This window comes from Rhipicephalus sanguineus, unplaced genomic scaffold (genome assembly GCF_013339695.2).
Source record: "Rhipicephalus sanguineus isolate Rsan-2018 unplaced genomic scaffold, BIME_Rsan_1.4 Seq790, whole genome shotgun sequence".
Lineage (NCBI taxonomy): Eukaryota > Metazoa > Arthropoda > Arachnida > Ixodida > Ixodidae > Rhipicephalus > Rhipicephalus sanguineus.
Window position 1 is genome coordinate 49,517 of NW_023615996.1, and position 70,485 is coordinate 120,001.

At 45.4% G+C, this 70,485-nt stretch overlaps 1 pseudogene; it reads right to left on the reverse strand.

Annotated features, from left to right (window-relative positions):
* Positions 1-19,276: 19,276 nt before the first annotated feature.
* Positions 19,277-58,534, reverse strand: LOC119378346 (mitochondrial dicarboxylate carrier-like; annotated as a pseudogene).
* Positions 58,535-70,485: the final 11,951 nt, after the last annotated feature.

Here is a 70,485-nt window from a genome sequence, read left to right on the forward strand (position 1 = left end):
GGCAATGGCAAGCAGCAAAAAAAAAATAAAATAACGATACATTATTGAGATAATTTGAATTTCAAAATTTCATACGAGAACATTAATGAAACGTTTCACAATTTATGGGCATCAATTAATACCAACGCCCCCCATGTTTACAACATACAAAGCCCCCATGTTTATCTAGGCTCTTGACACAAGTCTTTCCTCACCTGACAAGAATTGATAGCATTTCACACGCCGCGAAAGAACATTAACCGCTACCGGTTATCCAAGTCAATGTTCAGCGTAGTATATTTCTGTTCTGAGCCTTCAAATGATCTCCCAGCCGATTATAAAACTCGCCTCAAAGCTACTCTATGATGTTATGATGCTGATTGTGAAATCACTAGTTCGATTGCGCTCGCTCTGAACAATTCCTATGACACAAATTCAAAACCGATCGTGTGGTTCGATTTAGGTGCAAGTTTAAAAAAAAAACACCAAGTTCTGCCAGAATTCATCCGGCCTACCGCGGCGCGCCGTGTATCATAATCAGACCGTGATCTTAGCACGTAAAAGCCCAGAAATACATTACTTTTTTACACGCACCTATTAACGCGATAGCGTTAAAGAGCTCGTTTTGCTGAATTTCCGTTGTCGGTGTCGTTGGTAGTGAGCGAAAAATCGGCGTTGTCCGTGAGCGCAAAATTTGAGATAGATGCAAAAATAAATAAATAAAAATGTTTGCTCCTGGTGAGAATCCAAGACAGGCCTTCTGCGTGGCAAGCAGGCGTTCTACTACGAAGGGACGCCACTGCTTGAAATCGCTTCGTAAAAAACGCTATAAGAATGTCATGTAGTAGGTGGAATCTCTTCAAAGCATGGCAGAATCGTAGAATCGCACCAGGCTTCAAAACGAATGAACTGAGAAAAGAGTGGGTGATTTAAAGCTGCTCACGCATTACAAAGTGTGCAGCTGCGCGTGGCACCTTACGGATGCGTAATGGGTACTTCGCCAATTTGCAAAAGGAGGAATTCTGGTATAGTGGACACTTAGCAACTGTACATCCGGTAGACATTCAAGGATACTTTGAAACGACCAATGTCACGCGCACAAACGTTCCTGTCCTCGTGGCACGGTTGAGGCAATGTGCACGGGACCCGATTACGCTATCGCGTTCTAAACTTCAAGGCGCACCTCAATAAGCGTCGCCCAAGTTTTGTAGCGTTAGCTACACTTGCCTAGCCGGAGCCGATTTCGCGTGGAGCGTCATGAGCCGTGCTGCGCATGCGCGAGGATCAGTGATGTCACACAGCTGCGTCACCGGAGCTGGCATCTCACGCGCTCTTCGACACCGCCGCGCGCGACTCGCCGCTGTGGTCTGCGCCCATTCGAGAGGAGTGACGTCGTAGCCATACACACAGTGGCGCCGGCGCGCGCGCAGCTGTTCGCCTTCGCTGTGCAGTCGCCGTCTGACACTGCGCTGGGGCTGCTTGATAGCGCATCTGACTGGCGTTTGCGGGTGGGTAACGCCACGGAGAAGGAGAGCGCAAATGCTGCTCGACGGCGCAGAAGAGCCGAGAAGCTTATCTCATCGGATCCCGAAGTAGTTGCCTGGCAATTAGCGGTTCAGCGTACGAAGAATGAACAGAGGAAGGCTAAACGTGCAGTGGAGACACTGGAGGAAAGGGGAGAACGTCTAGCAAAGCGGCATCGCCAGGATGCTGAGCGACAGACAATTCCAAATACTGTGTTGGGGCCAGACGGCAGCGTGTTACTCCACTGACCACCGAGCCGTCTTTGTGGCAATAAAGAAGCAACCTGACGTTGAGCAAAAATAAATATGCACGTGCCACATAATACGTATACCGTGTGTGTCATTGGAGCAGCAGTAAGCATGACAATCAAGCTAATCCTAGACTATCTGGAAAGCTCAGAATAATCAGCTGAACCTTTGCTAACGTTACGTATATCCTGGCATAGCCGAGCTAAGCCACTGCAATTTTTTGGTGCCGTTATTTGGCCTTCCAGAGGCTTTGCTTTCAATTTTTTTAAAGCGAAGCCTCTGGAATTTTTATTTTCAAATGCCAAGCGTGGACGCGCTGTGGAACACATGGATGAGAGTCAGCTGGAGACGCAAAACGAGCTAGAAAAAAAAACATGTTTCAGTTCGCTCAAAAGAAGACTGTGCCGCTTCATAGGAGGTCTTAAGCTATGACCCTGGTGAATTTCAGACATATCGAATGTTTCTTTATTACATGGACATTCGATTCATATCTTTAAAGCCATTTTTCTTAGAACATGATTTTTTGCATCCTACAGTTACGCGAACAGTGATAATTTTCCTTCTACTAAATATTTTCACATAACATTTTGCGTGTTATGTCTTTATAAGTAGAACTGTGTATTCAAGCAGAGTGATTGAAAACTAGCGGTAACTTTTTGCACTATGGCCAATTGCGTGCAATGCCAATCTGCCAAATATCAACTTTGTCAGTCTTTTTACGATAACGCACCTTAGCTTAGAGATGTGACGATCGTGGAGGTGAATGCACAGAACACTGTCCTCACTACGTACCTGCCAAGTCGTGTTAGAATTGCACCAACCATTTCGTAGCTACGACGTTGGCGCATCAGCATATTTTGGCACATATGTTTTTTATAAATTTTATTTTTTATATTTTTAGCAATTTCATCACTTTAAATTTTAAATTTGCCTAAGACAAGCCAAAACCATAATTATTACTTTTGGACGACAACTGTAAATTTTTTTCTCGACGGTGGTGACCTACTTAGCCGGGTAGCCGCCAAATATGGCCAAAATTAACGAAAGCTTCGTGTTATTGAACAATACATAGGCTTGCCGGGATCAGATAACGCGTCCGAATTATCCGATTTTTCGAACCAACGGGTGTCGAATTAACGAGCTTTTACTGTATATGACTGCGTAAAAGACCATCTCCATCGGACGGTCATGCACGTCCGTGAAACTAGCAGCTCACCGCCTGTGCAATTTTACTGAAACAACCCTGCTTTAAGCGGGATATTTATATTCGATTTCAAGTACCGGGATGGTATACATATTGTTACGTGAGTGACAGTCGCTTTTACAAGTCGCTATTCACAAGATATATTTTCAAGAACGGCTGCAGCGCTGAGCAATCCGGCTCCGAGCTCGAGCAGCTAACGACCTTCGTCCTCTTCGTCGGGCGCACACGCGCGTCGACAATATGGATTCCGGCAGCCTACATGTAGCATAACCCCCGGCGCAAAGGCGCCGTCTCGGCGCATCTAGGCGTCAACGTCATTGGGCGAGTGGTACTGCTTCAGGCGTGCGACGTGTACGATGTCGCTGGCATGCGGGGTGGATGAAGACGACGAGTCAGCAGGAGCGATTTCATAGGTGACGGGAGTCACCGCACGAAGCACTCGGTATGGCCCTGTGTACCGAGAGAGCAGTTTGTCGGACAGGCCAACGTGCCGGGTCGGAGACCACAGCAGAACCAAAGAACCGGGCGAAAAGTGTACGTCGCGGTGTCGTTGATCATACCGACGGCGTTGGCTCTTTTGGGAGGTCAGAAGGCGAGTACGAGCGGCTTCGCGTGCATGAGCGGCCCGGCTGATAGCGTCCAGGGCGTATTCAGTGGTCGGAGCTGCTGGCAACGGAATGACTGTATCAAGGGGCAATGTGGGTTCGCGGCCGAACAGCAGGAAAAATGGGGAGTAACCAGCCGTGTCATGGCGCGAGGAATTGTAGGCAAATGTCACGTACGGTAGAGCAAGGTCCCAGTCGGAGTGGTCTGAGGAAACATACTTTGAAAGCATGTCGGTTAGGGTTCGGTTCAGACGCTCCGTGAGGCCATTCGTTTGCGGATGGTACGACGTAGTGAGCTTATGCCGCGTTTCACATGAACGCAGGATGTCCGCTATGACTCTCGATAGAAATGTGCGGCCACGGTCCGTGAGCAGCTGGCGTGGAGCACCGTGTTGCAAGATCACGTCGCGCAGAAGAAAATCGGCGACATCTGTGGCGCAGCTTGTTGGAAGAGAGTGTGATGGCGTAGCGTGTGGCGTAGTCTGTGGCCACAGCTATCCACCTGTTGCCAGCAGAAGACAGGGGAAAAGGGCCGAGTAGGTCCAAGCCGACGCGAAAGAAGGGTTCGGACGAAATGTCGAGGGGTTGAAGGCACCCAGCCGGAAGCGTCGATGGTGTTTTGCGGCGTTGACATTTCTCACACGCCGCGACGTATCGTCTGACGGAGCGTGCGAGACCTGGCCAATAGAAGCGACGGCGGATTCGGTCGTATGTGCGGGACACACCATTTCTTCAGCTAATTTCGAAGACCATCGGAAGGCCGTCAATTCTTGGTATAAAAAAATTCGGCAGATCTCACGTACCGGGGAGTCGATGTTATGCGAAGCAGGCGGCGGGAAGGTGACTGTGGCGTAGCTTTTTTTACTGAGCGACACGTTACAAAACGACGCTAAAATTTGTATAAAATTTATGCGCACACATACATGTTTAAGAGCCGCATATGTGTTATATAACCAGTTGCTTACGGTTAGGTAAAGCTGCCAATCGCAACGCGGTTATTACCAACACCAGAAGCCGTAAGCTAATATGTAGTGCTAATACGTGTCCCGAGAACGCACGCACGTTTCACGAACCCGTGTGCATGTGTGGAAGAAGTTCTTGACAGTTCTTGAACAAGGGCATCATCACCGTGATCAGTGAGCACCAGCAGCTGTTCATGACTTGTTATAGGATCTGGTCGTGATCATGGTGACGAGGGGCCTATGTGTAGTGAAGTATGTGGTTTAATAGAGCTGTTCGGATTCGTGGATGCCTTGGTCATTTCGTCGACAAATTGTCTGTCGACAGAGCCGGCGACATGTCGAAACCTGAAGCCACCCTTCGCGTTGGTGAGCTATAGGCCGTCGAGGCTGGTAGGCCTGTATAGTGCTACGTAGACCAACATCAGTGGATGGTGTTTGTCGTATTCGTACACTACCTGGGCGTATGTGGCCTACGTAGCCTGGTCTACAAAGCGGCTGTAAATCAATCTGGCATCATCCTCGGTCAGCATATGGGGCCATCGCCCAGCCTCGTAAGAAATGAATAGGACACTGCGTCGTTCTGGTGGACGAAGTGCACTTTACGGTGCGGTGATGTGGATATCATAATTAACTTTCGTTAATGTTTTAATATAGCTTGCTGAATCATAGAAATACAAACGTAATGTTTATTAGACTGCTATAAAAGCGGAGCCAACATTAGAACTACAGACGCTAATCTGATATTACGCCTGTATCGTAGGAGTACACATCGTAAGAATATCATGTAGTGTTTATTGCTTTCTTGTAAAATTAGATAGCCAGCACCACAACCACAATTGACGTTGCACCGATATTACGCCTGCGTACGCTGTTTTTCCAAACCAGTTTATGCACCTGGCGTGGCTCAGTGGTAGAATAACCGATTGCCACGCAGAATGCTTGGGTTCGATTCCTGCTGGGATCCCGTTTTTCATTCTTTCCATTCGTTCAGTCAACGCTACCGATGTTGGTTTTCCCTAATGCTCAAGAATTTAAGTTACCAATGTCTGTTCTCGCCGTTCCTGGGTAGATAAACTGTCAATCACCTGTGGCGCATACCCGTACACCGCGGCCCGTGGTAAACGGGCATGTGCCACACGTGTCCAGTGGAAAGGGTTTGACGACGTACACGAGAGGATTTTAACGTTATTCATGTCATGACCCGGCACTCATATTCGTCAAATCCTCTTACCCTCCCATGCAAATTTTGGTCTACACCAAGTTAAGGAGGCGATCATGAGAGCACCCAGACGTAGGCGGCTAGATAGATAGATAGATAGATAGATAGATAGATAGATAGATAGAAACGCTCAAAGTGCCTGAAGTTCGCTAAGAAATGCTTCGCATTTAAAGGCGGCTAGATAGACAGATAGATAGATAGATACGTAGATAGAAACGCTCAAAGTGCCTGAGGTTCGCTAAGAAATGCTTCGCATTTAATAAATAAAAGAAATATCTCGTTTATATGCCTTAAGTGCAAAGCATATCTTAGGTTGCCTGATGCAAAAAAAATTGTTTTCCTGAGCTATTCGGCCTGTGTACTTGATTTCTCTCACCAGCTTCTGTCAGTGTCAAGGCTAATCACGTGGGAACTCTAGATGGCACCGATTTCTCCTACGCTTTTCTGCTTCGAACCGCAGCAACCGTAAGGATTTCCGATGCGGTATGTAACTCATGATCGAGTTAACAAGCAGCAAGAACTACGCGCACAAAGGGAACAGAGAAATCTTCTGAGGCACTTCCGAACTGTATCAGAACAAGACAACAGTACGTCGGAGGCAATGGTGCTAAAGCAGTAGAAATATCGACGATGTCATTAAACAACAATAACCGATAATATGTGCACAACAGATCACACGAGAAAACATTGAAAATCAGGCATTTACTTTCAAGTGCCTCTGCAGCAGTCCCTGCCAAAACGGTGAGATATAGTTGCACGTTACAAACATCAGATAACTGCTCAGTTGCGTGGAGGCGTTAAACTTCTTATTTATTTTTTGGCTTGAAATCCTTTATACAGTACAAAGCTATGCTGCAGTTAACGCTTATGGCTCTATTATGAAATCTGGTCGTGAAGCTTCACAAACTTCGCAATCCCTTGGCACGTATTAGGACAAAATGTCTCCTGTTACTCGTGTTTATTCCGATCTTCACAATGACAGCGGAAAAGAGATCGATGAGAGCAGCACAGGTAGTCGACCTGGCGCCTTTTAGCAAGCCCGTATCTTGCGACATTTACGGATATTCTCCGCCTCAAGAGCAGGTGTTAAATTCTGGCACGATATTTCCGACTTTGTTTTCACTTTAACTGATAGTTCAGGAGCCGAAGGCCATATGAAAATACTGACGATCCGAACTGTTGTGCTAATTAAGGTAATGCAATAAACATTCCAGAGCCAGTATTGTATTCGTCTTCCGGAGATTATACTGCAGCTTGACTTCATGAAAAAGAAGGTGAACCTATGGAAAAATCGCGAAGACTACGGAATAAGGTCGTTGACTTTATCCTTCTTCTTGCGAGGGAAGAGAAGGTGGGCAATGAAACACTACCCTGTTGAGAAAAGCTTGCACTAACCGTCTTAGATCGTGTACATGGTATATCTCGGTGTCGGTTAGCTATGCGACGGACGTCCTACGATCTGGTGAACAACGGCCGTGACATCGGAAATAGTGGCGGTGTTTTTGCCATCCTTTTGGAGTAGGACACCGAGGTTGCGGACCTTGCCAACCGCGAGGACGGGAGTGCCATCAATGGTTACTCTCAGTGTGAGTAGAGGCCCGATATCCATCCATCCTTTGGTAGAGGGAGACGGGAGAGGAGCACGAGAACTTCAGATCTAGCGAGGGAGTAGGCTAAACTGACATGGGCTGCACAGCCTGCCACTATGTCAGCACCTGCCTGCAGTGCTCTTCCATATAACACGAAATTTTCCAGCGCGAGAAGAAAGATGGTGCAGAGAAGAAAAAGAGGCCAATAAGAATGCCGGCGTCCTGTCATTTCCTCTCTGCCCCATCTCTAAGTTTTTCTTCTCACGCTGGAAGATGTCGTGTTCTAGCTTGTATTGCGGTAGCAATTATATGGACACTCTCGACGGGTTTTTGCCGCCGCCGTTGCCGTCATGTTCCGTAAAAAGTACAAATTGATAACATCCCCCTGCGCATCGCATGTTCTACTGCGGGTAAAAGGGCGCGAGCGGGGGCGACGAACGCGGCTGAAGCAGAGATCAAATGAGCCGGCTCAACTCCGTCGCTCGGACGGCGCATGCGATAACATGACCCGCTCGGGAGGCCTGCCATCGAAGCAGAGGAAGCGCCCCGCACGTCTTGAATGAGCATGAGAAGACGCGATGGGGGGGGGGGGTGTGGAGGGTCGCTCGAGCAGCACCTTTGAACTTTGATGGGCGCGGTCGTGATCGCAGGCGCGCGCGCAATCTCGGCAACCATTGGCGGGCGGCTCGTAGGCCATTCTACGAGCTGCACTCCAAGCGCGAAGAATGCGTAAAGAGAATCTCTGCCTGGAGCGGCCGTATTCTCTTACACCAGCGTTTTGAAGAGTTACGCGAAATCGGATCCAAAAGAGTTAGCGCCAACCTCACTTCGTATAACATTACAATTTTTTGCTATCGCAATCATTGCTTCGCCCTTGCGGTGCAACTGTGACTTTAGTCCAACTCTGCGCTATAAATACTCTTCCATAGCACCTGCACTGCCTATGTTGATCCACATAGTGACGTCGTCCACATAGGATGAGTGCCAGAGAGCGGGAAAGGAGGTCAGGCCACGTGCCACGAGGCTTAGGGGGACGTTGAAAAGGAGTGTAGAAAGGACTGACCCTTGTGGGTACCTCGGCTGCCTAGGGGAAATGTGGACGAGGAAAGAGTTACGAAGAAGATTTGGGCTGTACAGCTGCGAAGGAAGGCCGCAAGCAACGTGCCGATGGGTGCGTTTACCAACCTGGAGTTAGGAGAGCGCTTCCAGGATGGCCGCATGGTGTACATTGCCAAGCGCTTTGGCTAGGTCAAGAGCTGGGGTGACGCGAGTGCCTTTAGTGTGTCGGGGGCCTAGGACAATTTCCGAAAGTTATAGCATTTCGTACGTCTTGGGTGGAGAGCGAGAGAGAAGAAACAACTTTATTCGCAAGGTAGCTTAAGAGAGGCATCCTTAGTCTGGGATGCTTTGAGCTCAGCCAGCGTCCCCGGCCATCGCAACCAACCTCAGTTGGACGACGTTGCAGCTGGCCAAGGCTCTCTCCCAAAGCTCGTTGGTGTGGCAAGGGTTGAGGATATTAGTGGCGATTTTCTGCTGCCTCCTACCATATCTTAAAGGGACCCGGGTTCTCCGCAGAAGCGAGGAACCCGGGTTGGGTGCGAGAACGTATTGACCTGTAGAGCGCGAAGACACCTGTCCTCATAGGCGTGCGCACAGGGGGGGGGGGGGCGCAAAATCTGCCCCATACATTGACTTAGTATAGGGTGGGGGGGGGCGCTGCGATGAACCTTTGCCCCCCCTAATGGGGAAAACCCTGCGCACGCCTATGCCTGTCCTGCGCTCTAGGTAGTGACTTGTGTGCTGGAGGATATACTTTACCATCCAGCGGCCGTGATATAACTTGGCTCATTTAACAAAACATTCTTTTAATTCCAAGCAGCAAAAATTGCACTTGCACTTTCTCCTTTCTAATTATCCGCAAGTCAAAACGAAAAATAATGTACACCACAGTAACGCACAGGACTTTCGCCAAACATTTGTCAATTAAAAGTAAATGTGTCAAAGTGGCGGTGACATCCCACAGTGACTTTCTGACATGCTAAATTATTTTAATGTTTGCAGGCGTCCAGACAAAGATAGTGCAAAAAAGCTATTTTAAAATGGTTAAGTGCGTGTCCACGAACATGGACATTACTTGGAACATCGTAAAAACCAAATAAACATTTTTCTTCCCTACAAGCACAAAAAAAACACTGCATTTTATGTAGCGAACTCTCGACTTCTCTTTGCAATGTTTGTTCCGCGCCTCAAGTATCTTCAATTTTACAAAATTCTGGTTACTTCTGAGAAGAATCTTTCTTGTGTTGTCGTAGGCAGGGTTGGGCTGGTCAGCGCCTCCTCTGCTAGCCTGCTTTCGCATATTTCTGCCCCCGCTGGTACCATGCTCATGTTAAACGTCTTTAGTGAAATATTGCGCAAAATATTCGTGAGGAGACTAAAAGTCTTTCGGATAGGAAACTTCGACATTTTAAAATTTCTGTTTCGTTTCGTTTTCGCAACCTGCGTTAGACCTGACATATTAAATTGCACTACATACGCATAAAATAGCGTTTGAATTAACATCTTCCTTCTAGGAACTTTGTTATTTCCGAGTAGCTGGCGTAACCATGTCGCTTTCTTCATTTTGGAAGACTAGGTCAGATTTTCGCTCAACAGATCGTGTAATTAGTGGTCATTACCCGCATATTCCTGTTCATCACATTTGATAAAACGCTTTCTTTAACATTGCGGAGACCTGTTATTAACGAAATACTGTGCTGCAAACTACATAAATGTGTAAACATGTACGCGCGAACGTGGCGCGTAGACATGTTGGAAGGGTCCAGACTCCAGCGATATGGTGAAACCACTGCGGGGGATCGGCCATGAATCGTGTGGCAGCAGAATTCGCGAAAGCAAAAAAAAAATGCATAGAAAGATATAATTTGTAGACAAACGAAACTATTAGAGTGGAGATTTTGGTATCTTTATGGAATGTGGACAGGCCGGGCCAAGGCCGGTCAGTTGTTATGGTTAGATGGTTCAGAAAGGTGAATAGCCTAAATTATGGCCACGCTATTCTGCATAAAGTTTTGATAGAAGAATTTATGAAAAACTTAGGCCTTGGTAAGCGTGACCTTCTCGCCGCCATTCTTTTGTTTGCTCCAGCAGCTGAAGTTATCTGCTGTTTGATTTTGGTGTATGCGCGTAAAGTGCATACATATTCCGCGACGCAGGCGCGAGTTTTCGATGGCAATGAACAGTTTGCTGTTGTGTAATTTGCTTAAGAAGTCGTGTCCTTGAACGTGGACATAGTAATGAAAAGGTTAATTCCGTACTAACTAGCGTATGACACTTTAATAAGTAAGCTCGAGTGCAACTGTGAATGCATCCCCTACACAACCATTAATTACATGGATACAAGAATTTTCGCCATGTCCACCACTGTGAAATTAAGAGCACACGATGTTTAGTCAGGCACCTGCAACTTCGCCCACGAACGCTACGTCGACGCGGAAATATTTTGACACAGTTAAAGTTTCACTGAAATGGCTAATTAACGAAATCTTTTTAATTATCGACGAGAAGGCTGTTTATATGAAAAAGTTGAAGGCACTCATCAATTTATGCTATACACTTTTTTTTTATAATCACAAAAATCGCACGTAATTTGAGATATTCATCATCGAATTTCGATGGTGAAATGGAACCCAGGGTGCTAATCTGGACTGTCCAATTCCGCTATCTTGTCAGATTTCATAATGGCGGCATTTTAAGCATCGGAGAGGCCGTTGGCAACCCTCCGGGCAAATCAGACTTGACCAATGGCGGAATTCGAAACATGGCGGAATTTGACAGTATCCAATAGCACCACAACGCGCGCCGGTTGCGCAGGAAAGGCGCAACCTTTTTTTTTTCTTTCCTTCATTTTTCTTTGTTGCTTTGTTTCAGTGAAACCAGGGCTGTTTATCTGATACTTCCTCTGCTATCCCTATGTAGAACAATCTGTATGTGCTGGAATCGCTTCTCTACTTCCTCACCCAAACAGGAAAGTTTCCTGCCGAGATTATTTCCCATGTGAAACTGGGAAATTTTCGAGCTGGAAATATGACTTCCCAAGTGGAATTGACTTTCTAGTTGGGATTCGTTTCCATATCCATGCTGGAAATACGATTTCCAGATGGGAATGGTTTGTATTCCCAGCTGGAATAAATGTTTCCAGCTGGGAATGGAAAATTCCCCACGAGGAGCGCGTTTTGAGCTGAAAACCAGGCTGGAAAGCCGATTTCCAGCTGCGAATTCACGTCCCATTTTCATATGGGATGTGAAAACTGGTCAGCACCAATGAGGTTCCTTGTAAAATACAAGTGCACGTGAAAGGGAGCGTGTGTACGGGGGTGAGCTGAGGAGCAAGATGACCATGCGCGCAGTCTTACTTCGCGTGGGAGAGACTCAGGTGTGCGCGCTCCAAGCAGAGTCGAAAACTCGGAAACGTGTTGGCCGCACGTGATTGTGGGAGATGTGAGCGTGCGTTATTGTGTTTGCACACTGAGAGTGCTAAATTAAAATTTTCTTATTACACAATCTTCGGGTGCACATTATCCAAACAGTGTTGCAGCAAAGTGTATGCAGCAATGACGAAAACTGTCGGGTGTTATATGAAACAAAGGTATCTTAACTTGCTGCATTAGAACTATCATATTAGCTGGCTCAAATGCTCCACTGATGAGAGGCGTAGTTACGAAACTGTGACGTGAAATAGGCAAGAGCACTCAACACCACGACAACATTTATTATTGCGTAACAGGGCGACACTGTACAAAAATACATTTACGCAAGCGCTATTTTTGTGCCTTAACACGTCCCACCCTAGTACACAATAGGGCAACCCAAACAAAAGAAAAAATATAGAATGATCTTCGGGCCAACTTTTAACAAGAGAAAGATCGTGTTCCAAAAATATACTTATGTTTTCCGTTTCACAATAATCAACAGACAATGCGTACAGGTGAAAACCATGGAGTCATCTGCGGTATGTCCATACTTATGTTTTATCTCTGTCCCTCTAAAAACTGAACAAAGCCAAAGAAACAGATTTGATGGCATACCATCACACACGTCCTTCATGTGACGCTGGAGTTCTTCAAAGAAGTGGTGAAATGCTCACATTTCCACAGACAAATACCAAGCCATCAAAGGCATAGTAGTGGCCATGGCGGAAAACAGGAGCACTCGTGATAGCCCATAAAACCGTGGTATATAACGCTGTACCAGAATACCTTACACAACACCTCACAGAACCACAAGCAAAGGCTCAGCAACAACTGCATGGAGCACATTCTATCATATTTTCATTCAGAACACATCAAGAAACGGCATGTCTATTTCATGCTGCCCGGTTGCAATGCAGTTGCCATTGGCAAAATGAATACCAAATGTATCCATTGAATTAGTACGTTACAGGAACATTCTTTACCAGGAGTGCAACGCAATGATTGTTAAACATAAATTAGATGCACCAAAACCGGGTGAAATACTCCAGAAAAGTGCACCACTGATTTAGCACTTAACGCTACTGACTAGATGGTTAGCACCACCTCCATGTATACAGCTCACAAACTATAGCCAACAACATCCATTTCGCTTAAGGCGATGCTCATGCACATCTAGATATGGCAACAGAAAACAGCCACCGTTTATAGTCACAAATGCTCATCAAACTAAATAGTTTTACTTAGTGCTATACATTCTGAAACAGCTTACTCATTATCTAATTTTCTTATGCAAACAACACAGCCTTATCTCTTACATAACCTCAAGGAATCACACTATGTTCAGAACTTGTTGCTTGCTCACCTGCTTTCAGCGAGATCTGATGCTTCATGATAAATAACAGATTACCACATGAAGCACATAGTCGAGAGACCGTATGCCAATGAAAGCAGTGCTTTTATGCACAGGTACGCTTAAATATACCCCGCTATTATGAAATGAAGCACAGTAGTTTTGAAACAACAGCACGTCAACACAGCATCTACATTTCACTGTAAGCTCTTGCTCAACTCGCACCTTATGAGTACTCAACACTGATTCAGGAAATTTAGGATTGGAGACCTTCTTGTCTAGCGAGAATAGCAGTTAAGATAATCTGTAATATCATTTGAGAATACCCGTACACAACACATATGGTGTTGTGCACTTGTCTATTTGCAATGGCATACCAAATTTCAAAAAGCACAAAAATCTTTAAAATAATGATTCTGGCCTTCCCAGAAGAAAGACAGTATGGTGCAAGCACACATCAACTGACAATTTCTACAACCAAGGCAAGCCATGGACAATTTCATATGTTCCTCTGTTTGGAGCTTTTCTGTTTTTAAATCCATACACTTCTATATTTACCTTGCATTCTGGCACCTTGATACAAATACAGTCTAGTAGCTATAATGCTATTCCCACAGGGGCGTAGCCAGAAATTTTTTCGGGGGGGTTCAACCGCACTTTATGTATGTTTGTGCGTGTTTTGTATGTGTGCGTGCATATATACGCAAGCAAAACTGAAAAATTTCGGGGCGGGGGGTTGAACCCCCAACCCCCGTGGCTACGCCCCGTATTCCCAGTATATAGTCTATTCCTGGGGCAACAACTATGCAATGCTATAACTCACTACAACAGTCATAGTACCACCACCAAGAGTTCCTTTCTACAGCTTCATTTCTAGGCATATATTTCTAGATCTTTGAAAGACAGCTTCCATGACACTACAAGCACTACAAGTGCAGAGCAACATGAGCTAGACAGTAACACTGTTGTACACACTTTGCAATGAGCACAGATGTTCGGCTCGCAACGTACACCAAGTTGCAACTTCCAACAATTCCCTTGCTGAGTGATTACATGTAGCTTTAACACAAGCAAAAAGCATCGGTGAGCTACACATCGTGTGAGACTTCAATACTGCTATACACAGGCAACAATATCCAGTGTGCAAATGAGCAGAACACAAAGCAACACCTCCATTTGATAGGCCATAGTGATGCCTACAATGGCAAGCCACTTATTTAAGGTCTAGTGTGGATGCTGTTCATTTTACATGGCAACATCAATTTCATATGTTATGACAACTGGGTCTTATAGATCAAGAAAGGGCTATTGAGATAGGTTGAGCACTTCTGCTAGTTGTGAGTTAAGCTTAGTTGACTAAAATATGAATAGCAAAGTTTACTTTAGTCAGAAAGAAATATTTCCCTAAGTGTGAGTACTTAACTTCCAATCTGTCTTTTCGTCTATATCTAATAAACTTCTTTCAGACATTTTAGGAAAAAGTGAAAACTGAAGGTCTGCAAGAACTGATGGAAAACAATTTTATGAAGAGGAAGGTGGCCATGGCCATTCGTGTCGAGTTTATTTGGACATTGGCTCTGCTCTGGAAAATATGCAAACTGAGAAGTGCACCACTTCACCCCACAGTATGTCCTACACCTCTACACATCTACAGCATGCAAACTCTAGAAAGTTAGGAAACTATTTTTCAGAGCACGGTAATAGCTGAGCTAATCAACACATTCATGCAAATGAACACAAACTGACAACTCAAGCCAAAAAATTATCAGTAAAGAACAATTTGCAAATGTTTTACATACACTGCATGAAACACGCTGAAACAACTGTTACGCTTCTTGATGTAACTTACTAAACAAATGTACTTGTTTGAAAACAGCTCCAAGAATGCAAGATAAGCATGTGCAAATTAGTTATCATCACAACTCACGTCTATTGAGAAACACGTTTAGACTTTCCTTAGAGATTATTATAAAAGTGTTTCTTTGTGCCCTTCCTTCAATGTGCGTTTTTCTACTGCATAAATTATAGTCAGGTTGCATTTGCTTCGGAAATACCACCTTACAGCCAAACGCGCTCAGAAATAGTGCTTTCAGTTAGTGTGAAGCTTTGATGACATCTGTACCTTTCCCAAGTCCTTTGCCCTGAAAGCTAAAATTATATCCTTCAAAGTAATCCTGAGATAAGGCAACTTAAGTAGGTGACACTCAGCATCAAATTGAAATCCCATGATAAAGGTGAACGCGATTTCACTAGTCAACACTGCTATGCATTAGCACACAACTGCTGTCAGTGAGGGCTGCCCACAAGGCAGTACGCATGATCCAATAAATGACAATCGTTCGCAAGATTTTTCTAAACTAAAAGCTCTGACATAACATGCAGGAGATGCTTAAATGAAATGTAACATTTGAAGTAAGGTACCTTGTGTGGCTAACAAAGAAGCTTTATGACCTTTAAGTGACTCTTAATGAGAGGTTATTAAAGAACAAAGAAATAAAAACTTAACAAATCCGTGAGAGGATGCATGCCCCATCACCAACTCAGGTACTAAGTTAAGCATCTGCAGAACATTAATCAACACACCAACATTCCTTTGCACTCCATTTTCCCTTTCGAAAAAAAAAAAAAAACACAGGTAAAGATGCAGATTATGTGAACACAACCATAACACTACAATGGAAACAGAAGCAACTGTGCTTACAAAGAGAATGATGGCCGTAGTTGTCATGCCTTAATTATTTCTACCATGGTACTAGAATAATGAACCAAAAACAGAACGCTAAACCTTAAATGTTATACTAGTTTAGTCAAATAACTCACAGTTTTTTACAGTGCCCAATATCTGAAAAAAGTAACTAGAGCATCCTTTGAAGCATCGTTGCTAGGAAACCGTCAGAAATGAAATCACGTAGGAAGATCACCTTCTAGATCACACTCATGAAAGATGACTCCATTAAAGACTTTGCAATGACACTAAGACAGGTCATGCCGGGTCTGCTAATCTAACACATGAATGGAATGTGCAAACTGGTCACACTTCTTAGGCAGTTGGGACATTTAGAGCGACAAGCTTGCGTTCCTGCGTAGCTGCTAACCTCTAGACATCACCTCGCCTTTAAAGCTACTTTTATACACCCCTTATGTCAGCTATGAAACTGTGCCCTGGAGCGCTGCAAGAACACAACCTGGTTTCGCACAAATTTATCTGTGCTTTCAAACCATGATGTGCGTTGATTCACAAACTCCATCACATTTGTGACTGCATCATATGCTATGAACAGCTTTCACAAGTGCCATCTCCAAAACCTGCACACCATCTTTCAAACTATCCATACGTGGCATTACAAGTTAGACAGGCATGAAGGAAATGCAGGTTTATCAAATTTCTATTACGACACGGCAACATTTGAAACAATGCCAATACACAGAGCCCTCACTACACAATTGTCTAATGGGTAAGAATGCAGCTAACATTGAACGTGGCCTCAAGATTGGATGCCTACCGATAATCCCGGAGGCCTTGCCATTTGCGAGCACCACATATTGTCATACATTCATATATTGTCATATTCATATAGTATCGTCACATATTGTCATATAGTCAGATGGTGTGCGTGACAGATCTCACTGAAAGGCCGACAGACAGTTCCATTGTACAACATGACACGACAGTTAAGCAACTAGCACCTGCATGCAAGCATGGTTTACAGGACTCGCCAAACGCAAGCCACAGCGTCTGATGAACATTGTTCATTTGTTGCACATTCAAGCATGAAATATTTTTTTCTAATGGAAACAAGGAAATTCAGAATGTGCCATGAAGGCAGCCCTAGAACTTAGAAAATGTCTACACATTTACGCTGAGACATTTTAACTGCTTGTTAACACGTGAACATGTTTTACCAGAACTAGTGCTGATAACTACGTGCTACTAACACTCAAACTTCATTATAACAGTCACAGCAGCCACGAAAATAACTTCGTTATATCCGACAATTCGTTATAAACGCTTATTTGCAACACTGCATCTACGGCAAGACTATTTTCATTTACTTCAATACAACCGATAATTCGTTATATACGTGTTAGTTATATGGAGGTTTGAGTATTTGCATACCTAGAGAAGGAAGAACATTAAGACATGCACATCTATGTAACACCACTGTAGAGGTAGCTATTATCAAATGCCAACACTCAGAACAGAAACTACCTTTTCGTTTCAAACAGTGACAGTACTTAATGCTCTAACTAAATGCTTACAGGTTTACAAATTTAATTTAAGAGAGGCTTTTTTTTCTCTTGTGCAAGAAATAGCTAGGACCTAAAACCCCTTTGCAATGTTAAATTTGCCCACAGATTTGACTAGATAGATCACCGTTGTGCCTTAACTTAGAAAGGGAGCATGGCAAACTTAAAGCATTAGTCAGAAAGACATGGCATGGATTGCCACCTTCAACAATGCTAATAGGTAAAAATTATTCACCAGTGCATGCATTCTGATGTAAAACAAAAAAGCTAAGCCTTCCCGACTTTTTAAGTAATTTTTTTCACACATGTGAGAAAAGGCTTACATTCATGCTAACCTCGTATTTACCGTGGTACAAGAACTATTGTCTCAGTTCAGTTCCTTGGCATTCATCATGACCTTAAAGGGACACTAAAGAGCAAAACGATTTTCTCGCATTAGTAAATAGCCTTCCATGATACCAAGAACACCACGCTTGCTGCGAGAAGACGCTTAATAAGAGAGAAACGCGCAAAAAGAAAATACAGGTGGCGACACCACCTCGGAATTCCCGCACCATTTGCCGTGACGTCACTATTTTGACTATCTATTTAGTGAAATATAAAGAAACAGCAATTTGATGTTATTCTTTTGCATTAAGTGCTCTAAGCACCACAGAAAAGTTCTGGCACACATTAAATTAACCAAAATAATTCAATAGCTATCGTGCCATGGCTTATTATGTGCGTTAGCAGTTAGTCTACAAAAAAAACTGAAACAAATATTGATTGATTCCTGTTAAAAATATCAGAGGAAGTACTCAGCTCCTTGAAGAACCTCTCCATTTCCTGCATAGTTCTAATTTTGTCATTTACAACACATTTCGTTTTCCTTTACAGAATTACGGAGCTTGACATTTACAATAAATGATCAAGATTTTCTATCACCAAAGTTCAAGTTGTTGCCTAACTGCTTTTTGTGACGAATGCTTTCAATAGAGCACACCTACAAATATGGAAAAATATTTTAAATTAGATGTTATGCTGCACAAAATAAATATAAATGTCTGACCAAACACGTCACCCCTTGGTACAGACGTTTCGCACTACAGATTCATTAAAGGATGTTTTATGCATGATATTCACCTTATGGATTTTCTACTCTGTGCAAGGCATAAACAAAAATCAATACAGTTCTCAGGAAAGGAATAACATCTTCAAAACACTTGAAGCTGCCACTCTTACTTTCAACATCAAGATTTGGGTGGTTGAAGTATTTCACTCCAGATATTGTGCAATTCAAAAAAACAATAATAATTTGTCAGTATTCGAACTGCTTCCGTTCGTGTCCAAAATATTTAATTTGCAGCAGTAATCACAGGTTTGTAATCTTACATCAACTTAATGTCCGTGCATAGTATATTCGAAGGCACACAGTGCTCCCGTTTTTATCGGAGAAGCAGTGTGCAAAATGCTTAAGCGCACAAACACCGGTTGTCAAGGCAACACAGCAGATGTGTCCCTTGTGTCGCTCTCGTACTTAAGCACAGAATATCATCCTGTGGCTTGCGATAACATTACATAATTTGTCTTCAAAAGCACCAATCTACGAAAACCAGAGTCAACAGTGCCAGCGTAAAAAATAATGCGAATTAGTAAAAGCATACAAGAAGCGCGAAGGCAGCGATAAACTCTCCTGAGCGTGAACAGCGAATGCAGCAATATACGATTGACGGAATTAGAGAAATAACAGCTAGTCCCCTCTCCCTTGCCCAGAAGCCCACGCCAGTCACTCGTAAACAGCGTTGACAGGCGAGTCATTTTGCTGGTGGACTCTCGGTTGATGCGACAGTCGGCGTCGTGCGCCCTTGGCGCGAATGCTGAAGCATGGCAGGCAGAGTGTGCGTGTGAGGCGGATCACTGCGTGTACCGGACTATGCCGAAATTGAGGCGCATTTGTTCGAGGAAGATCCAAGTCAGGATGGTGTGTGGGCCTAGTCGCACGAACGCTGGGATGTAGCCCTGAAAGAAGAAAAAAAATCAGGTTCTTTACGCCAATCCAAAAAGAGATGAGAAAAGAAACAGACATGTACAATAGGACCTCGCTGATACGTTTCATTTCCTTATAATTTTGCTGTCTTGTTTTCTTTAGTGTTTTGATGTTAGAGGTCCATTTGAGCAAAAGTCATGGTACTATATGTTGAGCTTACGTGAGCTCAATCCCAGCTTGACATCGACTCACTTGCAAATGCTCAACGTTTCAATTGTTCTTGTTCAATTGTTCAAAAGGGTTTAAAATGTCCTTTCTTGTTTTACTGCATACAGTATTCATTCCAGGTTATCGTGATTTGCCGAATTGCCTTATAACCTTCACAGTTTAGAAATAAATTGTGCTCCTAAGAGCAAAAAAAGCTATTTAGTATATTAAGAACTACATACTGTATTAGAACAATAATTGCATGTTTTAAATAAGCACATAAAACTACATAAGCAGTGAAAGTTGCATAAAACTCTGCTCAAAAACAACAACAAAAAAAAAACGTGTTTGTGAAGCAGGGTGTCCCCTTAATTTTACAGAAAAGTCGACCTTTTAGTGTAACACCAAGACCTATGCATTAATCGAAGCAAGCACAGATGATCGAGCACTTCAGCCCAGTACTATGTATGATCCCTTATTACATGTAACATGCACAGTAAATGTTTTTCTTAAAGCTATGGTCATATGATGCACTGTTTACGTCACAGTTAGAACTTGCCTCGTTTTCCCCAGTTGTACAAACAAAAATCCCCTCCCCGCGCCAACATATTTGGAGTTTCATTGTACTACTTGTGTGGCTACGAAATTTAACCCACAACAAATGCACAAACTGGTTATCATGACACCCATCAGAAATGCCTTTCCGAAAGGAAAAACACGCTGAAACCAGATTATAACAAAGTCACTTTTTACGCGAAAATAACTTTGCTATATCCAAAAATTCGTTATAAGCGTACATTCGAACCACTGTAGCTATTACCAAGGCTATCATTCATTTATGTCGTTACAACCGATAATTCGTTATATCCACGTTCGTTATATCAAGGTTTGAGTGTAAAGGCTGGTTGCGGCACTGCATAAGGTAAACTGAAAATGTTGAGATGCACTATTCCAGTAGCGGTTCCAACATTTCTGTTATCATTCCAACTCACCTTGAAGAACGCCATGACTCCCAATTTCTTTGTTTCTAGGGCGCAGTGCAATATACTCTGCCAAGAGAAGGTGAGGAACAATGGGAAACAAAGTACACGTCGTGAGCTCCGGGCTGCCATAGGTAGAAATTTGCTCTCATAAGCCCTTGTAATGCAAAACATCTTGACTGAGACCGAAGGCACATGGCCAATATTGTGAGCAAACCCATATTCTGAGAAGTGAAAAAAAAAAAAAGAAAGAAAACACTAAGTGAACACAAGAAATTGGTACAAGACATTTCTCGCTTCACATGCAATAGAGTAACCTGCTTAACCAATGTTTGTTGTCTACTGCCTGTAACCTATGACGAAAATTTCCCCCATCTAGAAGGTAAGTGCACAAGACTTGCGTTTATGAAAACTAAAGCAACTAAGCCCACAGGTATTGCTATGCCTTTTTTTGTTGTTATTTCGGACTTTATGAAGCTTATAAGCCTGCGGTTAGAAAGTTCAATACAGTCAAACCCGCTTATGATGATACCGTACTGGTTTTAACAATATGTCAATTATAACAATGAAAAGCTGCTGCACCACCAAGTTGTGTGTTTTCTATGGTAAAGTAACCCGCTAACTACAATGCCCCCATGTCGCGTTATGGTTATAACAATGAAGTCTGGCTGCTAGGTGTCCGTGCTGAAAGGTAATGGAACACAATACCCTTGAAAGAAAAAAAAAGCAAAAATTTGAGCCGCTACACCCCGCCAATGGCCGGCCACTCATGCAAAAAAGTGTGCGACTTAGTGAAGGAGTATTGACTATCGCAACCGACAGCGTCGACAATCATTGAATCGAAGTGAGCACTGTTATGGTGCGGAACTGCTTCAGGAAAGCGTGCTATTTCCGAGACAGCAGTGACTCATACGAAGCTTGTGAAGCTCCCGCCGATGAAGTGATACCTCAACTTTGGTGCGCAGTTGATGAGGATGCTTCAGGACTTGAAGAGTCTCTGCATGTAGCAGACGCACTAGAAACATCGGAACATTTAACCAATGAGGCGATCGTCACGAATGTGCTTGCATCGGAGAGCGACCGCGACAGCGACGATGCAGTAGGGCAGGCCGCATCAACGTTGTCGTCGTAGGAGGCCCAGCAAATGATACAGTTTTCACGATATGTTTTCACGATATGATGCTTTGATGAGGGACGTCCCTCTGCATTATGTGGAGCACCTGGACGCCTTGGAGAACGATGTCGGCAAGCTTTGCATAAAACAAGCAAGGCTGACGAACATGGTGTTTTCTCCCGCCAGCAAGCGAGAAGCACGTGGCGTGACACTTGTGGCGATCTCACCCCAGCGTTTCAAGATTTTTCAAGCTGATAGGCTGCTGCAGCAACCTTCTTGCATTTTGTCTATTCTGTGTAGTCCTTATTACCAATGTGCGTTGGCATATCCCCTCTGATATCATATTTTTCTCACAGCAGTCTGCCAACCATCTATTTTGCCTGTTTTCATGCAACCCGTTCATGACAATTATCAGTTATAACAGTGGCATTTTCGTGGCACTTACATTCATGCTAACCAACAGTCGTTACACGCGGCTTAGACCATACGGGAGGAGGTTCCATAGTCAAAGATCAAATAGGGACTGCCTATGTGAGTAATGCATACAATGTCACTTGAAATAGTGTAAGTTTGGGTATGTTGGTGTTCCACTTCAGCATCTAGCACACAACACAAGGACAGGGTAAAAAACAATGATGACAGGCACGAACTACTTCAACAGATCTGTTTTCAGAAGCGTCACACTCACATATATGAAATGTGTTACAGCCTGCACAACCACATTTGCATATTTGACATCGCATACAAGTAAAGTACATCATCCAGACAGAACAATGTGCTTTTCTGGGGGAAGCATGCCAAAAACTGGGCGAAACGGCCATGCAGGCCATCTTAGCCTCCCCTGCAGAAACAGTAGCTGCAAGCCTCAGTACTCGCTGTGCTACCGATAGCAAGGAGTACTGTGCAAATGACAGATGATAGGATAGTCGTGGCGAATATAGCTAAATTGAGGGATACATGCTTGAGCACACAATCGGTTTTAACAAAAAAAAAAAAAAAGAGAAATTGTCTTAACCCTTCCTGTACTGATATTCCTGTGCTGCAATTTGATAGTACAAGTGCAGTTCTCTCAGCAGTGGGCTGCAAAAGTGGCTATGGCTCGATGCCGTGCCATGGCATTATCATCCACAGCTATGTATAAGGCTTCAAGCACGCACGTCCGATCAACTAAGAAACTTTTCGTAAGAGTAACCAGAACACAAATGCTGTCACATGCTCACTCTGTATTCGCCTGGCTTAGCATTCATCATTCTCGTCTTCATGACGTCCAAGGGCTGCGTTAGTGTCTCGCTATGCCAGCCTGCAACAAAGGGGATAGCCCCATCAACCAGAAGGAAATGTCGAGAGAACCGTTAGCATGCAAAAGGTGACAACAGGTAAAGTTATGGCGAGACCTATGAATACAACTTATATACCTTACGTCTATAACTACGCGTATTTTCATGCTGGGTAAACCCAATGTAACAATGATAACTGCTTCTGCAAAAAAATGCTGAGGTAATAAAGTCAAACTTCTGTGGGTTCCAGTGGTTCAATGGTTGAGCTGAATACGGCTTTTGCGAGTATACTTTCCAAGTGGTGCACCGCACAACTGAGAATGGCTGCTGAAGCAGCGCAGCGTCTTTACTGCAGCCACTACTTCTGACATGCCCCACCAGACCTCAAAACCCACAGGCTAGCGAGGGTAGTGTCGATAAGAGGCACTGGGGTGCATGTGTATTGGCACACCGTAGCGTAATGGCCGCCCTCGAGCCGGGGCATCGACATGGTCGCAGCCATAAAGGTGTGAAGGCTCAGGATGCATGCATTAGCACTGGCATTCGCCGAAGCTTCTGGCACTGGCTGATACGATCACAATAACCTAGTTTTCGTTTAATACCGCCATGGTTTCTCTTCACTCAGCTTTATCTGAAGCTGCACTGCGTGGTGACCCAATGTTTCCTCAATGTTGTCCTGGGGCCATGTTAGCTGAACAGGCACCACAGCATGCCGATGGCCAAGGTACCACCGACCCCACAGAAGTTTCCAATGTCAGCATTCAATTGCTCGGTCACTTTTGTAACCACAGCCTCAGAACTCAGTCGCTCCACTCAGAGTCCCACTTTTGCTGGCACTGGCTCAGCTGTGAGCAAGTGCCACTGGGTCGACTCCGCAATGTCCTCAGCTATCAGAGCCAAGGTAAACACATCTCGTACGCGCCACTTGGCTTCACCCGTGCAGTAAAAACCGCACTGCTACAATGCACGACACTCATATCATGCAGTGGCCTTCAAATGTTGTCGACAGTAGAGGTCGGAGACCGTCAGCGTTCGCAGCCAGTAAATCTTTCCTTCCAGTTATATATGTATCGTATCATATCATTTGTTTAGCTTGCCCTTTTCTTCTGCGTATAAGTACACGTAACAACAGCCCCACCACATCCAATGCAATGCCTGGGAGCTTTAGTAACTGTAACCAAAGTAGTGAAATTGCAGTAAAAAATATTCCGCGCGCCAGTCAAGTGTCACCAAAGAAAAAAAAAAACTATTACACAGGAATTGCAGATTTTGGGTGTAGCGCCGCGTACAAAAATGGTAAGAAAGAAGATGACGCGTACGCGGCGCTACACCCAAAACCTGCAATGAGATACCAACTAGCCTGCATTGACACCCTTGTTCAGTTTATTACATGGCAATTCTATTAAGACACAGCTGACTGAATCAAGCTATGTCTACTGAAAGTTGAATCTTACCGCCATTAGGCTGGAGGTAAAGTGCGTCGTTAGGTTGTCGCCGAAAAACCCAGTCGACAGCAGAGCTTGCTTGATCTGCTCGTAGAATGAGATCTGTGAGAAAAAAGCAGTGAGAAAATAAGAAGGGATGCTGCTCTTTGGGACAAAAAATTGCCCAAAAAGATAGATTTTCAGAAACGTTATTTTTGGATTTGCCATTACTGGTCCACACCCTAACCAATTATCATGCATCCTAGACCATTATTTTAGATCCAGCGGCCCCTTTTTTATTAGACGAAACCATATCAGACGACATATTAATAAAGCCAAGGAAAATATCGGGCATTATTAGTAGCTTTATTATTGAAGCACGGATGGCATACCTTGAAAATGAATTAAATTATGCAAAAAAACAACTCGCCGTAGGTAGTGGCCTAAATCTCAACCTTCGAATTATGCATCTAGTTCTCCCAGAGCTCCGCATAATAAAAAACCAGGAAGGTGGACGGAGAACAACCACCACCAAAGTTCAGTTGACAGAGCATCACATTTGTTCAAAGTTCACGGTAAATTCCACTACAGTGAACTCTGACTGTACCTAGTTGAGTTGTAACTAGCTAGGCCGTCACACTACAGTCAAACCTCGTTAATATGTACCTGCTTTAAATGTACTAACGGTTAAAACGTAGTTGCGACGAATCCCCGACCGAGTCTCATAGACCCTAATGCATTCGCTGACTAGTTAAGCCATAGTGGTTCATCTTATGCCTACCGGTTAGTGCGTACCAGCTGTGTACCACGATAACTTTGTGCCATAAAAGTTTACTGTGCCACTGAAATTGCCGACACCACAGTGTGCAGGAAACGGTTTTCCATCATTTCGAAAAGTGTGGATATTGACCGATCAATTATTTCGACTTCCGCGCTATTGCGGCGAAGCCTTTGCACGTTTGCACAGAGGCGGGGTTGCGACCAACGACAAACACACCTGTGTGACTTATCGCTGACAGAAAGCCTTATCACAGTAAGTATCCTCAGCTATCTGCTCAGACACGCGTGTGGTGTAGCACCACTTTAAGCCTACCGCACGCTTTTTATAGGTGACTACCTGAACGCGCTGGGCCGTTAATCGCTGCCGCCTCGTTCTGTGGGCCTGTTTTGAAGCGCACACCGCTTTGCAGAAACGAAAGCCGGCCACTGTTGCGGAGTTGAGCGTTGCCAGTCGCAGGCACCGAGAAATCTTGCTGTTTTGATGTAATCTTACTAAATTCAAGCGTACGGTACAGCAAGCGTAGTGCTGTTGTAACCATACAGCATGCTTTGATTAGGCGACAGCCCAAACGCGCCTCCGTCTGCTGCCAGGACGGCTAGAGCATTGCGGAGTGCGTACTGCTTACAGAAATCTGGTCATCGCAACGTTAACTCAACAGGCTACTCGCCGTATCTGTGCACGGTCTGAAGCGTAGTGGGCGTATTCTACAGCAAGTGGCTCGGCGGTCACGGCGTGTGCCGAGTAGGCGAAGCGCTGCACACAACTAGCCAGTAGACGATTGGCTCGCTGCGACCATACCGCGTTTCACAAAAACTGTGTAGTTTTTCGCTTGGTAGAAGATCGCGGTGCACATGTATCATGGACAGCCGATTATGTCCGTTTTATCGCTATGTCAGTCACTACATATCCTGGACCCCGCAGTAGTTCCGAAATGCTCTCTGGCATCGCCAGGATCTTTTCTGCGCTTTGGCAAAAAAAGAAATGGCTTTGTGGTGGGCACTTTAGGCATATTTGCTGTGGCACTCTACTTATTCCTTTGTTGGTGGCGTTGGCGCATGTCAGGCGATGCAAATTTGTACTTGATGGTTAAAGCGTATTATGCTTAGTGAGAGTTATGCCGTGTTCCCGGCAGGTACGTATTAAAGAGGTTTCACTGTTCTCTTCTAGTAACCCACAGTTCGTGTCCCATGCAACTATTTCACATTCATGTGCGCGCCACGCATTTCCTTCTGTCCCTGCACACCTCCTCGCTATACGTTGCTACAAGCTCCAGTAGGACGACCATCCAATGACACAGGAACCATAGCGCCAGACCGTCAACTTATGTGTGGTAAAAGAAAGCTATAAACGCAATGCGGCCACCTACCTGCCCGATAGTCATGAGCACAGCTCTAGCCGTAGCCGCACCACCTCCGGAGAAAAGCTTGAGCGCTCCCTCTTGCCGGTAGACGCGCCACAGGCCATCTACTGCATTCTTGTAGCTGAACAAAGGTAGACAGGCGCATAAAAGGCATTCATACCGTCACTTAGTGGAGACTGTGTAGAGCAGTGGTTCTCAAATGGGGTTCCGCGGAGATCCATTCAAACAAAAGCCACGTACTTCATGATGCATGCTGTGCTGTGACCCCCCATTCCCACCTTTCTTTCTCTCAATGCAAGGGGTCCCTCATCTATTCCACCCAAAAATTCATGGCTGAGAAACACTGCTGTAGAGGAATGATATTTGATGAAGCAGCAAACAATCAAAGAATACAATCACGCGCACATAAAATGTTGAAAACACAAGCACTTGTGTTTGTGTGATTGTGTCCTTTGATTGTGCGCTGCTTCATTAAATATCACGGCTCAACAACTAGCCGATCAGTACATATTAAGTGTAGAGCAAGCAAGTTCACAAGTGATGCTGAACACAGCTAGCAGCAAGCATTCCACTGGGTGATGGCATGCACAGCTAAACAGCAGTAAAAGCCATTAACCAGATGCACAAGTGTGAAAACTGAGAAGTGAAATAAAGCTCCTAGAAGTATTCAATAGATAGTGGAGCCAGTTCGGAAGAGCATCAACCTCGTGTTCCTGAACATGAGTGAGCGGAGAATCCATGGGCACGCGACTCAAGTTCGAATTATTGGTTGGTAAATGTCATGCCACCCAGTAGCAACTTGCAGAAATGGAACCACAACATTCGTATGCGCGTGACAATTTGCAAAAGACGTTTTTCGAGACATCCTGTCTTATCAGTTTCTTTACAGCAGTTGACTACCCTATTTACTAGAATGTAATGCGTACTTTTTTTCGATAAAACAAGTCCGTAAGTTGCATGTTAGAATTGACTATGAAGTCAAAACCACGTATGTTCACAGCGCTGGCAAGAGCTTCCCATGAGGGGTGTACGGGAGTCAGAGGTGTCAGGTGCAGTGCCATCGTAATCGCAAAATGATGACAGTGCACATTTTATTGAGAGTCCATGTAGGTTCATTTCGTGCGCAAGTGCAACATATGTGCGTCACAGCAGCTCATTTTGAAGTGCAACTGGTGATGCACAACTTTCGTTATGAAAACTCATCTCAAAGGTTCTTCATTTTGCATGCTGAAGATACTTGTGTTGTCTTTTTTTGCGTGCCTGAGGCCTGTGACTGTGAGTAGCACGAAGGGAGATCTTGAGCAGCTTGTCAACCAGGAAAAGTTTCCATGGGTTGAAAATGGGAAAATATGCTGCCCTCGAATGCCAGATTTCAGAACTTGTGAAGCGACTCCGTCTACGCCTAGCTTGTCAGGGTAAAAGTCCTTCTATTGGCACACGATTAAGGTGTACCCAGAAGTGATCTCAAAGGGGTACTGCCACGAAAATTTTCGGCTGTTCTTTTTTGTGTCAAATGAAAGGCCAAGGGTTCAAGAGCCGAGAAAATGCACTGGTAAGCATGAGTGAACCCTGAAAAAGTAATTACAGTATGTTTTAAAAAGCTAGTTTTAGTTCCTACAGTACCTTGACATCCCAGCAGGATATGAGCTTCTCATCACACACTCGCACAAGATACTGTGACGTTTCCACGGCCGCTCCATTCCTAGCACCGTCGGTCACGTTACAAGCAGCCATTTTGAATGTTTTGGTGCCTGAAGTCATCACAACTAGCCATACTGGTGCGTGAGGTCACCGGAATCGACACTGCAGCCTGAAGTCACACTAGTGTCGATGTCACTAGGTGCACCATGAGAAAATGAACTTCGATGTCAAAATAAATTATCTTCTGAGCATTTACTGAGCTTCATACTTGCTCAGAGCCATCTCTGCATACAGGAGATTTGTATGGCAGAGTAAACTCACCTCTGAAAATTCGTGTCAGTACCCCTTTAAGGCCAGCACAACTGAATCTCAGAAGGAAAGGAACTGCCGGTGGAGAATAATATTCCTATTCTATGAAGGCAAATTGCTCTTGTCTCTCCCTTTCTTCCAATCTTCGACAGAGCGGCAGGTTGTTTTTGTTTCTTTAATCTAGTAATGATGCATTCATGCATTTTCTGAACACTCGAAATTCGGATGCACATTAGGTTTAAGTAAATGTGGTAACAACTCACCGAAACATAGCACGGCCTATGAAGTTTCAAATTTAATTCATGTTTAGGAATTCATTACACTAGAACTTGCATTATACAGCTTCGACTAACTAATGACAAAATGCGGCAACACACCCATTTTCAAGAGGGCGACTACGTTTACGGCCCAACTTGCTCTAGCTAGGACAAGAGGCAAATGCTGTAAAGGTATACTCACTTTCTTCGGTTTTCAACGGGAAGTTTGATGTCGTTTTGCATCCTTAAGCAAAGAAATACAAAAGGCAAATCAATGAAATGTGAGAGCATGGCACAACAAAGCAGAAAAAGCATTTCCACATTGCAGATAAATTTACAGACTATAGGTGGTTCATCTCTTGTAACCAATTAGTACGAGTTGGTCACAGTAATCCAATAACTGAAACGCCACAGAAGTGGAGTCATCAGCTCATTTCTAAAACATACTTCCAGTCACAAATATGTATTTAAGCACGGCAGGTACTGCCAAAACAGTAGTTTTTTTTTTTGCCTATGTTGCCACATGGCGTAATGTTGGAATAGAGTAATATTAATATCTGGGGTGTTACGTCCCAAAACCATATCATTACGAGACACGCTAGTGGAGCAGTCCGGAAATTTCGACCATCTGGTGTTCTTTAACGTGCATTGACATCGCACGGTACATGGGCCTCTAGCATTTCGCCTCCATCAAAATGCAACCGTCACGGCCGGGATCAAACCCGCGACCTTCGGGTCAGCAGCCGAGCGCCAATAAAGCATGTTACTCGGAATAAAGTGACATGGGAGCTTATTTTAGCACTATTGTGTATCGACTCATGTAAGGGTCACACTTTCAACTCGGCAGCTCACAATTTCGCGAAAAAATGAACTCCATCACCGAACAAAAACTGAAGAAAAATATGTCACCGTACATATGCAATGTAATGATGTACCATTCCAGATGCTGAATTCTAAGCAATTGTCAAGAGCTGAAGGCCCATATTACCAAACCAACCTTATCATTATCTCTAGGAATGGGCGAATATTCGGGCGTTTCGAATATTAGAACAAATTATTACAGCATTCGAATTCGCTTCGATATGAATTTAGATTATTCGAAATTTCAAAGTATTCAAAATGAACGAATATATGTATATATTTGACAGCGCATAACCTCCTGTAAAGGTGGTTTCACTGCAGCATCTGGTTGCTCTGCCATGGAACAACCCAACCAGGGGAAACCTGCACTGCCGCGAAGCCACACTTCAAGGTTAAATGTACGTATTTTTTAAAGTTTAAAAGCGTGTTATACAGGCTTATATGCGCTAAGTATAGTCATTTTTAAATGGTAACGTCCACTTATAACCCTACTGCTATTCAAATCTTGATAGTATAAAAGGCTGCTTCCCCTTCATTTCAAACCAAAAAAGTGACATTCACTCATATTTAGTTCCAATCCTTAAAAATATGTGCAAAGATATGACAAAAGGCTCATTTTTCTAATAATAATGCGGTACATACTATTCGAACTATTCGATTCGAAATTATTCGACCAAACCAATTCGCTTCGGGTTCACTTCGAACCTCAAATTTACTATTCGCCCATCCCTAATTATCTCGCATTTTCTTTATCGTTTGTGCCTTTAGTGCATTTGATAAACAAAGGCCAGTATTCACTAATAGCACTGACAATTGGGTGAGTTGGTACAGATGCATTCCATTAACCGGGCTTACTTTGACTCGAACTCACAGTTCTATTACAGTCTGAGTGAGTCAACTCACGAGTGACTGTGTGAGTCACGCATATGAGCATGGAGGCTCATTCTTATATAGCAAAGGGACTCATAAAATGTATGTTGCCGCCAGCACAGACAGCAATAATCTTGAGAGAGCGAAAGTATCGCCGTGTGTGGTCACTTGAGAATACTATGCCCTAGATGCTGAAACAAATGTTTGCATCGAGCTAAAAGAATAGATTTATTTAGCATATATGTACAATCAATCAGTCATTGCAAGAGCCACACGGCATTGAAGTTGCCCAATTAGCACAAAAAAAAAGTCAACCTCAAATCAACCATTCACACAAGCTAGCCCAACTCTCATCGCTAACACAGCAGTTGCTTGCTTTGGGCTTATCAGCCGTGAAAAATTGCAGCATCTGATACTGCAAGATTTTCTTTCCTGCAAAAGCACTGAAATAATATTGCATGCATTTCACTACCACTCACACTTGTCGATTTTTGCCCATTTCTCAGTGCTTGCGTTTTCCGGCTCTAACATCTTTTTATACGGTCCCCTGAAAAATGTATTAGCGGGATTCTACGACATAATAATATGAAATTTCGGCCGCTGGGCATCTGCCATTCTTTTGACGCTCGCTTTTGAAGTCCACGACATTCACGCGTCAATCAATCACATCATGCTTCTGCTGGGGCATTAATAGTAATGGATGTCGCTTTCTTACCTGACGTTCACCATGTCAGCTGGGGTGCCGACAAAGCCGCCAGTGGCACCCGCAATGCCCGCGACAAAGATCTTCTGGTAGAACTTCATGTTCTCCCCTGGCTTGACCAGGTACTGCCGAACGACCTCGTACATGCCGAAGCGTGTCGTCGAGTAGGTCAACTGCAGCATGACAATAATTGTGCCTGGAATCCCGCGACACGTTGAAGGGCCCCTCATCAGGTCTGGTGATTGCAAACGGACAATTTCTGTGCGTAGGTCGCACACTGACAATCGTGCCGCCCAAGTATCAGACCATTCCACAGTGCAAAAACAGCTTAAGTTCCATATGAAAGAATGCTGCGTGCCCTTCTTGTCAGAAGAGCCCCATTTCATGCCAGAAAATATATGTCGCAAGAATGAATGCTTCTCTGTAAGACATGCACAATGTTGTCAATTCTAAACAGTGGTAGTAATTCCGTTACGAATAACAAACTATCTGTACCAGGAGGGAGGAATAAACTTTATTAAGGGAAACCAGCAGGTTTAAGTGGCCGGGCCTAGGCCTCCCATAAGGGGACGTCAAATCTGTACCAAATTCCAAAAATTTTTCACTCAAAATGTACAAAACTAGCAGTGAAATCAGCAGGGGAACTAGTAATTGATGAGAAAAAAAAAAATAAAAAGGATGCATCGTTTGTGATGAGTACAGGATGAAGTTAAATTCTTTTTAGCTCCTCCGACAATAAAACAATATGAAAATTTCTCCACATAAATTGCTCCCTAATGGCACTTTGTAAGTTCAAATGTGTAACAAAATTTTCGAAGGAGTCTAGTGGGGGGCAATACCTATTAAATTTTATTGAGACACTACTTACAGTACATACTGAGGATCTGCTTTCACTGACTGTGAAACGAAGAAAATATATCCAGTAATTTTATTCCACCGATCTATCAAACTGACATGGGATTGGGTTCACAATCATTTGTGAGTGAGGTTAAAAAAACACAATACATAAAAATGCTCCTCACAATGAAAGCATTGGAAAACCTCTTGTGTATGATAACTTTGAGCAGGATATGTAGCCTTGCAATAAGAAGTCGTCAAAACCAGAAATGTTGCTGCATCCTTGTTATCCTGAACTTCTAGTATTGTGCTGAGGATAACGTCAACAACGTGGGAAAATTCTTATGCATTCTTCAGAATAAATTTTGTCTGTTGACTCCCAATGCAATTAGCAACAAGGAAGGAATGGGTAACGGATGAAAAATTGTTAGTGTAGAGCAATAATTGCACATGTTATGCAAGCATTTGCGAGCACTGAACACAAAACCGCATTTAGAACAGAGACAAAATACACAGGTCCAGCTACTATCACATAGCTGCTCAGTATATGTGAAATTTTCGTATGTTCTACAGTGCCGTTAAAGAGTTTAATTGAGGGGGTTGTTACAAGCACCAACCTGTCGCAGTATGGATGCGCTGAGGCCGTTGTACATGGCCAGCACGCCCTGGTGACGGATGATGGTCACCGTGCTGCCCACCAGGCTGACACGTCCCACCGACTGCGTCTGCAAGTGCACCTACACAGCAGATAAGCATAATCAAACGATGTAATTACCACTAATTCTCGCAGCGCCGCATTTCCTGTAGACGATAGGGTACAACGATAGGGTACATTCCCGCTTCTCTTTCTTTCTTTTTCTGCTGTACTAGCTTTGTAGTGAATTAATACCAGCCCATCCAATATGACAATGGTAAAGTTCCGTTTAGTGCCAATGAAAAAATCCGTAAACAGGGAGTGGATTTTTTTCATCGCGAGCTCCCATCTTCCACTTCCTGCCGTTTTTTTGTTTAGTGCCAAGTCATTCAATGCTTCTATACTACCACTCACGGACTTGGTACTAACATATTTTCTCCTCTCTCTTCTCGTATTCACAATTGCTCTGTCTACCTGTCTCGTACCTTTTCTATTGCCTCTACTTAATGACATGCTTGACAATTGGCCGTTGGATGAATGACTCTCCGAACTGGATTTCGGAGTCTAATTGGCTCTCCTCAGCCCAGCGAGCCATAATAACCAGTGGGGCCCTGAAAGGCGGGCCTCACTTAAAGTAACCAAGCGCAGTCTTTAGGTCAATAAGATTGTCTCTCTCTCCTGTTGTGTCCCCTCTCAATGTCAGACTCATTTGCCAGGCCGCTGTCTCCGATGGCCCAAGGACTGAGAAAAAAATGGTGGCTTCATAATGTCTTTCTCAATGGCCAACTGACGACACTGCACGATCACATGTGGCCAAGAAATAAGCGTGCATTTCTTCCTCTAGCTCCAATGTAGTTGTGCACGGCAGTCTGTATGGGTTAGTGCGTACGCAGCGCCTGACACAGATCCCAGAGGTAGTATGCAGCGGGCACAGACAGTGCTAAAGACAAGCCAAGATTTTGCGGGTTCACGCACGCTTTGTTCCCGTGTGCCTAGTGCAGTAGACTTACTTTAAATGGAACATCAAGGAACCAAGAGAAGGACTTCTGTCCATCAAAAGCATTTACTGAGAGACAATGTTGATGGATTGGCATTCATCTTTTTTTTGGAGGCCACAACCTAACTGCATGGGAGAAATAAAGTGTATAGCATAGAAACAAAGCTTATCAGAAATGAATTTTAAAGAACAACAGGAAGTCAGTCAGTGAATGACTGCTATTACAACCAGTACAACCCCCCCCCCCATATACAGTTATCAAAATTGCCAGTGTGATAGAAAGTGACCAGCACTACGCACAACACAGTAATATTTATTTACCTACTTCGTGCGATGCCACGGTGGCATTAGTGCGGGGGGGGGGGGGGTGACCATACAAAATCAATATACTTTAATGACATATTTGTGATTGGACACAGAAACAGAATGCATAATATAACAATAACAACATATAACAATAAGAGCATACCAACAAAAGTGTAGTACAATATGGAAATAGCAAACGGATATGAAAGGTAATAACACGTCGCAAGTCAGTGTGATGAGAAAAAAAGCACTGTTGTCAGTTAAGCTTAACATACCTTCAGGGAGTTGATTCCATTCTCTAAATTGTTTTTAAAGAGAAGGAGCTGGCAAAACTAGAGGTTCTAAAAGCGTATTTTTGTATTTTATGCGTGTGTTGACATCTTTTAGAACGATATGTTGGTGCAAGTAGGTACTCCGCTTCATCAATTCTTGTTTGATTTAATATATGCTAAGTAAAAGTCTTAATCGAAGTTTCCGTCTTCTAGATTGTAGGGTTTCCCAGCCTAATGTAGCCTTTATTTCTGAGATACTAGCAAAGGGATTGCAGTTAGTGCTTGCGAATCGGGCTGCCTGGTTTTGAACTTTTTCTATTGGTTTTTTTTTAATGAGAGCAGCATTTTGGGCTAGTTGGTGATCCATGTTATCAAAGAAATTGCGCGACGAAAACAGGGACATAAGAACACAGGTACAGGTTTTGTTTCTAAAGAACCTTTTCTTTCCATAGCAAAATACTGAAAATTGGGTTTCGACAAAAAAAAACTGCGTTATGAGCAAAACACCGACAAGAGTGGACAGGCACGGCATCGTATCTGCTCCTCTCGCCTTCATTTCATTCCTAGTGCTGTTTTTCTCATGTTGTACCAACCAGCCCAATTCAACATGCCAATGAAATTGCGTACCCGCAACCTTGAAGGTACATGCCAGAACCATTCAAGGAACATCTCGTTGACGTGCATTCCCGACCGAGAACCACACTGACATACCTTGAGCAGGTCAAGGGGTGGTGAGTGAAGCAGGCAGCCATGGATCCGGCGAGGCCCCCAAAGTACCACGGGCGAGGCGCACTTCCTTGCGAGTAGGGGCTGCCCCGGACGCATGCTTCTGCTTGGACATTATCTTTCTGGATCCCTTCGTCAGACAGAAGAACGCATCACATAAGAAACAGGGCACAGAAGTAAAGGGATACTGAACAAAAATAGAAAAATGATGAAAACATTCAAAATTCTACTCGGACGACACGACTGTTTCGATAGACAGAGTTTATTTCGCATGGTTTTGAACAGGTGGCTGTATTTCAGAAGATTGTGAGAGCGCTATGAGCTTCGCATAGATTTATTTATTTATACATACTGCAGTCTCAAAAAGAGACTATAGCAGGTGTGAACCAAAGAAACATTGTGTTCTAAAAAGGCACAACATTGTACACTGTGATGATGTTCATTGTGTGGCCGTGACGGGGCGAAGAGGGAACGGCAGTTCTGCTCTGCGGTACGCCTTGGAGGAGAAGACGACGAAAAGGAAGCGCGAGCGGGGCCTGCGGCTCGAGCAGTTGGAGCGCGACACGGTTAAAACGGCGGCTGCTGGTCGGCGGTTCGGGTCGCGACATCGCTTAACCAGGCGTCCGGCAGCCATGTGGACCTGGTGAGCCTGATTCCCGCTCTGTGCCCGGTGCTGACACGGAGACCAGCAGCCTAGTCTGTTCCTGGCCCGATGTCCTGGGGCCCGAGTGGTGTCACGAGGTGGCCGCGGCTCATGTTGGCGACGGGCAGTTAAGCTGCACTGCAGGGGCATGGTGATCTACCGGCCTGCAGTGCCACCATCACCACCACCGCCACCTCGCCACGGTCAAGGCAGCGTGACTGTTGACTGCACAAGGAACACTGGTGACGACCGACCTCGCCGCAGCGGCAACAGTTCATAACGGCGAGTAGGACAGTTTGTGTGCCGAGGCGCGTAGGACGTTTAGAATGTAAATAAGGAATGCTATAGTGTATTGTGTGTGAATCGTCAGAGTTATTGGTTGTGTTAAAGTCTGTGTTGTGTGTACAGAATCACCTGACTGCCGGTTGAATTATTTTGGATCCTGGGCCCACATTCTTTGCATATCACATACACACAGAAAACACATGACGCGGACAATATAATGCATACAGGTAAAACGATACAACTAGGGATGCGAACTAAAAAATACAAATGAATTAAAAACGAATATTAGTTGTCAAATGCAAAATGTGGGAACAAGCCGAAGAAAAAAAAAAGGAAAATACACATTTGAAGGAGGAAATTCAGACAAATCATAATAATATTTTATAAGATCACACTACAAAAAGGAACGAATGAAACAAATGTAATCAACAGTGCTAAAGAACTACTGTAAGTATTTTTCAAATGAAGAAAGTGAGTTTTGCGTTACGATATTATCAGTTAGGTTATTCCAACCAACAATTGTTCTAGGGAAGCAAAGAGTATTTAAAGCAGTTATTTCGTGGGTAAAAAGGAGTCATCATGAAAGAATGCCTTTGCCTGGTAACATAACGCTCACTAGATGGCTGTGACATTGACTGAGGGTTATGACATCGATGGCTGTAACATCAAGTGTCCCCACAGCAGAAGCAGGGTGTGCATGTTCCTGTCCAGCTACTTCCCTTTCTCCACTTCTTTTTTACATCCCACTCTCCCCCTTCCACAAAGGCACATCAGGTGGGGTAAAGCCCCATCCTTTGGGGGCTTTACCCCACATGGGAGCATTGTTCTCTGTCAATACCGCACTGGTTCTAGGAACTGTAGTGGGAGCAGGGTGTGTTGAAAGACATGGGCGACAGCTGGCATGGTTGGCACGCCCGTTTACGGAGAGGTGAAACGTCACCTCCTCTAGTTCACGGCACCGGCCACTAGACATGGGAGTTTATGAAAAACGCATCAAATTCCTTATTTTCAGCTAGTTTCTGCCTGAAATGAAGGTTGAGTCTACCAGTTTCAGCACCCAGTTTTTCAAGTGGGCTGAAAATCTTGGTGGCAAAAATTTTGTACAATGTCCCTTTAAAGACGGGTATGTGTTGTTTTATAGTGTAAGGACCTGTGATGGTCGATGAGGAGCTTCATCAAGTGGTCACATATGTGAGATATGGTGTGTTAAATGACAACATAAAAGCATAATTTGGCTGTATACAGAGTTCGAAAATTGTCTATGTAGTGTGCATAAAGTATGTTTGTATGAAAATTATGAAAATGGTTGGGTACAATGTACAGTTATCAAGACTAACATCAGAGCACAAGCGATAAGAAAATGTATGAACAGAACAGGTGTGCTTGCTCCATAAAAGAAACGGATGCTCGAAGTTACAAGGGCAGGTAAAACATACTAACAAAAATCTTACATCTGATATCAGCTTTTTCACAAAGCAAACATCAAGATTCGAAAATGGGAGAATCCACACCTTATTCTCAAATGTGAAAAATGCAACAGTTTTGACCACTGGATTCCATTCTACCTACGAATATTTGAATATCTTGGATTGTATTGGGAAGATCTAATTCGGCAGATTTCATTACTTCCAAGTTTTGTGGTTTAATTGTAGTTTGTGGTTTTATTGCTAAAATTATCAATACGGTAGGATGTTGACATAATTTCACATTATTTAAAGAAAACAGGCTGTTTCTATATTAAAAAATATTCAATGGTCAATTTCCTTTTGGTTTGTATTAAGTTCGTATTTATTTCACTCACAGCAATCCTCATTTGTGTGCACCTACTGCAGAGGGTTTTTTTAAAAGCTAGTGCTTTACTTCCAATGTTTTAAAATGGCGCTTGTACAAGTGAACACGGGCGACAGTGGAATTCGTAAAGACACGCTACTAGTGCATGTGAATGTTATTGCCACAGTACGGACTGAACTATACAGCTGCTGCAAGTGGTCACATTCTTACTTCCTACAGATGTTGCAGTCACTCAGAACAATAAAAAAAAAAGGCAGATGCGCGTGCTCATCTACGCTTGGCATCTGCTGGCTTTATCAGCACGCCAGCACATGTCTAACGTCGTTGTAGCTAGAGTGTACTGACGCACATTTACATCCGTGAACCTTTACATTTGTGTGAAAGCTGCAGTGAAACTGAGGTAAATGCACATTTAGGTGTGCAAATGTGCAGGCACTTCACTCGATATGCTGATACTATTTTAGGTCGAGCTTCTGCTGCCTTTCTGTGGTGAAATTATAAAGACATAAATACACATCTCAGCTTCTTGCATCCAAGAGCTCAAACCTCATGCTAAACTATAAAATCGTTTACTCTCATTCAACTACGTCCCATTAATATTTCTGCGTCCGTCTTTTAATATTTCTGTGTCCGTCTTTTTTGTGAAGCTTCTCTCTCTCAATCTGCTTTATATATACCAAAATGACATGATAAACGAAGTTACTGAAAAACTTATTAACAGTAATTTACACACCAATGGCTAAAGCAGCAATTAGGAAACACTGCACTGCGTTTCTTATATTTACAAATATATTCCTGTTGTGATGTTGTTGTGAACATAGTGGTGCATTCAGCTTCCACATGACTTTTACTTCCTAATTAGAAACGTTGTACAGATTCCTTGCAGTTATAATCTTGTCTTTTTTTTTCTTCCCAAATAAATACATCACTTTTAATTCTTTTCTTTCGCACTTTACTGTCCAAAAAGACAACACCCGTAGCTACAAGACACTGGTAAGCTCCACATTATTTTGTTTGACTGAGTTTGTTTTTTATATCCTTTTAAGTATAAATACACAGGTGCTCTCTGAATTCTGCCCATATATAAACACAAACACAGCCGCAGGAAATCACTACATGACTAAGGTCAATCTGATGAATCATCAGTATTCAGTTTCAGGGTGATTATTGCTGAAGTGATGTAAAGATATCACAATGATCATTTGCATTTATGAGCTGGTTCTCAATGAACTTTGCTGTCATGAGTTGGCATCGGCTCAACCGTTCACTGTCTGTCCAGAAAGCTCGCATAATCTTTCATGTTTCTTGCATGGGCTTTTCAATAATCACTGGCCAACTAACAGAGACTTGTTTTAAGGTAGTAATATACGTGTTCTGATGTTCAAAGATTCTCCACACTTGCAGTCTTTGATCTGGGCCTTTCATTCTGATTCATGATTACGTTACACACTTTCTAGTTCTACCCCACCTCTCTTTTTTAATTGTACACTTGTTTGAGAATTCTTTTACTTTATATCAAAGTTTGCCTTCAGATAAGCCTCAAGTTTCTGATAGGCACCTTCAGTTATTCTTAGAAGAGTCACATGATGTGTTGATTGGCAAACAATGCCATGCCCTATCCACAATACTACGGTTATTACAGTACAGCACACCTGCGGCATAGAACTGGCTATTAACTTGCCAAGTAGCATTATGTCCCCACTCACCGTCTACAGATTGATTTCCGCGTTGCTTACATCAAAACGAGCGTAGAACGACAACTTAGCAATATGAAGTACACAGAAAATTTCCAAATGTGTGTCAGACTTGTCATTGCACGAAGAAGGCCTTGAGTACACTAAAAAGATATGTAACGGAAGTGGTAAGGACACACGCGAAAGGAACTCTGTTATCAGCATGCTACCTTTTCAGCTATCAGCCAGAGGCCGACAACCTTGACCCAGTAAACCACACCACAGAATGATTTAACTTGAACTGTTTCATTCCTGCTATAGCCTATCTGTTCCAGTTGTTGAAAAGTTAGGTTTCTAAACAAAAACAACCTTCTGGCTAAGCATTTAGCCACCCCATCTCTATTCTCTTTTTTACATCCAGGTTTCTTAGGCAGCATACTGCCTTTGATTTTCTAGACAAGGGGGAATCATGACAGGAAATTTCTCTGCCTGCTCTTACGAGCACGCAAGCTTTTGCAGATCGAAGCTACTTTGTATACCGCAAGATCCGAGCAAGCCCCCCTCACACCCTACAATGAGGGAAAATCCGACAGATTTCGAGGGGGGCCCTCGCTCGGTCATGAATCAAAATTCAAGGTGGCAATGGAAGCCACTAAGAATAAAGAATGCACACCCGTGCTTGTAATGAAATGCTTTAGTAAATACGCAGCATTCCCCGTTTTCATTCACCCTCTTTGGACGAATAAAAACAGTGAACGAAACAGTGAAAATGGTGGGAGGGGGAGGGGGGCATATTTGAAATTTGCTGAAGAAGGGAGGGCGGCACTTGCTCAGGTAGGGGCTTGCTCGGGATTTTACAGTAATGTTTGAAACAAAGAGATGGTGATGGTGAAACTACAATAGAGCTAGATAAGATTACGGTGACAGCATGACAGAGTGACATGGCATTCTTGAGTCAGCAAGTGCAGAGTCCTCACAAAAGCAAACGCAAGCAACCAGATGACTAATGTTAGTGTGAAAAAAGAAACAAAAAGAAACATTAGAAGACTTCAACGGTTTTCAGAGTACCGAGGTGGGGCACCGCATGGATATTGATATCTGACAGTGGTAGCCATGCACAGGCGTCCCAATGAGAGCATTGCTGCTGTCGTCAGGAACGCAACCAGAGACAGTGAATTTGCAAGCAGAAGAGTGAACCACTGGGCTACTGCAGTGAATGAGCAGCAATAGAAGCCAAAAATTTACATACAGGGCAATTTGCGGTTTATTCTGTATAGGCACCAATTAATTCTGTCCATTCGATATTTCACCGACACTTTTCCATCTTCAGAATTGTGGAACGCACACTGCTACAAAACGTACAAGGAATTTTAATTTTTTTCAGGAAATGTTATCCAGATCAGGTGTCATTTTGCAACAATATCAGACTTAGTATTGCAATGATCTACAAGATGTGTACTTATATCTCGTTAGCTGTAGTAGCATTCCCCCTATATAATAATTAAAGTACTAATTTATGCAAAATGACATTTGTTCCTTCCTAAACCTCCCTGTTGATTGAAATAAGAATTCTGAGGAAAAGAAAAGCCCACTAAGTAAATGAACTGCCAATCAAAGGACTGCAGAAAGTTTCTAGAATCCAGAAAGCCTCTCTATGAATGGAAGAGGACACGAAAAAGATTTGCTAATACCTTAATAAAAGCCAAATGTTTTTGTTGGCAGTATTACAAGATGTGGTGGGTACAGTTAAGCAATGCACATAAAACAGGTGTTATGGAACACTGGAGCCCACAAGCACCGCAACAGGTAATGGGCAAGTTGGTAGAGTGCCATATACCATAGCGAGCACAGACAAAAAATGAAAATTGAATTCTGTTTCGTCTATGTGTCTTACTGCAATACTGCACAGTATGTTACTAAAGCAAAGGCTTTGACAGCTAACGTGTTTTAACTAGGGTGACGGCATGAATGAGTAACCAGAGAAATACAAGAGTAATAACATTACTTTAAGTGCACTGTGTATGCCTACACATTTCCTTCATATATTGTCTCGGAGTTGACTGCAGCGTGCCATGACTTTTGTTACGACTTTTTTCTTGTTTCAAAGTTTTGATAAGAAATAGCTAGGGTATATGCTTCCAATTTTGCAATATGCTTTCTTACTTTTAATCTAACGACCCTCTCTATTTTGGTCATCAGACGCAAATAAATTGGTGTGCTCAGTTTAATGAAATGGCAGTGCCTGATTCGGAAGCACCTAATTATGAGAGTAGCATGTGTGCAAGCGTTCCCAGCTGCAGGTGGAAGGGAGACTGCCCATTGCGCTCACATTTCAAAATAGCAGGGCATCTGTTGCAACGGTTCTACGTCAGCTGCCAAGACTTTACCCCTGAGTGAGCAATCAAGTGTCCCAAAGCTACAACTCTACCACTAGGCAATGCTATTTCGAAGAAGGCTTTCCAATGTTCATGCAAAAGCCACGCGACACTCGCATATACTTAAATATGGAAAGCTGTTATAACGTAGAGAGATCTTATAGAAACGTATCTGGCCAATCATAGCGCTCACTCCACGCAACTGTGAAAACACACAGCATCCCCTGCAGCAACTTAGTGTTGCTGGCGTTGTCACGGTGGCGCGGGTTCGACTCCCTGGGACGGCGCCCGCATATTGATGGGGACGAAATGCAAAGGTGCCCGTGAACTTAGACTGACGTGCACGTTAATGAACCTCGTGTGATATGAATTGATCCGGGTTTAGCGCCCACAAAGGCATGCAATTACAGTCAGACCGCGGTTTTGGCCCTTAGGATCCCAGAATTGGGACACGAGTCGCATCTCCGTAGGAACTGAGAGTGCTAGCTTGTGCACACGCCATCGTTACAGGCTGCAACAGCACGATGACGCAAGGACGCGAAGAGAAAAAATGAAACGTTGCACACTCACAACTTGCCTGTTCGCCTGGTCACAATTAAGCGAGCACTCGGAGGTGCTGTTATCCACACCGGCCAGGAGGCTTCCCCGTGTCGTCTTAATTCACACAGTGACTCGCGAGAAATGCTGTAAAAACAGCTTATCGCTTCTTATCCGTCGTATCGGAGCGGAGCGGCGACGTTATCCACGCGTCGTGAGACCATGAGGAAGGATATAGACGAGCGCGCGCTCCTCCAACGTTTTGAAAGAGGAGACGACAAGAATTGTCAATCTGGCACGCTGCCGTCGCCAGCACCACACTTCAACAACCACGAAAGCAACAAGCACATCACAAATGACGCGCAGTCTCACAGAACGTAGCAGTCGCGTACCGTGAAGCGCCGGTCAGGAGTTTATATCGCCAAATCAGGCATCCGATACAGCTCCTTCGGCTCTTTGCGTTTCGAGTCGATAGTACTCCCGAGAAGGTGAATATTCTTCTACGCCTATGCGTACGGCCTTAAAGGTCGCGCGGTAAGGATAAATACTAGTGTCACCGCTCTCCCGTGACGTTTACAGAGCGCAATTGACGGGTTGGTGGTTCGCCCGACAGCTGTTTTCCTCGTGAAGGCGAGGATCGGTTAATCAAGGAGAGGAGGAGGAAGGGTGGCCCGACAACCGGCAGGACATGTCCTGTACTTCGGGGGTTCCTCTGCACCTTCGGGCAATGCGAGACGTCACAGGAGGAAGAAATGTTGTGTGCTTGACGCCCGGAACGTCGACGCAGTAACGAATGAGCGCGGCAGATTTTTTCTCTCCAATAGCAGCGGCAGGAAAGCCCGCGCCTACATTTCGAAAGCTACAGGATGCAGAGGAGCCGCAGCCCGCAGCCTTGCCGCAGCCGCGCAAGCTGCAGCACGTTAGCGGCTGCGACTTTAACGGCCGCAACGGCTACTTAGAAGTCACAGTTTATGTGGTTTCGGTTCTTTTCTTTAGAGTGTTGGTGGTGTCTACCGGAGAAATCCAGCCAAGTGGCGCACGGACGTACTATGGAAGTGGAGAACAGGATCACAAGGTCAGTTACAAGCAACACAAATTCCATAAATGTTGCAAGCAACGTGGGGTACATGTCATGGTAAGAGACAGTCACATTTCATTAAAGGCGTCTTTCAGGCGCTGGCGCACCTCGCACAAATAATGAAATTTCTGTTGAGATGCAGAAGTGGGGTTCGTTGTGCTAGTTGGTCACACATTTGTAAATGGGAAAAACAATGCAACAGGGGACGAAGCACAAGTGAAGGAACACACAGGGTGAGGGCTCTTAACAACTGAAGCATTTATTGCTTCAACTATAATAACGTAGCGGAAAAGACGCGAATTTTCAAGCCTTATATACTCATCGGTACATGGACAAGCTTCCCGGATTACAATGGTTACAGAGGCTATCGAAAGATTACATATGTGTAATTCGAATTACGCGGCATTATTAGGCCATGCTAATGTAGCTCATCCTTATTAATTGCTTACAGTCCTAGGGACGGTTCGCTTACGCAATGCGTCACACCCTATTGATTGATAGCAAGGCCTCGGCTATCAGACGACTGGTACAGGTTGGTGTACCTTCCTACGTCCTAGGCGTGCGCAGGTTCCCATATTATGGGGGGGGGGGGGGCAAAGTTGTATTGCAGCTCCCCCCCCCCCCCCCCCCCCCCCCCGTATGGTGGAGTCTACAATACATATAAGCTTCACAATGGATGAAATAATGAAATGAGGAGGAGGTAAAACTTTATTCACCAAGAGAATGAGGACGTGCTTCGCAATGGCAGAGGGAAATTCCGCAGTGCAGCGGCCGGAATGAAAGAGTTCTGGTGGCGGGCAGTTCTCGCGTATATCGATCCATGGTTTCAGGTTGAGCCGTCTTTTGTTACAGAGGACAACATTGCTGATTAGGTGTCTTCAAGGGAGGGCCTCACACTCGCCATAGTGCGCGTGTAGACCTTCTCTGTCGGCGAAAGCTAATCATCTAAGACGGGCGCAAGTCTGCCCCAAAAGGTTTTCTGAGGTTAACCCTTGTAAAGCTGGTATTATCAATAGCGAAAAGTATGTCATGGCTTGTTTTTGCAAAGACTAGCACATAGGCGGCGGCTGCAGTAGTTTCTTTCTTGGCACGCTTCCGCGCTTGGTAAGCTTCCCTATAACGGGCTGAACAATTTATGCCGGTGTTTTAGCAGGCAACTTTGTCTTTGCTTGAGATTCGGCAGCCTGTCGTCTAGCTATATCTCATATGACGACACTGACGAGCAAGACACCGGCGAAGGAGCTGTTAAACATTCGCCGTGGTATCGAAGTGGCGAGGTCTCCAAGCGAGCACGCCTTTCCGCATCGGATCACTTGGGCGTATCTTGGAGCGAGGAAGACGCAGGGGACGAAGAGCAGCTTCGGAGCTGGCCCAGAGCGAAGAGTGTTCTCCCCATATCTCTGGCTCGTGCTTCGAGCGATGTGGCTCTCTATCGGCAAAAGCCGGCTGGTCGCACCTTGCGTTGCGCTTTGCGCTCCGGCGGTTCAAGGTCATTGCGGCGCGATGAATGACCTTCCGACATGAGAGTCGTAGAGCTCTCGTTCTGAATTTTCGGTCGAACACGCGGGACTTGCGCCGAGCGACAACGTGCTAACGGCGATATACTTTCGGGGAAAAACGAGGCAAGGGGCGACAAGTCACGAATGCACCTTGCTCCTTGTATAAAGTGTCTGGCCTAATTGTGGAACTGGTTCTGTGTTCCGAAAAGCATGAAGGAAAATATCTGTATCATGGATGGCTATCGAAGTGTCCACCTCCGTATACCAGGACTTTCCTCGCTCCTACTCCGGACAATTAGAATGTAATGCTATGTAATGCCTTGCCTTGTATTATAATTTATACGTATACGTACCTTCACGAACGCACTTGTTCATTAGCGTTTCAGGTACTTGGTCGATGTCTTCGAATTTTCTAAACAGACAGCAGACAAGCATTTCACTGTCGATCGCAACTGCTTTAATAGTCGTTTCCTTCAGTGCAGACCATTACGTTGTCCGTTACCGTAGGCATTCGCACAGACATTCGCAAAGTAGGGGGGTAGGGGCCGGCTTCAGGCAGCGAAGAAGAGGCCATCTGATGTAGCGGATTATCCAATGTAACGTGCGTGTCCAGTGGAAGGTCGGCTCCGACGCAGCGCTGTGTCAAGGTCACGGGAAAAAAGAAAGAGACCACAAAATTAGTGACCAGGCCTCGGCATCTCTTTGTGCCGTCAGTTTACTGTAAACCTGATCAACTGAACGGCTTAGCGATGTTTCAGGTTATACATTCCGCCTTAGCACTACGCCCTAGCGCTGAGAGCGTTGCGGTGAGTTTTTCCATAAAAATATGCTTCCACATTGCTAGCGAACACGCACAAAGGGACGACATAGAAAGATACAGGAACAGCTCTTTCTAGGTCGTCATTCGTGCGTGTTCGCTAGCGATATAGAAGCATACAATCAATACCAACTAGGCCAGCTCAAAAGAGTACTGACAACGATTTTAAGACATCGCAAAAAGGGACATTTTTCGTTTCCCTTGTATGCAGTGTCCAACGCTGGTCCACACACCGGAGTCGGAGAACACGTATAAAATATTTTAATTTTGACTTTGAAGTTTTCGTCGCTGAGCATCTGCAAGCCAGCCCCACTGCATTAACATTATCCCGACGAGTTCAACACAGTTCCTTCCGAGTTTGCGAGTTCTGCGTCCTGCATGCAGCCTAAATCGTAGGAAATCACTGTCCGTGACTGGACGACAATTCCACTCATAGTTGTTTATTGCACCACGAACAGATGGACTGATTTGCCGCTGGTACGTCGCGAGTTTCTGTATCCCCTGACGTCACACTGCTATGAAACGTCATTGAGAAGCCGCCGCCCTCGATATCGAAACAGAAAGTGCCTTTTTAAGGTAGCGGTAATTAAAATATATTGTACGATGCTTCCAGGCATCAGAATACTCGTTTTAGGTTTCTCGACACCACTATTTTTTATTTAGAGCAACATGCCGAAAATTTTTAACATTCGGGTCAGTACTCCTTTAACGCATTAACAAGTTTCCATGGAAGTCACGGCGAAAGAATGTTGCAGTGGCTTAGCTCGGCTATGCCAGGATAACGCAGCGTTGCAAAGGTTCAGCTAGTTATTCCTAGCTTTCCTGATTGTCTATAGGATTAGCTTGATTATCACGCTTACTGCTGCTGCAATGACACACACACGGTATACGTATTATGTGGCACATGCATGTATATTTATTTTGCCAGGCAACTACTCCGTTAAGCAGCATTTGCGCTCGCCTTCTCCATGGCTATACCACACTGGCAAACGCCAGTCAGAGGCGCTATCAAGCGGCTCCAGGGCCCGTATTCTCAAACGATCGCAAAAGTCGATAGTATCGCGTTTGGTGACGTAGAATCTGATGCGTTCAATAACTGAAGAAACCTTGCCTGTGACGTCACTGCTGCACTGACCGTTGGCGTTACGAATGTCTCACAACACAGGAGTGAGTGTACCGTACGAGCGCAGAGCGACCCGAGTGCGGCGTTTTCGAGCGTATGCTGGCTTCTACGCAGTGGCCAGGCTTGGCTGTGGCTACTTGAATATAGGACGAGTTGAAAGTGCTTTCAAATTTTGTGTGCAATCGTTTAATGCACAATATAATATTTAAATGCAACTTTGTGTGAAATGCATTTTCGTTGAGAGTTTAAACACGACGTACTCGGAGAGTCCAGCTGTAGTGTGCCGCCGCAGCGACATCGTCTCAACATCTCAACATGCTGCCGGCGTGCAATAAACCGCGCGAGCAACGCACGGTTCATGTTTCTGGAACGTTCAAACCACGAAAAAACACGGGCTGGAAAAGAACAAGTACTGAAACACCCCAAGGTAATGCTCGCTGAAAGCTTCAGCGTAAACAATGCTGCGCACATCCACCGAGGATTGAATATTAGAATCTACCGTCTATTTCACTGAAATGCTAGACTCCACCACCAACCGACGAAAAGGTGTGTTTGTTTATTCTAGGCAGCGCCGTAGAGCACCGTCACGTCGGCGGAAATAGATGGCGCTCTCGCTTTTCCAGTTTTGCTCAATAGCCAATCAACGCGCACCAAAGGCGATACTTTTGCGATCGTTTGAGAATACGGCTCCAGCGCAGTGTCAGACGGCGACTGCACAGTGAAGGCGAACAGCTGCGCGCGCGCCGGCGCCGATACGTCTGCCAAGACTACGACGTCACTCCTCTGGAAAGCGCAGACCGGCGGGGGCGAGTCGCGCACGGCGGCGGCGGAGTGCGCGGGAGTTGCCGGCTCCGGTGCGTGACATCACTGATCCTCGAGCATGCGCAGCACGGCTCTTACGGATCCGCGCGAAACTGGCTCGGCTAGGCCAGTGTAGCTAACGCTACGAAAATTAAGAACGTGAATTCAGGGGCGTAGCCAAGGGGAGGTTCAACCCCCCCCCCGAAAACTTTCAATTTTGCTTGCGCATATATATACATGTACACATACAAATAAATGCACACACGAACATATTGAACCTCCCCGAAAAAAATTTCTGGCTACGCCTCTGGCATATTCGTCTTGACATGCACACGCTCCGTTACACGCGTCCTTAGAGGAGTTGATAAGGCAGCAGTTCAAGTATGAGACCGGAAAATCCAGTGTGTGTTTCGACACAGATGAAATCGAGGCGTGCACGTACAGCAAGGACAGTCAAGTGAACAGGTTCACCTTTGGTTCATTAAAGTAAAAAAAAAAAAACAAAGGTGGCGAGCAAGGCAAATATGTCATCACCACCGGCCATCTAAAAACAATGAGAAAAGCAAACATTGGCAGTTCGTAAATACTTATCAGTGTGCGATATAGTACTCAATAAGAATCAGTACACAAAACCAAACGCAGCACGTGCCTGAGTCTATTAAATGGTTACAAGTTATTACGAGAAACACGTTATCCGAAAGACGCGGGTTCCATGCCGCCCGCGACGTTACCATTTTGATGGAGGCGAAATGCTTGAGGCCCGTGGTAAAGTTGAGGCCGTCACATTAAGTTTAGACTAATTCGGGGAGAGGCAGGGCAGTGTGGGAGGCTGGTTGATGTCATCGCCGAAGGGGATTCTTCTCCGAGGGTGCGGGGGCGGATAGATGGTCGAAATTTCCGGAGTCTTCCACTACTGATGATGAAATGAACTTTATTTGGTCCTGGAGAACCCCGATCAGACAACTCCCGAAGGGGGTCCGCCGCAGTTGCTGGCCGCGCCCACGCCGGTACTGGAAGACCGTGACCCTCCACCCGTTCGCAGGCCTCCTGGACTACCGCAGCTGGACTGAGAGCTCGCGGCTTTTTAAGAGCCCTCTCCCAGTCCTCTTCTGTGCTGAACTTTGCGCTAAGTAACGCCGGGCACTGCCAGAGCATATGAGCGAGTGTGCAATTATCCGCCCCACAGCTAGGGCATCCTGGATTTGCTAAACGTGCTGCGAGACGGGAAGGAACCTGCCTGCAGCATCCGGAGGACCGACGACTGCGGCCTAGTAAGCTTGGAATGCGGGAGGGGGTATCGCCGCCTTGACAGAAATTATATTGAGGCTTCAAGAAAAACATAAAATAAATGCCTCATTTGATAGTGCGAAGTAACTTCGTTGAAGGTGCCAAGTGGATCCCTGAAGCTCTCCGTGAAGCCGCCTCCGGACCCGCCCGGACCGCCGCGGCACGCGATTTCTCGCGCACGGTTATGGGCAAGTTCGTTGACGTTGGGAACTGTTGGATGAACCCCTGAGTCCATGTGGGCCGGGAACCAGGTAATTGTGTGAAAGCCTCCTACACCCCTCGAACTGAGAATAGCGGCAGCCTCTCTTGAGACCACACCCGAAGCGAAGGCCCTGAGGGCAGCCCTAGAGTCGGTGAATATCTCAGGACGCGAAGGGTCCTTCATACCTAGAGCTATCGCTACATGCTCTGCTACGGAGGCAGACACCTTCCTAACGGAAGCCGAGTTGAGTACGCGACCGCGATGATCAACAACCACGGCCGCAAAGCTGCCCGAGCGGCCATACTGCGCCGCATCGACGAAAGCCACCTTTCCCGGGGATTTAGCCACGAAGTGAAGTAGAGACTTGGCCCGTGCCGTTCGCCGGCCAACATTGTACTGCGGATGGACATTACTCGGGAAGGGTTCCACCTCGTATGTACCCTTCATTGTTTGCGATAAAAATATCTTCTGTTCAGCACTGCCCGTGTGATGACATCCAAGGGACTGTAGGAGACGCTGCCCAGCCTTGGTAGAGGAGAGCCGCGCGACCTGAGCTAGTTGCTGTGCCTCAATCACCTCCGAGATGGTGTTGTGCATGCCCAGGCTCATGAGCCTGTCCGTGCCGGTACTCATGGGGAGTCCTAGCACCCTTTTATTATTTTTCCGCATTAAATGTCGAGTTTATCCTCCTCACGTTTAGACCAACTTAGAGATGATGCGACGTAATTAATATGGCTCATGAGGAACGCGTGGTAGAGCCGAAGCAGATTACTTCCTTCAACCCTCCCCTGCGGTTTGAACCCGTAAAATAAGCCGAATCATGTTCTCCGTCTTGGAGGTGATGCGGGCCAAAACCTGTGTGTTTCTGTTTGACATTTTGACCGCACAAAAAGACGAGGACAGAGGGAGGTACGACGACACGGGCGGAATTCGGTAATGTCAAACAGTAAGCACCAACTAGGCCAAACGCAAGTTCTGTGTGTTTCTGCCGTTGCATTCAAGAAGGAAGCTGATACCCGAATGCAGTTCACTGGGAATCGCTTGCCATCCCTTGTGGTTAGTAATCTGTACCTGATCAAACGGTGAGTGGGGCCTCCTCCCACGCCGAACAGGTCTGTAGAGAAGCAATTCCGATTTGGAGGGAAAGCCGAAGCCCCGTACCTCCAGAAAACAGTGCCGACTGGAGCGCTTCCTCCACCTCAGCATCCGAGCCTCCCATGCGCCAGACAGTAATGTCGTCGGCATATAGGGCGTGGTTTGTATGGGCTACAGTGGAAAGACGCTCCGAGAGGCCTTTCATGGCTATGTTGCACAACAGAGGTGAAATGACCGCTCCCTGCGGCGTGTCCCTCGCACCCAGGGTGAAGGTTCCCGATTTGACTGCCCAATCTTTATGGTTGCTTTGCGGTCCCTGAGGAAGGCGCGAACATAGGCGTGGAACCTTGGTCCCATCCCCATGCTCTCGACCGCGTCCAGGATGAACTTATGTGAAATAGTATCAAACGCTTTGGCGAGAATCTAGGGCCAATATTCCCCGAACATCCAGGGTTTGTCGGTCGATAATTTGCCTCTTAATCAGGAGCATCACATCCTGGGTGGACAGACCCGGCCGAAGCCTACCATGTTGTGTGGAAAGAGCTCTTTATCGTCGACATATCGAGAGAGACCCTGTTGTGTACCGCATGCTCCATCACTTTCCCTACGCAAGATGTAGATGGGGACGTAGGTTCTCCTGGCGAGTGCCTTGCCCGGCTTGGGAATGAGTACCACCGAGGCGGTCTTCCAGGCCACCGGCACTCGGCCTTCTGCCCAGAGGAGATTGACCTCCTCGGTTAACTTATCGATGGACTTATCGAGATTACGCAGCAGCCTGTTCGTAATTCCGTCAGGACCCGGGGCTGAGCGACCATTAAGCGCATGAAGCACCTCTTCGATCTCAAGTTTCGTAAAGGGCGAGTCGATTTCTTCCAGCGGCCCTCCCGGTAGTCCGGTAATCCGAGTTCCCGGAGGGGCCAATAGGAAGGTATCGTTCTGCCAATTCCTTCAGTACAGTCGTGTCATCGACTCCACTGCTCCTCTATGCTTGGATATCGGCCAATTGCCAACCTCTGATTACTTTTCGAGTTAGTTTCATTGAGGAGTACCTTCAAGAAGTTCCATTTGCCTCCTGTGCGCATCTGCCCGTCTACTTTTGAGCAAATTTCATTCCACTGCTGCCTAGATAAGCTGACTGTATCCTCGATTTCTTTATTGAGGAGTGCTATGCGTACGCGCCTCCTATGAGCTTCTGTGTGCGCCATCTCTTAACCAGCGATTTTTTAGCCTCCAACAAATGCGCAAGACGCGAGTCCATTGCATCCACCTGTAGGTTAGTCTGGACCGTCTTGGTTGCGAGGAGCGCATCCTCCGCTAATCGCGAGAAGAGTTCCTCCAACGTGTCATATTGGGCCTGATCAGCCTTGCGGCGCTTTCTAAACTCGTCCCAGTCCGTCACCTTGTACTCCTTATGTGGAGCCACCCCAGAAACAAAAATTATCAAATAAGGAACTGACGTCCCCAGCAGAAATCGAGACGTCAATTGGTGAACGCAATGTTTCTGTTGTACCACCGTCAAGAAGTCAAGAACAGTTGGACCCATATTCAAGAATTTACAGTATTAGTTTCTGATGCGGCAATCTGATCTTTTATCCAGACCACTTGTCATTTAACGCGGATACACTTCATTGTTGCCAGGCTATGAAAGCCTGACCATCGTTGTTGCCTGTAAAATTGAAGTTGCGCTGCTAAGCACCTGGACCAAGGACCGATTCGCGGCATGGAGGAAGCATGCACAATGCGATATAATAAATAAAGAAAAAAAGTACGTCAGGCACGCAGACGCCACGCTTCGCTGGCCCCCATTTTCCCAACAGGGCAATTGATTCCGAGTTTTGGATTAGTCTCAAGAAAGTTCTACGTCTATACCAGGTGTCGGCAGCCTTTTGAGGCGAAGGGCCGAGTTGCATGAAGCTGACACGGCGGCGGCCGGACAGCAAACAGGAGAGGGAGGGGGGCGTTCCAAGCAGAGACAAAATATTCGGCGAATGAACATTATTGTAAAAATTGAAGTAGAGATATGTGTATTTTCAATTTTCAGCATGCATGTCAAGGGGTTGCCATTTCCTTGTGACCTTCAGATAGAAAGTTACAAAAGCAGGGGTCTGACGTCGTGCGGGGGCGCATAAGACTTACCCGCAGGAGCAGGTGCGACCCTGGTCTGTACCATTTTCAATCAAGTGATTTACGTATCATTAATTTCACTCGTGTCCCTTTACAAGAAAACTCCGTGATGAATGGGCATGCTACGGATTAACATTCATCGTAGAAACGACCAACTGGCGTCTCATTTTGCAGAACTATTTGTTCTTTTTAGGAGCGAGCCATACAGAAGAAACATAACAGGGACTTTTAGCTTGTACGTATACTTCTTTACGTACGTGTTACGAATACCGAATGAATCTGCGCGTGCGCGAACCTGTACAGAACGTAAGCTGCTCGCCGGATGGATGATGGATGGATGCTATGAGCGTCCCCTTTGTAACGGGGCGGTGACATGTCTGCCACCAGGCTCGGGGAAAAAAAAAAAAAAAGGCTTCCTGTTCATGTTGGCCTAATATATCTACATTGAAAATTAGTTATTATACCAAAAAATACAAATTCACGGTCTATCTCTCGCGCTCTTAAGAAGAATGACCTTATTATTCCCCATTATTTATTTGTCTTATCTCTACTTTTCTGCCACCAATACTCTAACCGTCTCTACTTATTTCTATCGCGGACTGTTCAGCTTCCATGTTGTCCCTAAAACCCAAGGCTTAATGTAGACTCGTGCCCACACGTAACCGGGTGAATATCGCCACATTCAATCAGTACATGTCCATCGTTCCTAGTTCCCCAGCAGCATGTACATTGTTCTTCTTCGTACTATCTCGCTTTAAACTACGCGTTCTAAGGCAGCCGACCTTGCTTCAAACAGTAAAGCGCTTCCCCTTGAATTATCATAAAACCTTCCCTCCTTATTTCCTTTTTTCCCTTTCGGTAGTTACTCAGAGCCGGCTTCTTTTCCATCGCTGCCATCCAATAAGTCCTTCCGCCTCTCTGACCTTCGCTAATGCTCCTTGTTGCCATATCGCCCGCACTGCTAGCCGTATATACTGGGTGAGCCTCCTAGTCTTTTTCTCCATGCGTGTCAACACTTTTTCTATAGAAATACCTGAAAAACCTTCTCTGCCCATCTAGCTTCCTCATTTCCTCAGCCTCTCTTCGAATCATAGGCTTACGTTACTGCCCTATCTCGCAAATCCACCTTCGTTCGGTGGCTACTCGCGATATCCGCTTGCGGAGACCCAGCCGCCGTGTCAAAATAAGGCGAACGTGCGAGCTTGACACGGTTTGAGACGTCGCAAAAGGAACTTTGTTTCCTTGGTATGCGGTGTCAAACGCTGTCCACACACCGGTGTCGGAGAACGCGTATAAATATTTAAATTTGACTTGAAGTTTTCGTCGCTGAGCCTATTGCAGGCCAGCCCACTGCAATGGACATTATCCCGAACGAGTCAAGACAGTTTTTCCGAGTTTGCGAGTTCTGCGTCTGCATGCAGCCTAAATCGCAGAAATCGCTGTCAGGGTCACTGGACGGACACTCACTCATCGTTGTTTATGTGCACACGAGCAGATGACGGATTTGCTGCTGGTACGTCGCGAGTTTCTGTATCCCCGTGACGTCATACTGACATGAAACGTCACTGAGAAGCCGCATCTCGATATCGAAACGAAAGTGTCTTTTTAAGGTAGCGGTAATTAAAATAATACGATGCATTCCAGGCACACAATACTCGTTTTAGGTTTCTCGACACCAGTATTTTTATTAGAGCAACAATCTGAAATATTTAAAATTCGTGTCAGCCTCCTTTAAGATCACCTTGTTCCAGGGTTACCGAGGCTAGAGCGACCAGAATACCGAATCCGAACGTGAGAAACAAAGCCACTGACAGGCTGACAGGTGGCGCCATTAGCGGGCCAAGGTGAAACCAGGAAGCATAAAATTGTTATTGCAGAAACATCGGGCGTCTACTTCAAATGTAAATGAATTGCAGCGGCATAATTACGAGTGAGTTGCCTTTGTAATCATTTTCCCCTCAAAAACAACTAAGCAAAAACAAACGTGTCCATGACTGTGGTGCACGAAGCGTCACAAGATGTCGACATTATCGTCCGGTAACCCGGTATTGCTACACCCCTTTGCGTATACCGGAATATGCCCACGCTAAAAACCTCTCTTATGATTTTGCCGCAGTGGCAATTCAATATTATCTAATTAAATGTAGTTTAAATGCGTTATAATCACCATTAGGGTTGCGCAATGTAGAGGCACACATTTACGTACGTAAGAATCTTCTTTGTCCGTGTGTCTTCCCGCGCTATGCTACTAGCCTGTTCAAGATGAACCAACAAGCCCTATCGGTACCTAGTAAGTAAACGTTTACATATGGCGAGATAAAACTTGTTCTAACAGCTTTTCGGTAACACGGTATTCCGGTAACACGGTAACGTTAAAAAAGTATACGTACAAACTAAAAGTCCCTAATAACATTAACGCGCGAGAGCGTTAAAGAGCTCATTTCGCGGAAATTCCGGCGTCGGCGTCCTCGTCGTTGGTTGGGAGCGAAACGTCGGCGTTGTCCTTGAGCGATAATTTGGAAGAGATGCAAATAAACCGTATATGTATATCAATAAAGAATTATCAAATCATGAATGGTAGTCTACCACTATCCCTCAAGAGGAAGGTATATAACAGCTGCATCTTACCGGTACTTACCTACGGAGCAGAACCTGGAGACTTACAAAGAAGGTTCAACTTAAACTGAAGACGACACAGCGAGCGATGGAACGGAAAATGATAGGTGTAACCTTAAGAGACAGGAAGTGAGCAGAGTTGGTGAGGGAAAAAAACGGGGGTTAAGGATATCATAGTTGAAATCAAGAAGAAGAAATGGATATGGGCCGGGCAACGTAGCACGTCGGCAGTATAACGTGGTCATAAGGGTAACTGAATGGATTCCAAGAGATGGCAAACACGTAAGGGGGAGACAGAAAATAGGTGGGTAGATGAGATTAAGAAGTTTGTAGGTATAAGGTATAACGTGGCAGCAGAAAGCACAGGACCGGGTTGATTGGCAGGAACATGGGAGGCGCGCCCCGCCGGCCGCAGGATGAGGCCTTTGCCTGCAGTGGGCGTAGACAGGCTGATGATGATAATGAGATATATATATATATATATATATATATATATATATATATATATATATATTGTGAAAGACTTCGTACTACAATATAGGAAACAAATATTTATTTTACCCTGACAGTTTCGGCTGGAGGACCAGCCTTCTTCAAAGGATGTAAGTGAAATGAATCGGCCATTGCCGAACCGCTGCACAAGGGCCGCCCACCCAGTTTGGGGGCCAGACATACTTTCAAAAAAAGAGAGAGAGAAAGGGAAGCGAGAACTCACGAAGGAAGCAACAGTGACAAAACGAGGAGGGAAAGAACAGCGGCAGGAGAGGCGGCGGGCTATGCCCGTCTTATCTTCGTACGGTAGATAAGAAGCGGCGTGAGCAAGTGGAAAAGACAAATGTCGCTTGTACACATCACACACGCGCCGTACAAGTTCAGATGGCTCGGCGGTTGGCCTGCGGCGCCGGGCCGTGTACACACATACGACCCGCTCCAGCTGTGGGAAGACTCTGGCCTAGAGCACTGCACGGGCCCGGGCCGGCCCGAAAGCCCGGGCCCGGCCCGGCCGCGGGCCGGGCCGGGCCGTCCGAAGCGTTTTCCGGCGGGCCCGGGCTGGGCTCGGGTTTGAAAGTGCGGGCCCGGGCCGGGCCCGGGCTTGAAGCCGCGGGCCTGGGCCGGGCCCGGGCTTGAGGCTGCGGGCCGGGCCGGACTCGGACCAGCTCATTAAAAGGCGTAAGTCGGGCCTTCGAGCACACGCGAACGTTATGCATTGCATGGTCTAAGGTATACTGTGCCAAGCTGAAGTGACACGTACAAAAAGCTGGCTCTTAGTAAAGCTTAGCAATAAAAATAGAAAAACAGTTGAAGTGCTATTTTTTTCACCAGTATAGATATAGATTGGCACTGTATATTTTCACTAACGTTTCGTCTGCTGGACCGGACTATGTCAAAGTAACAAGTACATCATTGTGGGTTTTCTTATAAACACGCCAGATCACGTATATATATATATATTATATATATATATATATATATATTATATATATATATTAACAGCACTAACAATGGGCCAGATCACGGTTGTTCCCATGGGAGGAATAAGATTTCGGTTTATTCTAGGTTGACACATACGGTACATTTCATTTATATTCCTTGGTATTACGTGCCAAAACCACGATATGATTACGAGGCACGCCGTAGTGCCACCGGATCAATTTCGACCACCTCGAGTTCTCTAACGTGCGCCTAAATATAAGTATCTACACAGGTGTTCTTGCACTTCGCCCCCATCAAATTGCGGCCGCCGTGGCCGCGGGAATCGCACCCGTGTCCTAGGACTTAACAGCGAAACAGCTTAACCGCTGAGCTACCACCGCGGGCAAAGCAACATTTCGATGCATGTACACACCGGATTTTCCGTCCGATCGCCCGCTAGAAAGCGCACGGCATCATTAATAATCATCAACAACTAATATCCTCTAGCGGGCCCGGGTCGGGCCTGGTCATGAACAAGCGCGCCCTGAATAAGTTTAGTAATGACGCACGGGCCCGGGCCGGGCCGGGCTTGGAACCGCGGGCCGGGGCCGGGCTCGGGCTGCATAAAGGGCCGTAAAATCCGGGCCGTAAAATCCGGCCCGTGCAGTGCTCTACTCTGGCCACGATACAAGGCTAAATGTGCGCCCCCCCCCCTTCCTTTTCGGGAAAAAAAAAAAATGAGTGGAGCCGGCTGATACATGTGGTGCCGACTGGGTCTGTTTTCACGCGCTCGATCGTTTCCTTAGCGTCCCGTGCGTCTGGACTAACGTGTGTGTAAATAAATACATTAATTAATTAATTCCCTTTCTGGGCGCTACGATTGGTCACGGAGGCACGTCAATCGCCCAGGGCTCTCGTTGATTCCGTGGGAGAGTGATTTGAATTTGTTTATGAAATATGACTCCCGCTGTTCGCGCTCCCGTGTTCTGGAAGCCGGATTGTAGAAGTGTAACACTTATGTGTTCAAAAGAGTGACCAGGCAGACTAATGTGTTTGGAAAACGGCAAATTAGGGAGGCCTTTCACGTGTGCCCTGTGGTTGTTAAAACGTAAACGGAACGCGGTTTCTGTCTGTCCAACATATTCCTGCTTACACACTTCACAGCGAATTTTGTATACCACATTGCACGAGTCGCAATTAAGGTCGTCTTTAATTTTATACTCAAAGTCCGAATAGGAGGCTTCGGCCGTATTTGTGGTCACCATGTGTTTGCACACCCTGCAGCGAGGTTTCCCGCATGGTCTACAGCCCTGATGGTGGTCGGATTTGTGTGTTTTCGCCCTGACCAGGAAGTCTCTCAGGTTTTTATTTCTTCGGTAAACCACCTTGGGTGGGGTTTGAAATACGGTAGAGAGTCGACTACTCTGTTGAAGTATGTTGAAGTGGCGGCTTAATATAGAGTTTACGCGAGGGGCTGCGGCGGAGTACGTGAGAACTAAATTTGCCCCTGACATTCTATCTTTATTTCCGTCCCTTTCTTCCATTGTGACCACTCGGTCCAGGGAGCGAGCGCGCTCAATTGCATTGTCAATAATTTTTTCGGGGTACTTTTGACGCAGGAATGCTGTTCTCAGTTCCTGTGCGTGGGTGTCAAATTGTGTAATTTCAGAGCAAATTCTTCTGTATCTGTAGGCTTGAGAGTAGGGGACACCTGTTTTGCAGTGGCGGGGGTGACTACTGTGGAAATGCAGATATTGTTGGCGGTCAGTTGGTTTTTTATATAGGGAGGTGGAGATTCTGGTGCCATTGACCGATACAGTGAGATCCAGGAAATGAACACTCTCCTGCGAGTACGTGTGTGTAAATGTTATCGAAGGGTGCAGGGAGTTGAAATCAGAGATGAATTTTGAAAGGCTATGCTCACCATCAGCCCACACGAAGAATATATCATCAAGAAAACGTCGGTAGAATATAGGTTTTGATGGAGAACTTTCGAGTAAAGGAATCCCTAAAGATGCCATGAAAATATTTGCATAGTTCGGGGCCATTTTGGTTCCCATGGCAGTTCCGTTGACTTGTAGGTAATGTTTGCGGTCGAATTCAAAGTGATTATGTTTGAGTACAAGATTTAGGAGCACCTCTAAAGCACTTTCATCGCACTCACTTGTCGATTTACTTTTTTCGTAGGCTGCGATTGTGGCGGCGATTCCTTCGGTGTGGGGAATGTTGGTGTACAGCGATGAGACATCCATGGTGACCAAATAGCTTCCTAGCGGTACAACAAGATTTGAGACTTCTCGAAGGAAGTGGCTGGTATCTTTGACATATGATGGAAATGTTTCTGGGATGTGCCTAATGAGAGAGTCGATGAAACTAGAGATTTTTTCAGTAGCGGTGCCATTGCTAGAAACTATAGGTCGGCCGGGATTGTTAATCTTGTGGATTTTAGGCAGCAAATAGAAGCGGCCAGGAGAGAGTTGCCCGGTGACATCATTTTAAGCATAGGATGCGTTATCTTACCGCTTTTGCGTAATGAGGTTAATGAAGCCTTAATTTCCCTGTTATGTTCCTCTGTGGGATCACAAGGGAGTTCTTTGTAAAAATTTTGATATGCCAGTTGGCGAAGCCCTTCCTTTATGTAGTCAGTTCTGTCGAGCACAACCACAGCGCCACCCTTATCGGCCGGTTTCACAATAATGCTCTGGCTGTCACTTAAGCTGCGTAAAGCCTCCCGTTCCTCCCTGGACAGATTGTTGCGAATGGGTCGGTGTTTTTGATATCCCTTGATTATATCTCCCTGTACGGCTGAAGTGTACATGTCCAAATATTTGTCCCGTTGCTCGCTTGAGGTCCATGATTTATCGGAAAATTGATTTGCTTGTGTGCTGCTTCGGTCAAAAATATTCTTTTAGGCGCAATGTTCTGGCAAAGTTGTCCAACCTTGGTACAGCTGAAATTCGCAATTCTTCCAGAGGCGGGGCAGAAGGTCAGACCTTTTGATAGCAGCTTTATTTGCGCAGGTGTCAAAGGTTCACTAGACAGGTTAACGACATTGGTGACATCAGTGTTGTCCTGAGGAGATTTACGGGAGGTTTCCGTTTGATTTGTTTGATTTATATACTTTGTAGGAGGATCACTGGCGGGACTGTTCCATGCCGGCCACGCGCCGTCACGCTTCAATTTCCTTTCCTTTTTGCCCTGAATCGTACATCGCTTTTGCTCTTCGTATTTGACAAGCTCTTCAGTTTCTAACTGCGTCAAACTCGAGTGATTTAGCCGCGCCTGTTCTTTCTTCCTAAGCTCTGCCGCCCTACGTGTGCTGTGCTCTATTACGACCCGCGTAAGCTTGAGAGATGCATCTTTTAAGATATTGCTCCACTGCTCCTGTTCATTTTTGTCAAAGGTACTCATTGCAGGTTGTAGTTGAACTCTTAGACCCTTTGGTGTGAAGCCCGATGAGATATAGGTTTGTAGGTTTGAAGCATGCATTTGAAACCTCACGCGCTTATCAATTGTCTTCCTTAAGGCCATAAATTCGCGAGACCAACATGTGCTGGAGCGGGCCGTACCTGATGTGTTGGTCAGTCAGTCCCTGCGTGGGGAGGCAATGCCACCGGCAGCCGCCGCGTGGCCCCGAGTTGTGTCGTAGGGGCTATTGCTCCTAGGGCCATGCGGGGCCCCCGTCGGTGCTCGTTGCGATGGTCGTCGGCTGCAGGTCCCGTTTGCTTCGTGGATGTTGGGGAAATCGCCACGGGACGGGAGATGTTGATTCGGAGGACTAGGGAGACCCAAGGGCGCATGATCCAGCCAGGTTGGCGGCGACCTCGCCGCGTTTCGCAAAAGCAGGCACCTCAGGTGGCTAGCGATGAGGGCAACACCTTCAAAACTCGGATGGACACCATCGGCTGCAAGTACCCGGCCAGGAGGAAACGATTCCAAGGCGTGGTCGATGAAAAATAACTTGCTACTTCGACGACAGTGCGCTCGAAGCAGGTGGTTGAAGCGGCCTGCTTCCCTGTTGAAGCGTATGACGGAGGGCCGGTTGAAGCATGCGCGACGGCGGTCTGGGGCCCTAGGCAGCACCAAGGTGGCCATAATTTTCATTATTTCCGGTCGGAGTTCCATGATTCCCGTCACCATGTCCGTGTACTTTTGGAAAACGACCGCGGCTGGTGAGGATCCAATGTCGTTGGTGCCCACGTGTAACACCAAAGTAGTCACCGCACGTGGAATGAAGTCCAGCAGTGAAATGGTTTCTTGCACCGACAGTCCACACTGAGACACGAAGATTGGCGTATTCGTTCGGTGAGGGTCGAAATGGTTGAAGAGGTACTTTGATTGGGAGTCGCCGATGATGGCTGAAGTTGAGGCATGATGCGGGAATTTCCAAGTTAATGTTTCCTTGCAGCACTTGCAGTAGCCATGAGTATAAAAGGATAACGAGAACTTCTTCTGGCTACTATAATAAAAATTATGAAAGACTTCGTACTACAATATAAGGCAACAAATATTTATTTTTACCCTGACAGTTTCGGCTGGAGGACCAGCCTTCTTCAAAGGATGTAAGTGAAATGAATCGGCCATTGCCGAACCCGCTGCACAAGGGCCGCCCACCCAGTTTGGGGGCCAGACAATACTTTCAAAAAAGAGAGAGAGAGAAAAGGGGAAGCGAGAACTCACGAAGGAAGCAACAGTGACAAAACGAGGGAGGGAAAGAACAGCGGCAGGAGAGGCGGCGGGCTATGCCCGTCTTATCTTCGTACGGTAGATAAGAAGCTATATCAGGGCTGGGCAGAGATACTCGGAAAAGTGTTCCGGAATACAGTACAGGAATACAAATACAGTTACTGAAATACATTTATTTCGGGGATGCCATTACTTCGAAGAAGACATTTATTAAGTGCAGCATAATACTGTGAATAATGTGGTAGCGTATTGAAACTTGCAAGTAAACCATATCGCCCGAATCACTAACGAACATCGGTATATTGAGAGAAAGCATACATTTATTTAACACTGAAGATCTGCTTGCTGAAAAGGTTGTTCTGTTCACTGCACTCAGGCAGCATCAGCTTGTCAGTCTATCTGCTAGACAACGTCGGTTTGGCTCAACACAAGACCTCGCGAACTCGCGAAATTGGCTGACCGCCGAAAAAAAATTACTGGTGCTGCACCAGCCCTTGAGCGACTAGCGACTTTGTCGGCAAGACTGACAATATTGCCTCCGCGTTTGTGCCATTAGCGGCGTCGGGCGCTTTAACACTGGGCCATTCTGTGCGTGTAGGGAACCCTTCGCCACCCTTTCTGTGTCGCCGACCAGGTGGCGCGCATTTTCCGTTGCTTAGCACAAAAAAGTGTCCCTTTCCACTTTGCAAACAGTGTGATCATTTTCGACAAAAAGTAACGAAATACGAAGAAAACTTGTGTTTCTTCGTATTTCAGTGTGGTCGTGATTTCCGCAAGAAAAAGTTACGAGATACCCGCGGCCAACGAAGTATCGCGATATAATCGATACATCGTAGAAGATTTTACTACTGAAATACAGATACATTTTTCAAATGTATCTCGATACAGAAGTACAGATACTCAATAGTATCTCTAAAATACTATCGCGATACTGCCCAGCTTTGGGTCAGGAAACAAACGGGGGTTAAGATATCGATATCATAGTTGAAATCAAGAAGAAGAAATGGATATGGGCCGGGCACGTAGAACGTCGGCAGGATCATTAAGGGTAACTGACTGGATTCCAAGAGATGGCAAAACGCGTGAGGGGGAGACAGAAAATTAGGCGGGAGGATGAGATTAAGAAGTTTGTAGGTATAACGTGGCAGCAGAAAGCACAGGACCGGGTTGATTGGCGGAATATGGGAGAGGCCTTTGCCCTGCAGTGGGCGTATACGGGCTGATGATGATGATGATGAAGTATATTTGGATTGATTGGAAATCGAACTCGGGCCTTCTGCAGGGTCGGCAGGTGTTCCACCACATAGACAGGCCAGTGCTTGAAACGTCTCGTAATAAAGCCCTATACAAATGTCATGTATTATGATGATCAAAAAAAAGAAAAAAACGGCAGGAAGTGGAAGATGGAAGCTTGCGAAGAAAAAAAATCCGTAAACAGGGAATGGGTGCTCGAGCCGACGTTTCGACAAGTGGACTTGTCTTCTTCAAGGCTGGAACTGAGTTCCAGCCCTGAAGAAGACAAGTCCACTTGTCGAAACGTCGGCTCGAACATCCACGCGCTGTTTACGGATTTTTTTTCAATGTAGTATGACGAGTCTCTTTAAGCCTGTAATTATGCGTGGCAGAAACGCAGAATCGCACCAGGGCCTCAAAGCATGTCAATAGCGCAATGAGTGGCTTGCGTAAAGGCACACTCATTACAAAAGCGCGCAGACATAATTAATCAACACTATCAGCAACAACAAAGATTGCAGCTGAGCAGGCACGTGAGTTGCCTTACGCACGCGTAGCGGTTACTTCGCCAATTCGCAAAAGGAGGAATTGTGGAGTAGTGGGCACTTCGCAACTGTACTTGCAGTATATAGGCGTTCTAGGATAGTTTGAAACGGCCAATGTTACGCACACAGACGTTCCTCCATGCGGCATGGTTGAGTTGTCCACCGAGATGCGAAACCTCGCTAGCGATTGAGAAGGCGATGCGAACGGACCCCGATTACGGTATTGCGTTCTACTCTCGAAGGAGGAGCTCAAGCGTCCGCCAAGATTTTTTTTTTTTGTGTGTGATTATGTGTGCTCGCGCGGCAGACACATAGCCTGTGCCCACTATCTGCAATAACAAATTTTACTTTGGGACAAGCCCGAGAGCAAACCCTGACACTCACCTGCACCTGCGTGAACCTTCTGTCCACCTCATCTATGGGTAGACCCAGGATCTCCTGCACACAAAATTACATTGCAAGCTTGCGGTCAGGGATGACGTAACGTTCGCTTGAGAACTTATGAGATGCAATCACATTGGCGAACGCATAATGAAGATATATATGCCCATATATTTGAAGAAGAAACATAAGGCTACATGTTGTCGCGGCTCACCGAGGGGACGGGCTTTATTGAGGCGAAAGCCTTAGATGCCTCATCAAACGCGAAAATTGACCGGCGTCCCGCGTCGGCGTGCCCCATCGGCGGCCTCAGCACGAGTGGCGAAAAAGATCACCACCACGTGATGACGTCACCATGACGTCACAAATCGCCAAAATATTCGGCGTCATTATGACGTCATCGTGACGGCACAGTGACGTCACGTGACGCAACGCCACACGATGACGTCGTCGCATGAGATCGTAGCTTGGTGAAAGGTGAGCCGATCACGAAGGCTGTGCAAAACCAGGTCGGCGATGACACAGGCGAAGTAATCATCGCGCCTCCGGAAACCTCGCTTTGGCGCCGTTTGCCTTATTTACACAGCCCACGCGGCGGCTGCCAAGCCTAGCTTGATAATTACTTTAGTAAAACTTGTTGTTGTTGGGCTAGTTGGTGCATGTTACAAGAAATAGTTGCGAGTTGACGCTCTTTCCTTTCTCCTTTTCCTCTGGGTGGTTGGCGTTGTCGAATTTTCTGGTAGCTTGATTACGCGCTGTTCGTGCGTGAATTGTAGCGCCGCTAAACAGGCGAGATAGTGCAAGGGCACTGTAATTCAATCTTAACGATGGGTATCAACAGGATTAGAAGTACGATAACATTCAAAATAATAGAAATACTGACTCCTAAAGCTGTATACGCGGACTCCCAGCCGACTACGTTCTAATTAGAACATAGGCGCGCTGCTTAACGCCACAGCGTTAAAGAGCTTGTTTCGCAGAAATTCCGGTCTCGGTGGTATCGTCGGTGGTGTCGCCGTCGGCGTCTTTGGTTGTGAGCGAAAATTCGCTTTCCTTACGGCACAGCGTAGGTCTCCACCGAGAAGCGAAGGTTAGCTATGGATTGAGAAGGCGATAGCATGTGCTTGCGCGCGCTTGTGCATCTGTGTCCGGGCGCGCGTATATGTGCACATGTGTGTGTGTGCGCGTACACACACACATGTGCACATATACGCGCGCCCGGACACACACACACACACACACACACACACACACACACACACACACCACACACACACACACCACACACACACACACACACACACACACACACCACACACACACACACACACACACACACACACACACACACACACACACACACACACACACACACACGAATATTCCGAATCCAAAGAGTCTCTTCTTCTCATTCTTTTTTTTTTTTTTGAAGCTTAAACAATCGGACTCCCTCATAGCAACGATTTCAGCAAACAAGCGCGCAACAACAACCAATTCACGCAACCAGTTCACGCATGAAAACCAGGATGAATATACAAGCGCTGCGTGCGCTGCTCAGATGTGGTGTAAATATGGCGGCTCGTTTCCGCCGCTCCGCGCGGCTCTGCCGCGCTTGGCAGGGATATCGGTTGCACGGCACGAAAACTGGGTGGCGCCGGGGCGGGGCGCGGAGAGATGAAAGAATCGCCAATCTCGCCCGAAGGGTATGTATGGCTTTGGGGACACTAGAGTTACTGTATTGGCTACCTTTAGGTACCTTAAGGTAGGATATACTGTAACTCTAGGGGACACATGCAAGCGGCGCCATCTCTCAGGGGTCGGCTCTAACCAAGCATCTGGGGTCGCGCTAATACGCTTACCCCATGTACCACTGCCCACTGATATTCAAATACATACGCAAGAACATGTGCACAGATACAAACAAAGGCATAAATGCGCAATGTTAGCCTAATTTAAAGTGCGGCCAATTTCGTAACTACGCCAATACAGTTCGTTTCGTTTCCACGTTTTATATATATAATATAGTATCTTACAAGACTCCAAAACATCCACTTGGGGCCATCCTACGCTACTAAGTGATGGTGTGTCATATCATTCCGCTCGTTGTTACACATAAAAGAGGGTTCGGTCAATTATATCTCGATCATATCCGCCCACAAGCAAAAGAAAAGAAAGACACACGCATGGACGCTCTAATCTGGCGCGACGCGGTTGGATCAACGTATAGCTTACCGGAAAATATGAAGCCATGAAAAGTGTGTAAGCCCTTCCGCATTTCATGATGTTTGATTGTATCTTCTCCTGTACTGAAAGAAATTCATTTAGACTTCAGTAGAAGAAGACATCAAAAGTCAGTTACTTCGTATTCGGGCTCAGCATACTGGGGCGCCAACTACCGTGGATGGTCACATTCGCGATGTTGCACTGTCCCCACTATGGATAACACAAGGTCAAGCACGCTGTGTTGAACACTGCCTGCAGGGACGCTATCACACGTCGACGCCTCGTTACGAGGAGCATGTCGTGTAAGGGCTCTTTTCCCGAAACGGGAACAACAGAGTTAGCCTCCCCTGAAGTATGCAAGCATCAGTCCAAGCGAGTTTGCTAACCATTAGGAAAAGAGGTGTTAAAGATTGCAAAGCGAGACAGAGGAGAATGGAGAGCAGTTATGAGGACGTCCCCAAAGCATGCTTTTAAGGAAATACCGTTTATAACGAATTTTTCTACGTTTTTTTCTACGTTTCTTTCTACGTTTTAGGGAATTGACACACTGGCTGTTGTATATTCTTTTGCTAGGCCAAAATATATACCACATTTGCATGATTTAAGTTGACTCGAATGTATGTCGACCCCCAAAATCGCACGGTGAAAAAAAGGCGCGAGACCATTTCGTTTAGGAAAATTATTTACGATGTCGCTGAAGAAAACAAACTCGAATTCCTGTGTGCAAAGGTGGCTTCACGACAGTGCTTCAATGCTATGCAGGAAAGCTAGCTTCGCAGAACCACGCGGGGATCGTTTTTACAAAATTTCCCGGGAATTGTTACTGAGGATGCGGGTTATAGACGAGAGAACGCGATGTATGTTATAGGTAGAGTCGAAACGTAATATCGTAACCATGCCACAGCGTGCCTGATGTGTCCTTTGTTTCGGTTTTGGTTGTAAGCCGACCTCCCCTAACTTTGGATTTCAAATTTAGATAAAATGGGTGGACCTATAATCGTGTAAGTACGGTATATAACCTTTGTACCTGTGCGCATATAATCAAAATCATGGGTGTCAAACACACATCCCGCGGGCCTTTCGCTAGTGGCCTGGCCCGCACATGATTGTCTGCGTCCCACATTATTTTTCTTAATAAGCATATTCGTGACCTACACAGAAGTGAATGATCTCGAGCATTTTTTTGGTGAGGTATTCCATCCGGTCACCATGTGCTGAAACATAACCGTGAAACAAAAACTATATTTCTGAATCGGCGTGGAGATTTCAGTCATTCTAGAGATCAGTACCGATATGTTTCTCGAAACCTGACGTCATATCCCTTTCCGAAATGACCCATATATGAGATTCATGAGCTATGGAAAAGGAAAGGCCTGCTGTGCAAATGGCAACCTAAGCTGACAGTTTGTTCAAGCATTCCCCCTTCCTCCTGCCACTCCAACCTTCTTCATGATCCCGGCCTATCGGGAGACTAAATTTCGTGACTGGAGCCCACTAGCTCATTTGAGTTTGAGAGCCCTGTTCTAAAACTTATATGGTTTTTCGCACGTTGGAAAATCACAGAACGCCGGCGATATCTCACCTTGGCAGTGCCTTTGACTTGAGTGTAGCAAAGATGAGTGATGGTGCAGGTCTTTGGTATTATCTACAAATGTGCCCGTGTAAAAAAAAAAAAAAAAACGCAAAAGAAAGCTTATCACTATGTTGCTCATTTCAGTCTCTGACACTTATTTCGGATTTGTAACGTTAAAGGAATGAGTACACAGCTCATCAAAAACCTCATTTTATGAGCTCAATAGTCTTCCTTGCTAGTTAGCAGTGCGGTTTTTGTTGTAAGGAATTATTGCATACGTCATAAATAAATGACGGTTATGGCTTCGCCAACTGCTCTGTTGCTCCTAGCAGCATTTATACTAAGCGAGCTCTCTGGAGAACTCGCGGAGCAAACCAATCGCGTTCATCGGTGCATAAAATTACATGCCTGACTTCCAAAGAAGCCGGTAAACACTCTCACTAAAGGACACACACACACACACACCATCCTGTTGCGTGCACTACACAAATGCTCAAATAAAGCTGTTACTATACAGCGTTTTTAAACGGGTCTTGTAAAGCGTTTCGAATATGGTCAGAAAATGCTGCCGATCGCTAGCCGAGGTTCCTGTGAGCATGTGAGTCAAGTATTATTGCACTGCACGCGACAGGGAACTTACAAATGCGTTTCAAGGACAGCTGGATATCTATCGTTCTTGGCAAATTACGTTATCGACTAGCGAACCAAAGACACTGAGCGTATCTATCTATCTATCTATCTATCTATCTATCTATCTATCTATCTATCTATCTATCTATCTATCTATCTATCTATCTATCTATCTATCTATCTATCTATCTATCTATCTATCTATCTATCTATCTATCTATCTATCTATCTATCTATCTATCTATCTATCTATCTATCTATCTATCTCTATCTATCTATCTATCTATCTATCTTATCTATCTATCTATCTATCTATCTATCTATCTATCTATCTATCTATCAAGCCTCCTACGACTTCGTGTTCTCAATGCCGTTTCGTTAACCTGACATGTACCAAAAATGGTATGGCTGAACATGAGCCTACGACGAGCATAAATGGCAGGCCATAAGATGAAGATCATGGCATACATTTCACGTACCTAATGATTTACATGTCATGGTGCTGATGCTCTCGCGGCCATTTGATATACGCATAAATTGGCGGTCCATATGGCATCAGTGTGCGCCGAATGTAAATGACACATCAGAACAGGAAAATATTTCCACGCATATCGTGTACGTCATGATTTGCATGACAGTATCTTGTGCACTCGCGGCCGTTTCGTTAACTTGACATATACCAAAATTAATATGACATACATCAGTGTATGAGTAACATAATTGAAAACTTGTGAAAATCATGACATGCATGTTACATATCTAATTATTACGTGACACAGTTTTGGTGCTTTCGCGACCGTTTCATTCCCCTGATGTAGACATGAACTGGCCTTCCATGCAAATTCGTGTCGAAAAGCTTGCTGTCGCCAATCCAGAAATACTTTTACGCTAATTTTAACAGCGAACTATGCTGAACGTTCGAAAGCAATTCTACGAGGAAACAAAAGTTACAGTGAAAAAGAAAGTACAGAGACAAGAGAATGAAGACTCCAGTTGGCCACGGGCCCAGAAGTTGAGGAAACTTCTGGGCCCGTGGCCAACTGGAGTTTTACAGACGCACGCTTTAAAAGCGTTAACGCGGCATTGCTGACAAGTACTAAGAAATAACGAACTTTCATTTGTATAACACATGTCGTACTTATTATGCGCAGTCTCATATGACACCCATCATATGTGTGTGCTGAAGTGAATAACGTATCGACTGTGATGTACACACGAGCGAATACATCTTCTTAAAGACCAGACGTGTGCTCTGCTGTTTTGTGCTGGTCGGACCAAATATTAACGACGGACATTATCAGAGACTTCATTCGCTGACTTTGAAACATTTCTTTATCATTTTGTTGTGATATGTGCCTATAAGTGTGTTTTTTGCATATGTGTGCCCGAGTGTTCTATTTTACATGAACTGCCTTGTATGTTTTACTTTAAGATATGTGTTCAAGTTTCACTCAAGGGCTAAGGAGTAGCCGGCGCCATAATTGTGCGCCAACATCTCCTTATATATCATATCAATAAAAAAAAGACAAAAAAAGACGCAAGGGCAAATAACATGCCCCAATGTTCTGTTCTGTTTTAACTGGTTTGCTGTGGAGAGGTTGAGGTTTGTATAATCTCGTCTACTTCATCTCTATAAGTTTTGCAGCGAAAAAAAATGTGGTTAGCCAAAATCAAGTAAGAAAAATACATAACAAGCAGAAAAAAAAGTTAAAAAGTAACACTGTAATCTATAGTTCGCTTGCAGCTGTTCACATTTCAATAGAACGTTCACACGCACATATTTGTAGTTCTTCCCGCAGTGTACAGACTATGTGTGACTATAAACGACCGAATGTAGTTTTGTGCTGATGTTTTTTGTGGTGTTAGTCTACGTTAATGGGACACGGAGCGACGAAAACTTGCCCCGCTAAGAAATCATAGCCGGTGATTGCCTTTTGTTTACCTTAAAGATGGTTTCAGAGGATACGTTGAACTTCAGGACCAGTCGGCGTCCGCACTTAGCCATAAGTTTAGCGGCAGTGGCTGCACTCTTGGAACTTGTCACCACACCTGAGACATATAGGTTTCGGTACACTTGTGTAATCAAAGTAATGCGGCTGACCTGATACACACCATTTCTATATCATAGTCGAGAAGTTGTAGACCTTAAAGAGAGGCTGAACAAAAATAGGAAGAAAATGACGAACACATCGGAATACCACTCCGTAGCCGCCACTGTTCTGATAAAGAGAGTTCATTTAACATATTTTTGAACAGTTGGCTGTATTTTTGGAAGATTGTGGGCGCGCGGCGGCTGCGCTCCAGCGCGCGCGGAGCTGCGCATTGACGGCCGTGACGTCAAGCGTCCGCGCGGCGGATGCAGGGTGCACGTGTTCCTGTCCTGCTACTTTGCTTTCTCAACTTCTTTTTAACATCTCACTCTCCCGCTTCCGCAAAGACGTGCCCCATTTTTCTTTGCCGGTGCCGTTCGTACTGGTTCTGGGAACCGTAGTGGCAGCGGAGCGGGCTGAGAGACGCGGGCGACGGTTGGAATGGTTAGCACGCTCGTTTCCGGGGGCGCTAAACGTTACCTCTTTTAATTCACTGCGTGACCGCTATACGCGCTAGTTTGCGAAAAACGCATTAAATTAACTTCCCTCTGGTTTCTGCCTGAAAGCAAAGTTGCGTTAACTAATTTTAGCACCCAATCTTTCAATTGGGCTGCAAGTCTGGGCGACAAAAGTCTTGTTCAGTACCCCTTTAAGAAACGCGTCCGACAAGTTAACGGTACGGATAGGGTATACAGGTCTCTGTATTGTCCCTGAACTCCACCCGGAAACTCTTTCACAGGAAGTTCTTGATGAAATATCTCATGTGAGCTGCGTATTTTATAAAAATGTCCTTACTGGATTGAAATCGCTGATAACACGTATTTGAAGGTACAAGGTCAAAA